This window comes from Pollicipes pollicipes, unplaced genomic scaffold (assembly GCF_011947565.3).
Source record: "Pollicipes pollicipes isolate AB1234 unplaced genomic scaffold, Ppol_2.1 Scaffold_5724;HRSCAF=6776_pilon_pilon_pilon, whole genome shotgun sequence".
In the NCBI taxonomy this organism is placed as follows: Eukaryota; Metazoa; Arthropoda; class Thecostraca; order Pollicipedomorpha; family Pollicipedidae; genus Pollicipes; species Pollicipes pollicipes.
In genome coordinates this window covers 25602804-25674892 of record NW_023596746.1, presented here as the reverse complement: position 1 = coordinate 25674892, position 72089 = coordinate 25602804, and the positions used below count along the sequence as shown (strand labels likewise).

The 72089-nt window shown below is 52.8% G+C and overlaps 1 pseudogene; it reads left to right on the top strand.

Moving 5' to 3' along the window:
• Window positions 1-33201: 33201 nt before the first annotated feature.
• On the top strand, window positions 33202-59754 carry LOC119103387 (NADP-dependent malic enzyme-like; annotated as a pseudogene).
• Window positions 59755-72089: the final 12335 nt, after the last annotated feature.

Here is a 72089-nt window from a genome sequence, read left to right as displayed (position 1 = left end):
GAGACGAGTGTTAGGAGACTGTTGGGAACTCAGGAAATTTGACGGCCGTGTTTTCCCGAACAGCGGAGTGCTGCACTAAGAGTCGACGGATACCACAAACCAATGCTGTAAATATTGGCGGATGTATTTTGCATAAATTTTGAATTGTTTTCCAATCACCTGCAGCTATAGGCAGATATGTGGTGTCGGGGGAGAGCAATAATGATTTTGAAGTTCGCACTTAATAGAGCGCAAGCAATTGCGAAGGCGTTATGATACGCGGCCTTATGATTTGGCGTTATGGCGTTATGGCGTTATGATACACGGCACTAGATTGAACAGCAGTGATCCGCAGGCGCATATATTCCTGTAGATAATAATTCACCACCCCTGACAAAAAAATGTACCGCAAAGTTACCAAACTAGAGACTTTTCTTATCGTGCTTCCAGGCATACACTGCTGTCAACACGACGTTGGCATGCATATCACAGACGTGTTAGAAACAGAATATGTTCCGGCTGTCTTGCGCATGAGCGTTATCATGTCTCTAAGATCACTCGGACGAATCAGGGTGGAGGGGTAAGACTTGAATCTGGAGCGGATAACCTTACCTCAAAATGACATTTTGAACTGGAAGATATAAAAACGCATTCTACAGGCAAAGCAGAGGGAGGAAATCAAACGCATTAGCATACAGTTCAGATAAAGAACGGGACAGAAGTCATGTTAACAGTCTCCGATCTCCATAGAAGTTCTGCAACCACTGGGTATGACATGACAGCCAGAAGACCCGAAGACCAGAAGAGATGAAGGGCGGGAGACAACTGGACTGGGCAAGACAGGTAAGCACCCAAAACAGGGTGAGGGAGGACAACGCATAGAGCAGGATAAAAAGACGATAGCACAGGGCACGAGATAAATAGTAGAACAGGGGACAAGATAAGTTAGGACAGGGCCCGAGATGACGTGACCAAACAGCACAGGAAAAAAGGCAGAAAAAATAGGATGACACAGCACAGCACAGCACAGCACAGTACATTACATTTTGGTAGGCATTGGAGACCTCCATGTTGACTTCAAGTATTACCGTGTCTAAAAATGGGTTGCGGCGAGAAGGTGGCAGGCCACACGGTCTAACCATATGTATGCAGCTGCGGACCGATGCAAAAGCTTTGGGTTGGCCTCCCCGTGTTGACAGGTCTGTTCTAGGGGCATACTCTCCTATTTAGTGGGGAATTCCGTAGCTTCGCCCCTCCCCAACTGGGGTTCCAATCCCCGCAATTTGACAAATAGTGGGCCAAAGGCATGGAGAACAACATTGCTGGTGTCAGTTGGGGGACATTTTGGTTATTTTTTACTCTTCAGCTCACTCCCCAAGAAGTTTGCTTTACTAAACCCTGGTTTGCACAGGTTTGTTCATTTCCAGGCAAGTTATTTAGCAGTCGCCACGTGCTATTTTGCCCCCACTGTTTTCATGGCTCCCCACTGTTGTTACAAAGACTTCTAGGCCTGAGAGAATGTCTCTTATATTAAACTCAAAGCATTCATGCGCGATTCATACCAATGCCCAGCATTGTTGCCCTTTTATATTCAAGCCAACTTCAAAAACTCGTACCCGTCTACGCCCCACCCTGTCGCGCGTTCACAAAGGCGTCTGTTGTTTACGTTCGGTATGTCGCGGGCCTAACAGCCCACCAAGAAAGCTTATGTCATTTAGTAGCTTTGCAACACGTTTTCTTCACGAGTGGCGAGTTTTTATCTACAGGAATATATACGCGCTCCGCCAGAATGTGAAAGAAGAGCGCCTCATCCCGGGCCATCTCCATGTCTGCCAATCCTGCTGCCATCTATCGGCGAGTTTTCATCTGAGCGCATAGACACCGTCACCAGGATGACGAGAAGTATCATCATGCATTCACGGCCAATCGTTTTATATCCATGGCTTTATGCTTTATTTGAGACAGAGCACGCACGTTACACGATCAAACGATCATGCAGCGGTGATAAAACACACCAGGAACAAAGAAAAGCGCACGGGATCAACGATATCATATTATATCAATCTCGGCATGGACACTGCACGGCTCTGGGGGACAACAACGACGGGTGGTAGGCGGTTCCAGGATGAGGCATCACGATATGGGAACACCTGCGCGGCATGGACAGTCAGAAAGAGGACAACTGCAGCGAGTTGGCCACCTTCGACCGGGCACCTCAGGCCAGCAAAAATATAATTTTTTAATCTTAACACCTCAAAGGTCACAGCTTTCTGCCCGTGCGCGAGGGTAAAGGGAGTTCCACCGTATCCTGTTCTGAGATTAGGATGTCTTAACTCAGTCAAAAAGTCCGATTCCATCTTGGTTGTCCTTATTGATATCAGATTCGTCACCATCTCACATTTACAAACTCGCCATCGGAGCCCACGCTTTCCTTATCATCTCGAATTGCCTCTCAGTCTGGGGCGCATGGCCGCTGCCCGCTATCTCAGCTGGTTGCAATAGGTGAATTTAGCGGCGTGGGTCGTCTCGTGGGCGCGGGGCCGGGATCACGTTTCATCGGTCTTGGAGTTGCTGGGCTGGCACGGCATGATTTCATAGTTCATAGTTCATGGTTCGTTAATTAAGGGGGCTTCCGCGTGGTAGCTATTCTGTATCCAGACGGTTTGATATAAGAACGCTCAATAATAAAAGCATACGAGAGGCATATTGCTAAGGCCGGTATAAACACACGCATACAGTCACACTACCCAGCCATAGGGTCAGCATCTTAAAACAGACAAGAAGGCACGCCGTGATGGAGCGTGGGCGACCGCCGGTATTTTAGTATAAACTAAACACACTGACAAGGAACAGATCGTTTTCATACAGTTCTATACGTATGCAACAGGTTAACACCGCTATCCAATTAAGAATAAATTTGTTATATAAAAAAGATCCTTTATGGACATTTTTTAACCCATGCCGTTAATTCACCCAAATTGCAAGACAAGACTAGGCCTGGCAACCAGCAATGTGCGCCGTTTGATAACGTTGGCTGCCGGCTGCAATTATTGTGCACGTCGGTACTGTGTGGAGCGAGGCGGGCCTCGAGGATAATTTCAATATAGGATAATTGATCTTGGATCATGTTAGTGTCTGTACGCCCTGTAACTTCTGTAAGTACTGCAAGCAAGCTCTGTAAGAACGGTAAGTAAGCCGGTAAGTACTGCACACCTATAAATAGGGACGCTACAAGTTTACGATAGTTTTGTTTTGTCGCGTCTGCGTCGGCGATGCCACAAAATGTTTTAATATGTTTTTTTAATCGGTGGAAAGAGATCTGGCATCATATCCGTTCATGACAGCATGATCTTGCTTATAGCCAGTTAAACACAAGTTTATCAAATTATGCGTCTATACAAACATGTTTTGAAATCTCTGCTAAACATTTCGTGCCGAAAATCGCTGCTGAACGGATTGTGGTTGGAAGCTAAACACTAAAACACTGTTTGAAAATGTTTTTAAAAAGTTTTGAACCGTAACTCTTCGTAAAAACGGCTAGTGTGAACAGCTGTTAGACCGGCGCGCAGGGCGTTCTCGCACCACACGACCTCGTCCTGGAACTGTCTGTCGCCGGCCGTTGTGGCTTCCCGAAGCCGTGACCTGTACATGTCTGGACTTTACCAACGTGATACAGACGATAGTGCCTGCTTTCATGGGCTCTAATACGCTTTTGGTGTCTTTTAGCATTGTCACATCTGTATCTTTTGTTGTACAATGTAAACGCGACTTACTCTAATCGTACATCACGCCATAGATATTTAACGATTCGTGACGAATGCATGGTAATGATCGTGATGGTGGCAGCCAAAGTCAAGAGTTCTACTGCAGAAAGCTGCGATTAAACTAAATGATCTGAAAAATATTTGACGAATGGTAGCTTAATGGGCAAAAACTCCGTGAGGAGGGTCTGCGAATAGTCGCTCGTTGTGAAAGCCGCTGTCACCTTAGAGTAATATTCAAGCTGCAGCCGGCGTTTGTTTTAGAGACCTCTAACCGACCACCTGTGATTGATATCCTCCATTCATAATCATTTTTCTGTCATTTCCGGGTCAGGATGCATTCACTCAATGAATCTGGGCCAGACGGTGGTGGCCATACGGTGTTGGTCAGGCTGTGGTCAGTGGTGGTTCTGGTCGTATCGTGTTGGTCAAAAGGCAGTTATAAGCGCTCCCAGCTATGTGACGTTGGTCGAATGGTCGTCAGATGGTGTTCCTGGCCGTGGTCCTGACCTTCTGCAAGCTTCGCATACTTGTGTGTCTGTTTCTGCAGTTTGGTTTGGTAGTAACATGCAAGAATTGGATGTCTCAAGATTGTTAACGCATGCTTTGAAATTTTTCACTCCTTTTCAAACCTAGCTATCGCTCTAGGTTTTTGTACTTTCTTCGCAAGAGTAGTGCAACCCATTTTTGTTGGTTGGGACAAAGTTGTAAAACCAACATGACACTTGAATAAAGAGAAATAGATGATAAATCATGTGTTGAATAACTGCCGTTCTCGTAAATGATCGTTTCTTTATGAGCCTTGGGCTACACCACCATGGGGCGCGGGAACCGGGGATGGTGTAAGGGGTTCCAAAACCCACAACGTTCTCAAAGTCTGACGTTGGCCCCTTAGGCGTCGACTGGAAGGAAATACCCCCCCCCCCCCCATAAAAAAATCATTCCCTCACCCTCCCAGCGTGAACCGAAGTCCGTTGCTCCACGCCTGCGCAAAATATCATCGTAGTGTCGCAGCTTCTTCTAAGCACAGCGCATAGTATCATCCAGACAAGTTGGCCGTACAATGTGTCAGTGTAAAGATGTGTGCATGCTCAGAGGCAAAAGCTTTACAGGTTGATGTGTCATGCATTTTATCCCGCAGTTCTACTATGGCTTGGACGCCCGATTTCAAAAGCATTTTGTTTGCCTGTGATGACATAATAACACAGTAAATCCGAACATTTATTATCGTGTCAATAAAGCATCCCAACGACACCCTGCTTGAGGGTTGCAGTGTTCACATTCTCCTTCCAGGTGTGCACCACCACTGTTTATGGTGTGGTTCTAAGCGCAGCAAAAGTTCCTTGACTTTATGCATTTAGACTGGCAAAAACGACTTCGGCATGCACAGGTAAAAAAGCTCGCTCGCCTACACCCCATTTGGTGTAAGACTCAGGATATCTTCAATCCTATCATCGTACTGACATTTTTGCCATAGTTCTTAGGCTGGTGGATTGCTTGAAAGAATTTGCAACAAGTGGATTGAGTTGTTGTTCCATAAGAAGCAAGCCAGATCATTTGTGGTTACATTGTGTCTTGATTCATGCAAGCAATTCATTCTTTGGTAATGTTTTTACAATATGGACACCTAGAGCATATATCATCAAAGTGATATGGGAGCATTAGGTATATGAGGCAAGAGGGACGGGCTGCAACATATGCTTTTCAGTGGCGTGAATGATAGAAAATCCTTGAAGCCATTACTGTTTTGGAATTATCATAGACTTATTGGCTGACAGAAACGAAATACAGTTTAACTTCCCCAAAAGTGCATAGCATGCCGAATGTACTTGAAGATATAATCACCAAGCTGCGCATTTTAGATATAGCTTCCTTTTCCGGTTGCAGATCACGTTGACCCCTACTCTGATATGGGAGCGGGTGATCCATCCCCCTAATGTATTTAGGGTGCTTGTCTGGCATGTTTTGCAACTGCGCCCAAATTTTCAGCAGTCTTTGATCACCCATTGCTCTTATTTTGCTATCAGAAACGTCTTCTTATCTTTTCTGGTTTCGCAGCAGCGGCGGTTTTTGAGAAACACCGCACGGCAAGCTACGGCTGTCCCGGACGGCAACCGTCAATGCCGCGGTATACCCGCGACCGGCCGACATTGTTACATTCAAGAAGTCAAATAAGATAAATATACCCCAAAATATAACATATATACCATTGTGTTCAGAATAAAACAAGGAGCACGCCTGTTTCGTGTACTCATAAGTCATGCTCTGATCGGTATGATGTCAAGTTGAAAAGTGCGATTTCTGGAAAAGTCGTCCTTTAACCTGCCACAATGGGATAATGGGGTTCTGGGTTAAACTTGGAGGTTTCTACATTATGATCTTGGGGTCAAATAAGGCCAAACACGGCCAAACTTCAGATTGGCGTCTGAAATGCTCTCAGACCTCCTCATGCGACCTCTGTGAGATCATATATATCTTCTAAGCAAGAGGCCGGTGGTGTTCAGTTGAGGTCAGTAACCTTGCTTGACCCTTGTTACGTCAAGGTGGCCGAATGCATCCGAGAACCCTCCTATTTTGTTATTCAAATCAGCACCAGGAGTTACGCTAGGTGGCGTGTTTCTAAAAACCAAACGTTGACCTGAGCCGTTCAAGGACAGTGACCTAGCCTGACCTTTCAAAAGCTTACAGTATATGTCTGTCGCGATCCCTGTGATTAATGACTTCGACCTGAACACCAGAAACTACCCTATAGATCAAGGTCTCAAGTCAAAAATAGGTTAGCTTTGGCCTCGGTCTAACCGTCACACCGGACCCTAGGTCAATGCAATTTGTTGTAATTTTACATTGGATTGGATTATTGCCTAAGACAAGATCTCAGATACGTATGGCTTCATCTGACACTTCTGTTGTTGTTGTGGATTTGAGTTTAGGGGCGCGCCGACTGCGGTTGTCATTTGGCGCCCATAACGAGTTTTGTTTCACATATCTAATAAGCCGCATAAATGGTCCCAAAGTTGCTGTGTTTGAGAAACAAAAAGATCTGTTGGGATTCCAGAACTGGTGAGTTATCTCCTAGCATATCACAGAGCAAGTCATGCTGTCCAAAGTAACGTTGGCGTTCTCTCGCGAGGCGCGGACAAGATATAAGGGTATGGCGAACGGTAAGGACAGCGCTACATCGATGACAGATGGGCTTATTGGCTCCCTCCAACATATAGCCGTGGGTTGCGTACGTGTGCCAGATACGTAGTCTGCAGAGGATCACCTCTTTTCGCCGCATTTTGCGGAAACAAGAGAACCGCTGACCCAGCTCAGGTTTTATCTCTCTAAGCCTATCACCATCCGTCCGATCGCAACAACGCTGTCACTTGTTGTGCAGGAAGGTTTTTATCGCAGTTCACAGCCAGAACGCTGCTCAGAGAGTCCGTCAAAATGAGATGTAAGGGTTTGTCACCGACTGCGATGAAACATAGCGCCTTAGTGGTTGCTATGAGCTCCGATGTGACCACCGAAGTGTTTGGGGGCAGTGAAAACGACCGGATGACGCCACCGCTCACAAACGCACAGCCTACACCATCCGAAGTTTTAGAGCCGTCCGTGTAAGTATGCGTGCAGCCTTCATATAACGCTATACGCTCAAGCGCTCTGGACCTCATTATATCTGGCAGCGCGACATGTTTTCAATGTGTCTGTGAAGGGTGAGATCAAATGTCAGGGAGGACTGCACAGATGATATGATCGCTTGACCTTTCGAATGGGAATTTGGTGTTTCCGCAGTAAGGCTTGTATCCGGGAGCCAAAGGTCACAGCATGCGCCCGAGGTGCTTGGCGAACAAAATGCACAGCAGGCCGCGGAAAAACTGCGTGATATGCGGGATGCCACGGGAACTGTCGCAGCTTAAGTGCATAACGCATGCCGAGCATTTTCCTCCTCGCTGATAACGGCGGCTCGTGCGATTCTACAAGAGGCTTCGGGTAGGAGATGTATGGAACGCCCCTGTGATGGCACGTATAGCAGTGTGATGGATGGTGTCAATGCTCCGTTTGGTGGACTCAAACACGCTGTCATAAATAAAACATGCATAGTCCAGCTTAGAGCGTATGATTGCCCGATACAGCAGCAAAAACGTGCTCCGATCTTCGCAGCAAAAGCGGCAAAAACGTGCTCCGTGCTCCGGCTTCCCTCTCACCGTTTCAGAGGCAGAACGGCTGCGACAGGTTCAGGAAAATCACCAAACGTGACAAGCTCAGGGATGGAAAATTAGAAGTAGAGTTCGCTAGTGGTCTGGAGGCAAGCGGGGCCATAGCAGCCACGGAATTTACGTATAGTGTTGGGGATGAGACTGGTAAACATGAAAAGACCGTGTCAATATCAGCAACACCACATATAACCAAAAATTCGTCCAGGGGCGCAGTCAACTGTTTTGATCTTCGTGACGTCGCCAAGGACGAGATAGTCGAATAACTCCCAGACTTTGGCGTGACGAGCGCTAACCGGGGAGGATTCTCGCCAGACGGGGAGGTGAGCTGTTGCCCACCAGCAACCTCATTCTGACGTTTAGTTACACTGATTTGCCGTTCTCGATAAGTGTGGGATACGCTGCAGTGAAGGTTCGCCCTTATGTGCCACACCTATTGGTAGCACCTCATGCGGTGCTACCAATGCCAGCGATTTGGCCACACTAAGGTCCACGGTCGTAACCGCCCAGCATGTGCGTCATCCGAGCACACGAACAAAGTTTGCGCCTCTGCTGAACCCCACTGCGTCAACTGCGGCAAGGACCACACCCTACACACGACGACGACCGTACATTCCCGGCCTATGCGAGAGAAAAGGAGATTATATCGGTCAAAGGCTCTAAAAACGTCTCTTTTCGTGAAGTTCGTGAACTTTACAGCGACAGCCACCCAAAAATATCGTATTCGTCCAAAGTGAAAACCTCGTTGCCACGAAGTGATGCCACCGAACAAATCACGGCAGTTCAGTTCGTGGGACTTCTGAGGTCGATTGGCCTGTGGGTTGTTCCCCCGGTCCGAACGCCCGACTCCCAGCCGGCACTTCGAGTTCTCTCTCAGCCGATCGAGCAGCCGGTAGACGCCGCTCTGCTGGCCTCCTCGTTGCGCGCCGGATCACCAACGGGCGACGGTTGGAAGACGGCTCGGCGTGGTCGGAGTCCGCGCGCGCCGCCGGTCGTGCCTTCGTCTGCGACTCAATCGGTCCCTTCGCCACAAACACCTCTTGCCAGTGCCTGTGAGCGTGTGGAAGAGACGCTGGAGCGCCAGGAAGCTGACAGGCGCGCCCGCGAGGCCAAGCGAGCACGCTTGGCCGAATAGGAGCGCGCTAAGGCGGCAAGCCGTCTGTTTGGGGCAGACAAAGAGCCCGTCCCCCGAAACAGCACTCCATCGCCACGGAAGCCGGTGGTCCGCCGCGGAAGCCGGTGGAAGCCCCCCACTAGCCCATCGAACCCCGGTAGAGGCCCACCGATGGGCCCTGCCCCGCCTCCACCCCGGACTGGGTACGCTGGCGTAAAGTGTGCCCCAGCCGGCCCCCCTTCTCCATCTGGCGGAGGAAGCCCAAGGATTCGTCCTAGGGTGGGGCACGGCCCCCCGGAATTAAGCCGCAGCTCTCGGTCTGAGGCGTATGGGCACACAACTGGCGCAGCCGAGTTCTTTTAAGCCGGGACTTGTTTTAGCGTTTCACATCTTACCGCCTTTTTAATGCGTCCTTTTACAGACGTTTTTACAGCGGAACTGTAGAGGAGTAAGGGCAAACGCCTTCGATCTCGAGGCTGTCGTTAGCAGGGTCTCTCCTGCAGCCGTGGCGCTGCAGGAAACCAAGCTAGCGTCTGAACATTTCGCAGAGTTTGCTTGCTCGCAATGTTTCGCAACGACGTATTAACGGAGAGCATTGCTCACAGTGGTGTCCTTGCAGTTTATCATAGCGTGCCAGCGAGGAGGTTAAGCTTGCGGTCCACACTTCAGTATGTGGCTGTGCGGCTTTATTTCAATCATCGTCACATCATTGTTTGTTCACTTTACCTTTCACCAGGCATCGTTTTTCCGTTGGTGCATCTTAGATGTTTGCTGTCTGAACTGCCTCCACCACTTTTTCTTCTAGGCGATTTTAATGCGCATCACACCGCTGGGGTGTGACGTCACCAATGCTTGTGGTGGGGGGGGGGGGGCTGTGTGAGAATTTTATCCACGGTGCTTCACTGTGTATTTTAAACACAGGAACTTGTACACATTTTACTATGTCATTCGGTGAGACGTCAGCGCCAGACTCGAGTCTCTCCAGTCCCCAGCTCGTCCAACACCTCGAGTGGAGTGCCGGAGATGACCCAATGGGAAGCGACCACTTCCCAGTGTGGGTCCGGTTTAAGAGAGGTGGAACGTTGGGTAGGCCACAACGCTGGAATTGTAAGAAAGCGGACTGGTGCAAATTTGAGACTCGGTTTGAAGAATCGTTTGTAACTGAGCGTGAGAGGACGGCACCCTCTATTGAGGATTATGCTCACAGACTTTTAGTGTGCCAACAGTTGTATCCCACACACGTCTGGCGATCCCCGGCGTACTCCTGTTTCGTGGTGGACGGAGGAGTGCTAGAGCGCCATCCGGGCGCGTAAACGTGCCTTTCGGGCTTTTGACGCCAGGAGCAGTTTAGAAAACCTGAAAGCCCTTAAGAAGGCGAGAGCTTTTGCTCGGCGCACTGTAAAGGAGGCGAAGCGTGCTTCCTGGCATGCTTACTTAAGGACGCTGAACCGGTTTACGCCAACATCGCAGGTTTAGTCTCGGATTAAGCGCATATCGGGGCAGTTCTCATCCATGGCTCTTCCGGTACTATGTGTGAACGGACAGGCCGTGACGCGCCCGTTGGATGTTGCGAACGAGATTGCCAGGGCACTGGCTCACCGCAGCGAAGGTGACAACACTTACTCACAGTTTGTGCGGCACCGAACGCAATGCGAGCAATCCGCAGTGGATTTTTCGGCGAGTGAGCTACGTTCCTTTAATGATTCATTCACCCTGGTCGAGTTGGAATGGGCGATTGCCAAGCTTCGCAACGTGTCAGAAGGTCCGCACACTGTGCACAACGACACGCTCGAGCATTCGCCGCCTTGCGTGCCTCGCGCTCTTTTAGCGGTATTTAATGCGCTTTGGGCCAGTGGTGACTTTCCAGCCTCTTGGCGAGAAGCTATTGTCGTTTCCATTTTAAAACCGGGTGAAAGTGGACTAGATCCTTTACACTAGAGACCTATTTCTCTCACTTCATCGCTCTCTAAGTTAATGGAGAAGATGGTTAATGTCCGTTTGACTTGGTTTTTAGAAAATTACGGCGTTTTTACAAGCGTCCAGTGTGGTTTTAGAAAGAATCGCAGCACAGTGGACAATCTTTTAGTTCTTGACACTGCGATTCATATGGGATTTCAAGCAAACCGACACATAGGCGCGGTGCTCTTTGACATAGAGGGCGCCTATGACATCACATGGCGTCAAGGCATTCTTCTAAAGCTATACAAGCGTGGTATACGCAATAATATGGACACCTTTCTTCAAAACTTTCTAGCTGACCGTTCTTTCCGTGTCCGTGTTGGAAACGCGCTCTCTGAGAGGCATCTTCAAGTTAACGGTGTGTCCCCAAGGCGGCGTTCTCAGCGTAGCTTTGTTCGCCGTTATGATCAACGACATCGGGATTGAGCTGCCACAGTCTGTAGGTCGTGCCCTTTTTGTTGATGATTTTACCATTTGGACTAGCGCAGCAAGAGCACCATTGATGGAACGCCAACTCTAGTTAGCTGTTGACCGTGTTGAGAAGTGTGGTACCGTGGACGGGTTCAGGTTTTCACGTAGCAAGACTGTAGCGATGCATTTTTGTCGTAGCCGGCAATTCGGTGACCTGTCTATCCGTCTGTATGGGCAATGCATTCCAACTAAGCCTGTGGCTAGATACCTGGGGTACACTTTGGCCGCCGACTTACATATTACGCACATCTTAAGACGCTACGTGAACGCTGTTTTGAATTTTTGAACGTATTAAAATGTGTTTCGAGCACATCGTATGGTGGAGGTCGGAGCACGCTTTCGCTGCTGTATCGGGCAATCATACGCTCTAAGCTGAACTATGCATGTTTTATTCATGACAGCGCGTGTGAGTCCACCAAACGGATCATTGACACTATCCATCACACTGCTATACGTGCCATCACAGGGACGTTCCGTACATCTCCTACTCGAAGCCTCGCACGAGCCGCCGTTGTCAGCGAGGAGGAAAATGCTCGGCATGCGTTATGCACTTAAGCTGCGTCCCCATAAAATGTGATATATTGTTGCCGGATATATTGATGGCTATCGATATTGATGCCTGCCTCTACCTTTATGTTTGTGTTTGAACATGACAAAGGAATGCTGGCAAACTGAGAGAAACACTAGCACTTATGTTGCAGGGGTGTACAAAGGCAAGTACTGGTACTGGTACTTCATTATGATCTTGCCAACATTGTGAACCTATTGAGGTATTACGGCACGTAATTAATCCATTGCATGTCATTACATCAGCAGGTCATTTTGGCAGTAGGAGCTGGTGTGTGCAGCTCATTTATGGACATGCTCAGTATAGGCTCACATTATATGGCTTTGCAAAATTGTCTTTCCCTAAAGAATTCCGAAAATATAGAGCTGTATTATTACTGATGCACGTTGTACTGTCTTCACAAATCTTGTATGCAGGCGAGCATTGCTCCTGAGTAATCAATGTCATAGTCACTGCAGCTTACGTGGGATGCTGGGTGCTGAGAAAGATGGAAAAGCATTGCTGTTGCTGTCTTGGACAGCACTTAATGAAATGTTTATCATGAGTCATTTGTGCACTGTCAACTTCATCGCTTCCTTGCATTTTGCCCATCCAGCCATTGCTACATGCACTTGTCATGTCTCCAGCCTTGTGCAAGGTCAGCATGTTTGCAGTGTCATTTCATCACATGTAACAATTTTCCTGTTATTTTTTAGTAAAGCAGCCTGATGGCTGCAGCATGTTGCACGACCATGGAAGTAAAAGATGTGTTTGCATCTTTCTCACCTGCTTTTTTCTGGATTCCCGAAGCAGGCTGAGCAAGCGGCGCCACGTATTGGTTGTCTGCTTTGCTGAAAGTGATTTGTATATTGTATCATGTGTTTTTGGTCAGTCATATGTCAGATGGAAAGTCAGTACAAGAGCGCATCCTTGACCGATCTTTTCATGCTGTAATTTATTATGAAAGCGGCATGGATTGCAGTCGAAAAGCCATCTTGTTGTTCATTATGTCATGCCACAGTACAGCACCGAGATAGTGCCACAATGAAGCTATTGACCAGTGCCATTACACAATGCACCACGTTGGTTGAGTACTCTATGTCAAACCTAGCAAAAAAAAAGTTATTGGTAGCCCAACCTTACCATCTTTACCATGGCAATAGCAATGCTTTGACAATCAATGCATGGCAACGTTACAAATTTGCTAATTTTTGCATGACACCACATTTCCGGTCACAAACAATAAAGACAATATTTCAACTTTATTAATTTTGGCACGACACCCCATTTCCAGTCACAAATAATGACAGTGACTACTGTATACATCACGTGATATCAATGTCAGGACTACAGCACTGCGCGCAACGATGGGTCGACAATAAAGTATTAACAAAGTCATCAACAGCAGAGCAATAACAGCAGCAGCACAGCATATCGTGCTTTGATATCAATAATCTGCCATAATAGCTGGCGATCGCTACGTTGCGCATGTCAAACAGTCCACGAAAGCTTTCCTTTCGGCCAGCACCAAGACAAAAAAAATCCACAAATAACCCACCCACTAATCCGCCCTCCGACACAGCCCCCGCGACGAGAATGGCCGGTCGGCATCACCTTTCGTGTGTTTCGAGGTATTCTTTAGGTCTGGCAGCCAGATGCTGCCAGGTTTTGCTGTCGTCACGAACCCATTTCATGACGCCATCAAACAATGACGTAATGGGCCCATTTTTATAAACCTTGAAATTTTGCTAAGTAGCGTCGTTTTTAAACCTTGAAAGCTGACTTATAGTTACAAGGAAGCATTTCTCATAATATCTGATGCCTAATTCAATGTCTTCAAATGTGAAACATTCCCTTTAAGGAGTATCACGCATAAAATTGTTATCGGCGAGTCATCTTATTTTCCTTTTCATACTTGTCATGCCTTGCCTTGCACAAGCACTGTACCATCCAAGACTTATCGAATTTCATTTTTTGAACTGTCACTTATGATTAGGCGACTAGGAGGCCCAACCCGAAACCCAGCAACAACACAACCTCACCTCAACGCCGCCTGAGCGGAAAATCAGCATGTCGCTGCATACGCAAAGAAACTGTGATAAAAACGTAACCGAAAGAAGCTGGGATGTTTTCCATGCTGGATAAGCCAGCAGTCACTAGAAGAAGGCTGGGAAAAGGTATAGCATTTGACAGTTGAATTAAGCGTTATGACCCCAACAACTTTTTTAGCATTTATACGTAACACTTGGCACATAGCATCTGACATAAACATCTGACTGAATACTATTGTTTTCCCAGCGCCAAACTATAATACTCTAAATAACCTCTGGTCCGAGTGAGGTGTAGTTCAAGCTGGTCGGCCTGAAAGCCAAACCAGCTACGCACAAGCTTGCTAGTTTGCCTCAGGGGCCAGAGCCAGGTAACGAATGCCTCCAAAGTCGTTCAGACACAAAAGCAAGTGTGTGATAGAACGAAATCGACATTTTTGCGTCACATTCGTGACCAGCGCGTATAAATCCATCGGAACAGACCTGTACGATATATAGATATAGATAGATAGATAGATGGAGATATATATATACATATATATATATATATATATATATATATATATATATATACATATATATATATATATATATATATATATATATATATATATATGTGTGTGTCTGTGTGTGTATGTGTATGTATCTAAGTATATATGCGTATATATGTTGTATGTATTTGTATACATATGTATATGTACATGAATATATATATATATATATATATATATATATATATATATATATATATATATATATATATGCCTAGCGGAAAATATCACCTTCAACGTGCTCAGTCGGAGCCAAGAGTCGCGATCACTGCCGACGACTACGTCAATCCCGCTCGAATTTCTTTCCGCATATCCCCTGGCGGAGCCATGGGAAAACCATCGAGACCATGCCTCAGGACGGCTGAACGGGAAGGCCGTTTGCCTCCTCCGGCTTCGGTTTTTCGGATTATTGGCGCAGCGCTTGAGACACGCCTCCCCCGATTCAACGCTACATCCGCCCCTGGCCCTACCAACTGTCGGAACTGTCGTCACGCTCGTGAGTCACCGCTCGTGCCACCGCGCAGGCCCATTACCTGGCCAGCCCACCGCTGGAAGCGAAAGTGGGCCCATGTGAACTGTACAGCTGAGTGCTGCTTGTAGCACCGGTGCGTGACGCGACCATCGGCGCGACCCGCGCGGCGCACCAGTGGACCAGCGTTCGGCGTGGCGTGACCTGGACACGCGGCCCGCCCCGCTCCAGTGGCATGGGAAACTCGGTGGCCGTCGGTAGCGTGTTCGCCTCCAAGAAACAGCGGTGAGTAGACCGGTGAGAGGGTGGGCAGGTAGAGTTCTTGAATGGGCTCGGTTCGGTTTTGTGGTGGTCGGCCCGTGTGATATGAGTTGTTGGCTGTTATTTGCAGGAAATGTTCCAGGTCGTGTAGTACCTGGTCTGCTAATACCGACATCGTACCGAAATATTAACCCTAAATAAACAGACACTTGTAATAAGTTTTCAGACAGGCCAGATTCATTTCGCTATTGACTCACATGTCGGGGAGCAATAACCAGAGGCGGATTGCGACAGTTGCGGCATGCTTCGCACATAGTTTGGATGTGGGCGCTTCATGTCCCTGAATATTGATTTACGTAAATGAAATAGGCTAGGGGCTTCACATTCATGCACTTCCAACAAGAAGGATTTTGTTTCACGTGTGTGCGTGAATACGCGTCGCTGGTTGGTGCCGTAACACAAGCATTCCGAGCATCGCAATTGGCATGAAAGTTCCATCAATCTAGGGAATGACGTTGGTGTTTCTGCGAATGCAAAACATTACCTAGCCCATCCCTGCCAGGTTAAAAGTCACGTGAAAAGGTTTTCAGTGTGGCAACGTTTGTGGTAAGTGTATCGGTGACCCCGCCTCACCTCGCTTGTGCATGTGACGAAAGCAGCATGTCTAAGCGGTTGTCAAAGGTGCTATCATTTGTGCATGCAAGCGCCCATGCGCTTCGGTCTCTTAATTTTTTACGTGGATCACTTCAAAATTGCTAAAGCCAGGAGAAGAACGGTAAAGGTTCAAACGCTGTGAATAAATCCGGTCTTCATCCCATCTTTCAAAGCATTTTGTGACGCCCCGCTTATTCCAGTTGCCATATGATCGTCAGCATGGATTTACAATCACGTAGCGGTTCCCATACACTAATGCTGTATCATGCATATCATGACCCGGCGGCTGTGACCCCGCCTCACCTCGCTTGTGCATGTGACGAAAGCAGCATGTCTAAGCGGCTGTCAAAGGTACTATCATTTGTGTATACAAGTGCCCATGCGCTTCGGCCTCTTAATTTTTTACTCGGATCACTTCAAAATTGCTAAAGCCACGAGAAGAACGGTAAAGGTTCAAACGCTGCAAATATATTTGGTCTTTATCCCATCTTTCGAAGTATTTCGTGACGCTCCGCTTGTTTCAGCCACCATATGGTCGTCAACATGACTTACGACCACTTAACGGTTCTCATACACCAATGTTGTATCCGGGATGTTGTCATGTCGACGACTTGACGCCTAGGCTTACTACACTGACCTTTCCTTCCGTGCAATGTCAACACCACATATTTCAAGTTGAAAAAATTTGCTATGGGATTCTAGAATCCAAGTTATCTCATGAGACTCCGTTCTGGGCAGAGGGAACAGGGAGACATGGGGCGAGGCTGTTTCACAGGGGGACCTAGCGGTGCCGAGGTGCCCAGTTTGGAAACCATCAAGATATTCATTACTTCATTTTCAACGAGTGGCAAGATATGTCTTGCACACGCCAGTCCTTGCGCTCTTGTTCAACAAAATGGACTGCTGGCGGATCAATTCGATTCATTCCGACTCAGACACACCAAACAGCACTGAGCTCGCTTCCATTGCAATCAGCATTCTGTGTCCAGGAGCCGGGAGGTGACTGGAAACAACAAGCATAGCTTATAGGGCTTTCTGAGGACAAACAGCTTGGAAAAACTGGTCCAATATTGGGCCAAAGATTCGGGTGCATAGATGCCTTTACCTTTGAATTCTATCCTGTGATATTGCACCTTATTGCGCGGCGACACACCTGTTTGATTCTACGAAGCGACGAATGACTTTCCCACGTTCGGGCAGCCGCTGCGGTCTGCCCCTGTCGTCAGCGTTGATGCCCAGGCCCCGGAAGTTCCGTCGCACCACAGGCAGCGCCATGTTCTCCGCGTTGTCTGATGCTGTACTGTTTGCGTCTGTGAGTTTGCTCACAAAAACTGTCTCTCAAGCCTGAAAGCACCGGAGCCGGGAGGTGACTGGTGATCGTGTTCGTCTCCATGCGGTTTTGCAGCATCTCAGTAATCACGGTGATTTATTCAACGTGCTGGATGTCGCGCTGGTTACCGCGATGGCTATCGTCCTCGACCGCGCCGACTTGATCGATGCGATGGTTTCCGCGCCTGGTGGCCGCTACCGACCTACACAATCCCAACTGCTGACGCTTCTTAGAGTGGCGGAGGCGGCGGCATCGTCGGCGAAGGTGGGCCATATCCGCCACGGACATCCGCCGCGTCAGCGGACGATCCTGGCGATCGTACAGCGGTCTGTGAGGCTTGCCGGGACGGTCGGCGATGACGCCCCTCCCTGACAGCTGCTGAGACGTTGGCCCCGTCTAGTTAGAGTAGCTCACACCCCTGTGACCGCGAGGCACCAACCGTCGTTGTAGGCACTCCTGAATGGTTCAGATGCACTGGCCGAGACTAGAAGGTCAAACTTTCTGGATGTTTAATGCTAAAGCAAAATGGCGACACTTAGCTCAATCGAACACACGGCCGCAATCGGTCTTGTCGCCTGTCAGCTGGTGTCTCGACAAAAGATTACCATAACTGTTGATTGTTTGGCTCCAGTGACAAGTGCTGGAGTCTTTCTACATCAGACCGTATTGCTTATTGCATGGCTTATTAATCTTGCTGCCTCCCGGCGACCAAATGCTCGGGATTGCGTGCAGGCTTGGCGAAATACTGTACGTAAAGCATGGACGGAAGAGTCACGGCATGAAGCTTCATTGATCGGGACACTCGGTCGATGGATGACGTCACATCACTTGCTTAGTTTGACCAGTGGCGTAGCCAGGACCTGGGCAGGAGCCAAATCAGGTCATTGGTAGGCCATTTAGTTCAGCTGGTCGTTTCAGTTGCTTTATTGGTCCTGTTTTGGATTCCGAAGACGTTTTTAGGATTGGTGTGCAATTTTGACGCCATGGGCTCCCAATTATTCTATTTTTAGAAGCCTTGTGAGCCTCTTAAGCTGCCAAATAAGTACTGGGGCTTTCGGCTTGAGGGAGGCTCGGCCACCTTACTAAGGGGGGGGAGGGCATGACCCCAAAAGCTTCCCCTTGGCTACGCTCCTGAGTTTGACCTGACCGTATATCTGACCCGTCCTGTGTTGGTCGTCAGCCCGATGATCCAGCTCGTCTTGTGACTAGGCGTCGGCGCTTAACTCTGCCTGATAGGGAATGATGCATGACCGCTGATGGTCCGACTGTGCTGGTGTCTCGAGCCTGCGTCCACACTCGACCGTCCGCCGGCTGTTGGCACATCTACAGAAGCGTCGATCTACCCGTTCGTTCTGGCATTTTGTCTCGGCGTGGACCAGCAGCATTCGTCCGAACTACACTGATCGATGGGTTAGCAAAATCGCGCTTTTCCGTGCCACACTAGCCGCCGCAGCCCACAATGTTTGTATGTGGTGTGACCGAGCTGCGCGCCACCGCACGGCGCTGCCAACCTTTCGTGCTGCACAGCCATTGATCACCTCAATTATTCAATCGGACCATGATGTAAGCGGGTAAATGCCGCCGAATCGTTATCGGTCGGCGGCGGTGTCCCCCGCCGGCTTCAGTGATCGGCTGGCGCGCGGCTGCGGGGGCCGGCGCGCGTGGGCTGTGTTATCTGCGGCCCCGTGGCTGGCGCGTGAAGTCGACGGGAAGCCTGGTCCTTTGTGCGGTGTCGTTAGTCTGCCGTAGACCTCATCGGTTCGCAGCACCCGGTGACCGTCGGTTTTAGTTGTCAGCGCCTGTCTGTCCCGCAGTGAGAGTGTGGAATCCACAGTGTGTGTCCTACGGCACCACAGTGGGCGCCCGAGGCCCCACAGCGATTGTCTAAGGCCCCACAGAAAGCGTGCGAGGCCCCAGAACAAGCTTACACGGTGGTTCGACAATGCGTGTCTGAAGTTGTGATGGCCCCACAGCGAGGGCCTGGCGGTTCGAAAGTGAGCGTTTGACGTGTCCACAGTGAACATTTAACAATTCTCAAGTGAGCGGCTGACGGTCTCAAAGTGAGTACGTGACAGCCCAGCAGTGCGCGCCTGACGGCCCCATAGTGAGCAAATGACGGTTCCAAAGTGAGCGTCTGATGAGTCCACAGTGAGCCTACGATAGTCCCACAGCGAGTGTCTTGAAGCTCCACAGCGAACCTCATTTAGGTCTTAGAATTCGTCAAGCGAACCCATCAGAGCAGTTACTTCAGCCCCGTCACCGGAGGTGCCGTGTAGTGTAAGCCGCAGTGTCTCCGCTCGGCGTGGTCGCGCGATCGCCCCGGAAGCCAGGTGGCGGCCAGTGCGCTCCGCGAACAGTGCAGTGTTCCGTGCCGCGGTGGTAAGCCCTCGACTCACGACTCGTGCTCGGTTCGACTCATCTCCTGGACGAGCGCCCCCGGGCAAAGGACAGGGACTGCGGCGCCCTCTGAGTGAGGGACGCAGGCAGCACCTTCCTCCGTCGGTCGGCGCAGCAGGCAGCACCGTCCTCCGTCGGTCGGCGCGGCAGGCAGCACCTTCCTCCGTCGGTCGGCGCAGCAGGCAGCACCTTCCTCCGTCGGTCGGCGCAGCAGGCAGCACCGCCCTTCGTCGGTCGCCGCGGCAGGCAGCACTGTCCTCCGTCGGTCGGCGTGGCAGGCAGCATCGTCCTCCGTCGGTCGACGCGGCAGGCAGCACCTTCCTCCGTCGGTCGGCGCAGCAGGCAGCACCGTCCTTCGTCGGTCGCCGCGGCAGGCAGCACCGTCCTTCGTCGGTCGGCACGGCAGGCAGCACCGTCCTCGGTCGGTCGGCGCGGCAGGCAGCACCTTCCTCCGTCGGTCGGCGCAGCAGGCAGCACCGTCCTCCGTCGGTCGGCACGGCAGGCAGCACTGTCCTTCGTCGGTCGGCGTGGCAGGCGGCACAGTCCTCCGTCGGTCGGCGCGGAAGATAGCACCCTCCTCTCCGTCGGTCGGCGTGGAAGGCAACACCCTCCTCTCCGTCGGTCGGCGTGGAAGGCAGCACCGTCCGCCCCGTCTGTCGGCGCAGCAGGCAGCACTGTCCTCCATCGGTCGGCGCGGCAGGCCATGTACCGGCGGTACTTATCGGAGACCGGCACACTCAGGTGGGGCTTTGTTCTCATGGACAGGGCATGATCGCCGGTATGAACGGTTATATATGCTTACGTGGAATGCATGCGACAATGTCGCTCTCACAAACGTACCCTATTAGAAGTTCGAAGTTTTTTATTCTGAGTTATCAACCTTCAGTATGCTAGGAGTTACTGCTAAACGACGTTATCGAACAAACATTGGCTTTATGGATTTACGCTGTGTAGGACTCAATTGCTGCCGTGAGAAACCATGCCATGATCCATCGGGACCTAACAAGAGCAGAATACGTGCGACGCATTACGTTCTTGTAAACCTTGCCGTTCTTACCGTTCTTGTAAACCTACGCTATGCAGGACTTGCTTTGCTTCAGTGAGGGACCAGACCTTCATCGCCCTGGCCGGGGTGGAGGTGACTGGGCACGATTCAATTTATTCGTCTATAAACACAACGGGTGGGTCCCCGACCTCTTGAACTTAGAGAGTCTCTGCATGCCGTCTCTGTGGCCAGTTTGCGCAAGGATGGGCCCCATCTGCTTAGAAGGAACATTTTGCGTTAAAAATACTGTTTTTTGTGGCTTGTTGATGCTTTACGACACACTCAGCTGCTGTGGCTTTATGGCGTCGGCTACTCCTCGCCCTCGCTGGGAGGACGTGCACCGCGGAGAGTCGAACCCCGTTCCAAACATTTCCTTCCGTGACGTTACTGATGACGTCATACAATGGACATGGGCTACTCGGCCGCCAATCAACATATTCGTGTACGTCATATTTGACGTTGATGTTATCACATACGTAAGTGTTTGCATCTTTTGCGACAGATAACAAAAACTGCATAGCGAAGCCCGGGAAGTACTTAACGATAGGTGTAGCTGCGGATCTGCGCTTGCACATATGAATGTGCATGGTGTGTAACATAATAATCATGCAATCTTCATATGCCCTAACCGTGCAATGGACCCGCATAAGTTTCTTGGTAGCATGTAAGCGTGAACACACTAAAAAGGCTAGTTGAGGATAAAAATCTCGTCCTCGCCAAACTATTCCCGTAACTTTTAATTTTCTAGTGAAGCTCGACTCAATCAATCATCACAGCCGGAATGTCCTGCCATGCCCGGGTAATAAAGAAAGCCTCTCACAAATGAACGGTTTGAGATATTGGTATTTGGTTTAAGGTCAGGATCTGACTTGTGTCGTGGGTGTTCATATTCGCACTTATATTTATTAGCGGGACACGTTGCGACGAAATTGCCGGCCATAGGTGATTTGCTGGGGCAATGCAGCTAATTTGTTTTAAAAGTACCTCACCACCAGACGTTGCACTTCAAAATAGCCAAATGCAAACGGTAACATTCTCTACAGAGCTTACACACCAGTCTAAACTTACCCCGTAATGGCATCTTGCACAAAACAGGTCATCCCGCTTTACTGACGCGTTGTTTGACCAGCCAGGGGAATCGCGCACTCCTCCGAGGTACAGCGTGACGGTCCGTCACCCGGCTCGGGACACTCCTGAGAGCGGACGGGTGGAGCCTTGAGTAACCGAAGCCTCATGCGACGCAATATGGCCATGTGCAGGCTGGCTGAGTACAGGTGTGCGTTGTGATCCTGTTGTAGCTGCCTTGTTGCGCCGATACAGTCTACGGTTGCAGAGCTTTCCTGTACGCTACGTCTTTGGTCTTGCTCTGCTTGCTCACTCGGGAACAGCCGGCGTAATGCGTACCCCGGGAGAACACTGCTCGTGTTCTCCCGGGCAGTGCTCAGTGCTAGTGCGGGGCGAGTGCCCTAGTCCTGTTGAGAGCCATCACCTTGAAAACTGACCTCGGCTCTTATTCATAGTCCCAGCGTAGCTCGGCTTCGCAGGAAACGGAATCTGTTTGAACTCGAAGTGTATGTCAGATGGGATGAGCGGGATTTTTCGGGTGAAAACATTCGCTCTCTTGACTTTGTCTGCCATAATGACCGCCATTCAGGAGCTTGGAGGATCCAGACTTCGTAGGAGAATGATGTGCGATCCTTACCTGAAAGGCAAATTGTGTGGTTGCTGTAATGATGGGTTCGGACTTATGAGAAGGTTCAAAGAGAAGTTAACAGCCTTCCCTGGGTGTGGGTCAGTGGACACTGACCTGCAAATCCTTTTTCTCCTTGTTGCGTCTCCAGAAGCTTGCAGTTCTTAGCATCATGAGCGAAATATTTGGACGCCAGAATGACTTGCTCACTGAAGCAGCCCTGGTTTCCAAATAATGTATTCCGTAATAGTTGCCAAAGAACCTCTTTATGAACCTATCACTTAATTCGTATTTGCAAAAAAATTATCAGCACGCGGCTACCAATTCCTTTTGCTGATCTGAAAGTTTCAAATGGAGGCGAGTTGAGATTCGCCAATGCTGATTCAACGGGGCAGGTCTGCTCGCACCGCACCAAGCAATACAGTCCGATCTGGACCGCACTGTTGTGCAAACTTTCCTCTTGTCACTTTGATTCAGTTAGTATAAGATTTTTTCGTCTAGGATCAACGGTTCTCGCGTTATTAGAGATCAAACGGCGAAGTTCTCCATGTAGTACACAATACTGCACTGCCTAGGTCCTCTGAATCTGCAGTGTGCAAATAATGGAAAGTCTTGGACAGTAAATTTTGAAATGTGCTTTTGCATGCACCAGGGTGGAGAGGTGCATTGCATACCTCAGTAGAAGAAGCAGCTATTGGTTTATGCGTATTAGTGAGCAAAGGAAATCAACACATTTCAGGCTATTATCACATGATTGTAATCAATACCACTTCGGAATTATCAATGTGTGATCACCCTATTTCATTGCATGGTTTGAAAACGATCTATGATTCATAAAAACACCGGCCTAGCATGCATAACCGTAGGTCTGAATCACATGTTCTTAAAGCTATGCGACGACCTCCGAAGGATCCCGGCATTCCAGGAGCTCTGCCGCTCCATTGGAGAATGCCACCCGAATCTGGTGGTGGTTTATTCGAAGCAGTCTGCCGAGCATCGGTCCGTGTCGCAATGTCCACTGATCCGTGAGCACAGGGCCCACCAGACGCTTGCTGCAGGCCTCTTCGGTGACGTCTGTATAATGTGTGACGTCAATGGCCAGCAAACTCCGTCACTCGCCGCCCTGCTATCTGGGCGCTCATTGGCGCTCGGCCACGAGCTGTGACTGTGACATTTGAGGCACTTGGGAGCGGATGCACTCGTCTGCCCCCGAGCTGTTACCGACACGCGACACACGGCCACCTACGGCGCTACAGAATTAACCGAATGATATTATGCCACATTGGAGGTTAGGTAATCCAAGCTCGAGCGAAGTCAAGGGTGCAAATAAAGCAGTTGTCAAGGAGGAATTTTGTACTTTTGTGAGCGGTTTCACGTGCCAGATGTCGACTGGAAATGTGTGTCAGTGATGCAGAAGGAAAAAAGTACTATGCATGAAAGTGAACCCCTCCCCCCCCCCCTCTCTCTCTCTTTCTCTCTCTCGTGGTTCTTATTTGCCATATCTTACCATATGTTATATACGGCAGGAGGGGTCTGTGCAAATTAGACTAGACCCGTATTGGCCTGATTTTATGTTATTAAGACACGTTTACCAATAGACTTTTATAAGTGTGTGAAGGCTTTAGTAAATAAGGATGCGGAGTCTATGCAAATCTGCGTTTACCAGGCTTTTGTCAGGCATACATCCTGCTTGTAAAGGCAAAAAGAGGGGCAAGAATGCACCAATTTGACCGTAGTGGGATTGAATTTGGACGTACATCTAAGTGTCGATCGATGAGAATGAATAAAGAACGGACAGGATATCGGCAAGTCTTTGAAGAAGCCTCAGAACCACACATTCACTTCTGAGAATTTGCTATCACCTCTGAGTGCACTACGTGCCGTGTCGTCGTCGTTTGATGTATCGCTTCCCCCAATCTCGGATGATCACTCAACTAAGTCACCACGTCTCTAAAAGACCTTAGTGTCAATTTGTTTCTGTTTGTTTGGAATCAGTTTGTGCGTTCAGCCCACCTCCTAAGCCTCAGCCGACAGCCCACGCGAAAAAAAAACACTTTTTGAGAAGGTAATGTAAAGTTTTCGCAGTTTAGGCTGAGCGTAACACTGTCTTGTTGAGTGGTTGGCGCATGTGACTGTTTTACTATTAGCGTCAACACCAGTGACACCAGTGTATCTTAGTGCAGCAAATGGCCTGGCAGCAGAGGGTGTCGAAAAGTCCTCGCAGTTGTTCCAACCACGAGATAATTCGGATTATCTTTGCATATACTGCGTCAAATCCTTCTCATTTTTTTGTAGAGCAGCTGACTTTTCGTGACACCATGTCTGCTCTGGGACTCGCCGTGATGACGAATTTTTAACGTTTTCCTGCCCGTTGTCTTCCATTTCTTCAGGATTATTTTTTAACCCGAGTGTCCGGATTGTTGGCTATGAGTTAGTCTTGGCAGCATGAATCTCAGCGCTCTCGGGTGAACTGCTGGTTTCCGGTGCGTGTGAGCCTCTATGACTTCTGACTTACGACTTCCGACTCTTTCAAGGTTTAGAGAGGAGATCTCGACGACTGAAAAGTTGCTCTGCTTGTCTGGCCGGCTCATTATTCCGTAGTCCTCTGAGTACAGTGTCGTGTATATTCCTACAGTTGGAGACCATATTTGCTTACAGGAAGGGCATACTCGTTGGCACTGATGCTTCTAACCCCGTTTGTTTTGTCTCAGAATTTCAATCGGGCTCCAGAAATGATATTTCGTCTCTTGTGACGCGTGTTTCTCAAAACCAAATTCATCCCACATTAGCGATGTTGGCCAGGAGGCCCAAATAATAGCAAAGCCGTGGACGGTTGCAACACTGGTACTTCGAAAAACTCTCTCTAGATGGCGGGAGTTCCGGCACTTCACGCGGCCTGTGCAGTGTCGTGTGCAGGGGGTGGGTTCGATCTCGACCGCGTGGTTTTGCCAGTCATGTAATGGACGTTCGTGTCCACGTGCTTTCATCAAATAAACAGGCATGGCCCTGTCGGGCCTGGAGGGCTTTCTGTCGGGACTGGCCCTCGGGTTGGCGATCGCCCTGTTCTGTGCGCTGCACTCCGGCCCAACCGGCGGCCCACCGGCCGGGGGGTGAGTACAACGCCACGCTCAAGGTCAGAGACTACGGGTTTAGTGCGGTCGAATCGCGTGAGTTAATACTGATTGAACCTTTTTCTCAGTAACATGAGAGGTTTGGAAGTTGTTGCTTAACGCAAGAAATCTAAACCAATACTTTTTGCCGGTCGGTGGGATGTATCAGAATAAACAAAACATCGATATAAAAAAGTGTGCGACGGGCGCTGAAACGACCTATATAAGTATCTATGATAATTTCACTTCCATGGTACACCTCAATATGATCCACACACCTTACACATGCATCAGTCGTACCCTGTGATACCGATTACGGCATGTACTTCAATTCCAGTTTCCGTACCCCAGAGTTCTTTGTACTATCGATAACAATTATACATCGATTTGCATAAAACCGTCTCAACGGCCGACGTAATATATCGGCTGCACGTGAGAGCACCGAGGGTTGATGTTCGGGTATCGATGGATGGGTCACTTCCCCCTCCCTTCACATTGTCCAATTCCCGCCCCCCCCCCCCCCCCCACAACGGTGAGTTGCCCCAACTTCATGGAACTCACGGACAAGCGGGACATTCAAAATGGATGCTAATATCATTAAATGTAAAGGTTTTTATTATTGTTTGCAGGTAAAATGAACAAATTATATGAAAACCGCGATGTCATGTTCGGTTAAGTGGAGATTACCGGGGAAGTCACACTGAAAAAGCTTTGCGTTCGTACCGTGCCTACTGGAGTATTTTCTGTTTTTCCTGCATGCTGCTGGTTTTTATTATACGATATATATGTGTTTTAACTTCAGTCTAGCTTGATGCTGTTGTATGAGTGTTTTGGCATTGTCAGCGATGTTTCAAGTTCTACAGACTGCAGCAAGCTGGATTATTTTGCCGCGGTGTCTTATAGGAATATGAAAACAAACCGGCGATTATTAGCACCGAAAAACGGGACCAAATTGTCAACCCTGTACGCTCAGAAGAACCCTTGAAGTGTACCGACCTTCCCTTCGACGTAAATAGTCGATGTAACAGTCGCGAAAATCCGACGATCGACACCACGTAACAAACCGATAGCGGTAATCGTCCGACAATAACTACCAAAACAACACTACCCGTGTCGAGCATGCTTTACGCGTGTGCTGCGTTGAAGGCCACATCCCACCTTGCGGCTATCGGCTTGAAAAGTATACACTGAACTGTTGCACAATTTATAGTGCCGGCGGTTTATTCTGTGCAGTTATACGATGTCCGGTTCTTTCAGCATGCTTGACTTCAAAATCCAAACAGGACTGTATCTTTCAGGTGCCTGTTGGCTTGTTCTAGTTAACAGACGCTCGATTGGTTGAGCCATTTTGACTCCCTCCTGACGATTTTTAGAAAGTAATTTGGGAACGTCGCGGCGTAGCCGCGCCAAACTTGGCATAGCCATAGACATCTGAAAAGTGGATCTTTTTGTACAAAAACAGGTCTATCATATCACTTCGACGACCTATGGCAGATCAAAGTCAAGCCGTGGCTGTCAGCGAAGGCGGTTTGAAGGAAATGTTTCAGTCTGGTGTGACAGCGGAGTGTTAGAGGAAGCCGTACATATCTGAACTATGCTCTGTTTATCGTAAGAAAGAACGGAATTAATGTACTGCCAACGACTTTGCACGTTTTTTTTTGCGTGTGGGTCATTATTCGAGTGTGCTGTAGCCCAAAAATTACCGGTATCATGACCGGCATCGCTTTGGTGTCACGGTAATATTTTACGCAGTGAAAAGTTGTTATATTGTTTTACTTGTATATTTCATTGTCTTTTTATATCTTTTGTATGTTTTAGTACCTACTTACCAATGAGTGAAAAATCTAATCTAGCGTCTGGAAGGATTCTTGAGGCACAAAGTAGGGAAATTGTTTATAATGTGTATCAACGTTTTGCCGAAGACCGGGACATGAAGTTGAAGGCGGGAGACAACGACGCCGTTCGGGAGAGTCCATTATTAAGAACAGCAGCTGTAACGGGCGTTGGGAAGACTACAGTCTACCGCATAGAACGTGAAGCCCAGAATGGTGCCAGACTGAATTCGCCAAGCCGATCCCGACCAGCTGCAGTAAGACCAAGGGTGGATCTAGATTCGTTCGATGTTTGCGCGATGAGGAGAATGGTACACCAAATGTATATCGACGGAAAACATGTTACTCTGGACACCACCACGGATGCCCTTCACGAACAGCTCGGCGTCACCATGTCTATATCCACCGCAAGAAAACACCTACTCGCGAACTGATTTAAGCACTGAAGGATCGACAAGCGCAAAATCCTGATCGAGAAACCTCATATTGCAGCAACGAGATGCCATTTCTTGCGGGAGATGAGGAGGCTGCGTAGAGACGTTCCCGATAGCAAAATCATTTATACCGACGAGACATGGTATAATCAGTACGATATGGAGGACTTGGCGTGGCTGGACGGTAGTCAAATCAGCGGACGGAAGAACGCCATTGGAAAAGGAAAACGTTTTATCATAGTCCATGCCGGCTCTTCAGAAGGATTCATACCGGGCGCACTTCTCCACCTCAGGACCGATGGCAAAAACGCCGACTACCATACGTCGATGAACGCCGACTGCTACGAGAAGTGGTTCACCGAGTGCCTGCTTCCGAACGTGCCAGAGCACTCCGTGATCATCATAGATAATACCTCATATCATTCCCGTTTGTGCCAAAAAGTGCCAACTTCTAGCTGGCGTAAAGCGGAAATCCAGGAGTGGTTGCAGCAGGCAGGTGTGACCATCGACGAAGACATGGGGAAGATGGAGTTGCTGGAGCTAGTCAAGTCCCAGAACCGGAAGAAGGAATATTTTCTGGATAACCTTACTAGAGGTCGTGGTCATCGGATCGTTCGCCTGCCGCCGAATCGCTGTGGCTTGAACCCGATAGAGTTAGTGTGGGCACAGATGAAGCGCGTAATAAGACGGGGGAACTTGACGGGGCAGATGGAGGAGGTGGAGCGGCTGGTGGAGGCAGTTGTCGCAGCTGTCTCTCCAGAGGACTGGAGTAAGTGCTGTGAGCACGTCAAAAAGCTGGAGCAGCAGTACTGGACGAATGACGGGCTGCTAGAGGATCTCCCACCAGTTGCCGTAACAACCGATGATAGCAGCGACTCCGGCACCGACTCCGGCAGCGACAACGATGAATGGGAACAGTATGACACATCGATCATGAGAAGTGTTTCCGTTTCGTTCTTTTCAACTGACTTTGTAGCGTTTACGTGGATGTGTCATGTATTTACGTGTGGGGTGTTTGAGCTGGATGTATTGTACATATATCTACAGCTGAATGTTCAGCGTTTTGTCGAATACCTTTAATAAAACTGAGCGAATTAATTTTCTGTGTTTGGGATTTTCCCATGTTATTCATGAAACAGCACCGATTTGGAGAAATGACCGACTGAAAGTATAGCATAACTTGCTTTAAAGGTAGGCAATGAATTTAGAACGAATAAATAGTTGCCAACGAAAATAACCCCAGTGCCAAATATATATATAGATATAGATATATATATATATATATATATATATATATATATATTTCGACCAACCATATGAACATGAAGTTGCTGCAAGCAATGCAAACATCCATAACTGCTATTGCTTCGAGAGATCCGCAGTGCTGTCCTGCAGGCCTCCCGACCAATTTTGTTGAGTTTGGAAGAATTTCAGCGTGATGTTCGTGACGAATTTAATGACCAGCTTTAATTCCGTTCTTTTTTACGATAAACAGAGCACAGTTTCTTAGGCAATAAAACATTCTATGTTAGGATTACAGCAACTTGCATTGACCTAGTGTCAGGCCAGACCAAGGTCAAAACGATCGGGCTTTTTTACTGGAAAGCTTGCTTTATGGGGTATTTCAAAGCTCATTTTTAATTCCGTGATAACAAAGACCGCAACAGACATCTTCCATGGACTTCTCAAAGTTTGGAGTGTGTCACTGACCTAAAATGACCCATATCAATTCATTGTCATAAACGCACCGCATATCGTAATATGGGAGCGTACCGCGCGTTGGTGCGTATTGGAATTCCAAAATAAAAAGAATGTCGTAGCTTTTCGGTCACCATGACGTTCCAAAGGTCAAACAAGGTCATTGATCCCAATTCAATATCAGTGACCATTTGCTTGGAACAAGAATGAAGGTTCAAGGCGGTTGCATGAGGAGGTATGGTGGCACTTTGGATTGGAGTTTGATCTTTCTCAATTTGATCCTTCAAACTCCGACCTGGAGTTTGACCTTTGACCTTACCTGACTCGAAGGTCAAGGCCCATGGACCTCAAATGATGAGATAAGTGAGTTCACATACAGACCAACCCACTCTGTGAATTTTTGTAGGCCCCTCATAGGCTTCGACAGGTCTAATGATCGACGTAACTTCATAATGATCATGAGGACGCATCAATTATCAAGGATTTGGTGTGGTCAGGAATGGTCGTGCCGCAGTTATCATGAATTATCTCCTGTCATTAATGAGAGGAAGCTTCACGTATGTAAGACTGCTTTGTGGTTAAGCCAGAATACGGCAAGACGACCATTTCATGTTTGAGGGGAGGCCCCGTCCCAGTGCATTAGACGGCCCGGTCACAGATTATTTGGATAGTTTCGATGGTTTTGCATGACAGGAGACATGTTTCGACGAATAGGAGATTCCATTGACTTACAAAAAGGTCTTGTGATGAATGAGAGGAAGTCCCAAGCAATCAGACAACCATACGGTACGAGGCCCTGCCATAACCGCGAGAGAAGCCCCACACAGACCAAGATGTCTTGGAAATGGCGTTTGTGATACGTCAGTCGGCCCCCGCCGTGCCGGACATGGTCATAACGCGGGAAGGCTAAGAGGACTAACAGGAGGACCCATCAGCCCTTCCCAAGACTAGGATCAGTTCCTGCCGTGAGTGGAAGCCAGTCTCGTTCCGGTCAAGAGGAGGCGCCAGTGATGTGGTATAGGCATGTAGCCATGTATTTGGGTGATTTTTGAGCCTGTCGCTAGTTAAACTAGGATTGCTGATGTCAGCAAGCTCGGTATGCACACTCGAACAAGCAAACACACGCACGCATTCATGTGAGCGTCGTTATCATGCCGTTGTGTGGTCCTGGTGTGAAGCCTCGTTCAATCAGTAACCAAAAGCAAGCCAAGCTTCTGAAGCAGATCGGAGGCATGATCACACTTTTAGTGGCCGAAATGATAACTGGGGCAAAGTGGAGTACTTTTTGAGCCGTGGAAAAAATACTCCGTGAGCCTTTCCTATCGGCTGAGAACCAGTAACGCACGTGTGGCCTAATCAAGGTATGAACCTGAGAACGGGCGCTGCTTTAGATGTGGTAGACCTACCAATGTACAAAAAATAGCTTTTACTGGCAGGGGTCTCATATGGATTCCAGCAGGAGGGTTGAATCAGAGATAAGCTGGATATTTGCATGTTCTAAACAGGGGTAAGATGGTTCTCTTGTGATTCGACGATGAAATGGGGAGGAGAGGGGGGTGCACGAACATTTTGGCGACGTCCGAGAAGCATCAGCTGTGTTTGTTCCGCGTTCACTTTTAAACCATTGGCACCGAACCAAAGGCTAAACGAAGCCAGGCCATGTTGCATACGAGCGACGAGGCTTGTCTGTGATTGGAGGCTGGGGGCCAAAAGTTGCATGTGGACGACCCCTGCGTGTCACACTGACCCGGCCCGAGTGAACGCTGCCGTGCGGCCGTACCCCCGGCCGACCGGCCGGTTAGCGCGCAGCAGCGGGTAGCCGGGCGGCACTGGGAGGCGCGGCGTGTTAGCCAGCTTCGGCCGTATCTCGGCGAGTGAGAAGAGTTCGTACTCGAACTAGCTGAGCCGATGGGAGAGCTCGAGTACCTCGAAGTTGAAGCTTTGGATGTTGATTTGGCCTATGAGAAGGCCCAGCCCGGTCCTGCCTGCTTATGTTTCGTCCAGCGCTGCCTTCGGCTCCTCGGCGTCGTTCTTCGAGACAGTGATGCAGACTTGCTTCATGAAACTCGCACATAATTGTTCGTGGTACAATGACATCGTTTATCTATGTTGGTGGTACACTGACATCGTTGATATGACACAGGCTTGTCTAGTTTTCTCGGACTCTGTATGACAAAGGCTGGCTTGCCGTTCTGTACACAAATAACAGATTATATGCGATCTTTTAATTGTATTATGATTATGCCGAGTTTTAAGGGTGCGTCTACTGCAAATGTTCATGTAGTGTCCAGGTAGATTATAGGTATCCGCGAACTTACGAAGTCCAGCCTTCGTGGGAATCAGTGTATCTGGCTCGCCTTGTCGTTTGTATTGGTATGTCATTAGTTCTCTGGATGGCCTGCAGGACCATTTGTCCCATGCACCGCCCATTTCTGCCGTATGCCTTGCGCCAGCCCATGTGTGCCGCTTCTTCGACGGCTTTCGCCTTGGCCGTGCTCAGGCCCTAGCATTAGCAACGCAAATGCATTTCCTTTGCCAAGGGAGGCCTATTATACCAGTGGGGCCAGTTTCTGCAGACCACAAAGACCCACTTGTCAGGAGGTCGCACAGTCGCGCGGCGAGTGCTGACGCCTGCCATTGGCCACGTGCGGGGAGCGATGAGAAGTCTCAGTGTAGCGCAAGCGCGGCAACGACCATCATTCAGATGTTGAGTGGTTGATGTTGGGTTGACTTCAATGAAAGCTTGAGTGACCGCTGCCGCACCTGGCACACCGTATTACACCCGCGCCAGTGTCTCTGGCCAGTAAACGCTTCTGGCGTTCGGGTGATGCAGAAGCCTGGTGCCTGTCTCCATAGTCCGACCGCTGGCTCGCGGCCAACGATAGGGCTTTGCATTTAATAGCAGTGAAAGGCATCACCTCGGGAGATGCCTCACGGGTCATTAAACGGAAATCGTTTGGAGGCATCAGCATGTATTGTTTGGTTGGTACATATGAATTAGTTTCGGCCTACGTGTCATGCTCACCAACATGTCGTTTCCACGGCACATTCACAGGCACGTTAAAATCGGTAAGTTTGCAGTCGGGACTTCTTGGTTTTGTTTGCGCATCAAATTCAGGCTGCAGCCATTTGACTAACTACATAATGGTTCGAACAGCCGAGGGACACCGCCACCGGTAGTGACGAGAAGGCGCGTGCCACAGACCAAATCATCTTGAAATTTAACGTCACGCATATGGCACGGCATAGTAAGAATAGCCAAGAAATGTTATCTGCACCGTTCAACCCTCTGCCTTCCCGCAGAAATCAGCCAATGGTGTTGCCCCTGCAAACAGCGGTAACCATTACATGAATATCCCAACATCGTTTGCTAATGGCGCAAAGCGCCTTACTCAAATGCACCACTCTTTTGCTCGTTTGCTCAGGCGGATTATCAGTGACCTCTGAGTTGCGGGTTCGAAACGGTCGCATTACGCTCTCGCATAGCGCAGGTACCCTATGATATTGGCGGTATTTCACCACACGTAGCATTTAACATTCACGTAACATTGCGTGAATCTAATGCTGTATGGCTTTCCGCGCTGACAGAGGTACTTGCCTTGAAAACAGTGCTGCCGTTTTGTTTAATTATCCTTTCCGAAATTAAAAATATCCAGCTCTGTCGGACGCGTGTTCTTCGGCTCTGTGTGTAGTCGTAAATTGTCGAACGTAGATGTACCTCCCTCTGTTTATAAATTGCCCGCAGTGAGTCTAAAATTTGTCATATGTCTTGACATCAAACCATCTTCTGACGGCTTGCGAATCGCTGGAGGTCGCTCTTGCGTGAAGCCTCCTAGCCTCTGCCTTTGGTCTCCGCCATGCGCCTTGCGTCCTTCGGCCTACCGCGGATTATGGTGCGGCACGGCTCCATGGGGTGAGCAACGCTTGCCCGTCACCTGGGGGGCCTCCCCGCGAGCAGCACCCATGCCGGAGCGGCCCATGGGCGTCAAGGCCTCGTCGACAATGTGTGGCGCGGCTGGCGGCTCCGTTCATGCGTAAGTTCGCCCAGAGGCAGCCAGGGCCTCGCGGGTGACCTACGCATGCTAGCATGCATAGGTTCTCCGCGACCTTACATGACCTAGGTCGATTAGACGCGCGTGACTGCTGCTTCACAGCAGACTCGATTTTGATCGTTAGCAACTGCATAATATGATAGTGGAGCCCACGTATGCATGATGTACAGCCCAGGGACGTAAAGGGCAGGGACTGATCGAGTGGCCAAGGCTGCTGACGATCCCTTGCTACGAGACTGTGGCACCGATCCCCACGAAATCCCCACTATTTGTTTTGCTGATTTCTTTAACGCGTGCTTCCCAGTACATGGTGATGGTAAGTTGGGTAAAGGACCGCCAAAAGCAGCCGCATTCCAAAAGCATACGTAACGGTCGAAATCGGCTGCTGCCCATCCTACGCTTCGGTACTATAGAACAAATCGACACTAAACGTGTACAATGTGATGCACCATGGACGGTAATATCATTTTCAGGTTATGGTGACCTGAGGTCAGGCCAGCGGTTATCATAACGCCCGAAGGCGCCGAAATCCTAGAAATTGCGCAAAACACCATGACTGCATCGAAAGGTGCAACAATCGGCACAATAGGGATCGTCTGCAGGTGATTTTGATGTTTTAAAGGGGATGTTACACATTTGGAGGCATTAAAGCAATGATCAGATGTGGTGATATAGCCCCAATTTTAACTATCGGTATACTTTGAAGTGGAAAAGACTGCACCAGATAACGTAGTTTCTCCATGTTGTAGATATGCCCTCCAATTCGTTATTGTTTGATTGGGCATCGCACCCTGCACAACATTTATTGGGAGCCAATTGACACGTTTTATCTGGAAATCGTCCTTACAAACACCAGATAGGAACGACCCGACAATTACATATTTCTTGGGCTTGATTACCGCATGACCAATGGACTGGCAGAATGTGAATGACGTTATGATAGCACCATGGACGCTTTGTGATATTGAAATAGTTTGCACGAAATAGTCCACCTTTTCGCGGGCATTTAGCTCAGAAACTGGGAGGAGTTTAGGCGTTCATGAGTTTAAATTTCTGTTGAGCTGTTTTAAATTTATGTTTTGAATTTGTTGAAAAGTTCATGAACTGCACCGATTGATCTTCAGTATGGCTATTTCAGACTAACGCCCATACAAAGGTGAAACACTTCTCTAAAGATGATTTTCCGGGACGTTTGACACGATGTAAGGATCACCATGTGGTGAAAATGATGTATTACCGACCACGACGCATCGAGTGGTGGAGGTTTATGGCGGTGGCTCAAATAGGTCCGGAAGCGTCGGATTTGTAGCAAGTTTAGTCGTGTAACTGTATGCGTTTTTGGCGCATCCAATGGCAAACATTTTGTTTTGACCAGCCAGTTGGGCTCGGAGATAGGGATGTTGGTTAGCCGATAACGCTGGTTTAGGGTGCCGTTTTTGTGATCTTTGGCCTGATCCAAGGGCACAATGCTCTGAAAAAGTGGCTATCGACCATGACGTATCGAATGGGGAAGAGTTGGTGGTTCAGCCCCACAGGTTCGAGTTTGGTCGATGATTCGTCCCTGCCTGTGAGAGTCATGGAGGGGGGGGGGGGGTCCAAGCACGATCGTCGAGTCTGTTCTTCCCATGCAGCACCGTATGGTTGATGTTGAGATGCTGAATTTGGAGGGAAATCGGGTACGTGCTCCATGAATGGAACGTGTGTTCCACTCGATTCGGGCTCAGAGTCGGATTCAGCAGTCGTCCAAAATTTGGGTAAATCATGCTTGTCTGTCCAACTTTGTTGAGCCGACGGTTTATTTAAAATCACGTTTTGAAAAGTTATTTTAATTCAAATGATGATTCGGCTCTCAGCCATCTAAGCCGGATTCTGTTTGATTCACATGGTTTTGGAGCAGCCACAACTTGCCCCATCCCCCTATCTATGTTACAGCACAAAACAACATGCCTTTATCTACGGAGCAGCGTTTTTCCTACCCTTTCTGTGCGCCTTCCCTTCGCACTCTTTTTTCTTCAATCGCTACTGATTCGCATGTTCCCTTGGCTGAATCTCTTACGAAAAACTGCGCCATGATCCCAATCTCTCACCATTCTCATAAAAAACATGTGTCGCCTCTCAGCCATCGCACTCCAACTAAAGATGAGAATTCGGATTCACAGGTTTTCGAATGATGCGAGTCCTGGAACTCAAACAACGCTTATTCCAACCCTGAAAATCAGGATGTTGACACTAAAGACCATGCTGAATCCTGTAAGTCATCAGAAGAATATGCAACTTAAGGTACCCAATAGTATTTGCGTTAGGTGTTTGTATTTACTTCAGATAGGATCAATTCGACAGCCAAAGATCGGTCCTACCGCAGGGCTGAGTCGCTAACCGTCCTTTTTTACATGGTATTAGGTCGAGATTATGATGCAAATACTCGAATCTATCTGAGCACTTTTGAATCTCAAACCAAACTATAAATCTGAATCTGAATCTGAACCTGGATCCCAAGCCACCTACCCTAGGAAGGATGTCATCTCTAACCCGAGCCCAGCGCCGGCTGTGCCGTCGCATTGTGTGGCACCGTTCACCTCGATCTGGCGCGAGCGCTATATTTACTGCGGGTGGGCGCGTGCGCCGTGGCCGACGGGTCGATGGAGTGGTCGGCGGCCGCCCGAGCGTCGGTTGCGGTCGCCTTGCATCCCTCCGTCGAGATGTTGGGATCGCCTGCCCGCTTCGCCGCCCTGTGAGTAGCTCCAGGCGCCGCCAGCCCCTCGCGCGTGTCCCGTGCCGCCCGGCCGGCCTGCCAGCCAGCCAGCCCGGCCAGGTCAGCCACAGGTGTCCGCTGCCGGTCGGCCCGTCAGCTGTCCGATCAGCTGCTCCTGATGGCTCGGTAATAGTGAGCGAGGTCAGGGATGGCCAGACTGCAGCCAGCCCGGCGCCGCGCTGCAGGCCTGCCGTGCACCGACTCCTGCAGTTTATTGTTCATGCATCTGTGTCGCTCACAGCCCTTCCGTTTGAATTCTTTGTTCTCACTTTTTTGTCTCACGTATCTCTCCTTGGCTTTCTTCTCTCTTTTTCGCTTTCCTCTCCTCGTTCTCTCTGCCTTCTATCGGCTTTCCTTTGCCTTCGTTATCGGTGTTCTGACAATTTCGCTTTCTTTGCTACTTACGTTGATAATGATGCCCTTTCCGATGTCTCAAGATTTTAGTTTTGCAGCGTGTATCAGTGCATTGATCTAAGGAATTGAATTCTTACCGAATAGTCGAGAAGCGCCTGATCTCTTTCTGAGCTCCGGTCTTCTCTGTTCCCCTTCATTTGATCTCTGTCTCCATCCTGCCCCTCCCCTCCCCCCTTTCCCCCGGCGGGTGGCTGACAGAGCAAATACCGACAGCTGTGTCCCGGCCAGCCTTATAACGCCGACGCGGCCCCGCTGCAGCCGTTTGGCGAGGTCTGAATACCAGACTGTGATGGGTCCGCGGCACCAGAAGCGGTCTCCGTAGCTCAATGGAGCCGTCGATGCTGTGGTTTTGATCCCAAACAGTACTGCTGACCGGTCGCGCACTTACCCACGATGCATGGGGAGAACGCAAAGTGTTTTGTTGAACCGCTTTGTTGTGTTTAGTTCTATTCATCCATCCCGAAAGGAGATGGATGCCTCGTTAGCCAGGCAGGAGTCCAAGTGATGCACGTTTTCACCGTAGCAAGTGCCTGTTCATGTCCGTGAGCTTTTGTCCCTGCTTTCCAACGTTTCAAACGAACTTTTTGATAGACCAAGAGGAAAACTATCGCAGGGAAAGGGAAACGATTGCCAGAACCCCTCGATAAATTTGTTGAATTGCATTGCTAGCAATATTCGGGTGGGATTGATAATTCCGGTATACTGTCATGTCGACCACCGCAACGCTTATGGCCAACTTTTCACATACAAATATACAGCTGATGCTGGCCAATCTGGGAAAAGCGGCTTACCTTCAGAATCGCGCAAAACGGCTTTTGTTTGTTCGAAGCGACCATCGGGCGGCATTTTGGTCGTGTGAGATGCATTAATTTGTGTGTCTGTGCGTGCTTTGTGCTTAAGCACGCTGTTTGAGCTGCAGCTCATATGGATGGGAGGCTTTGCTAATGCGTGCCACATATCAGCAAATTGGGCACCAGTCAAAATCCCTTCAATACTGGTGAATACGTTTACCGCAAAGACAAGCTCGCACTAGGTAGCACGGAGGACTGTTCGCGAGGATGGAATGCGAATGTTATTGCGCGAAATGGCCTTGAAAGCGCCAAGCCCCCGGAAAACAGGATATTGCTGAAGTCTGATAGCGAGCAGCTTATAGATAAGCAGTCGGTCTAGAACCCTCTTCTATTCTCTCTGTGATTTGAAGGCTTTACAGGCACCTCCCGACTTCCCAGCATCACTCGACAATGACTGTTACAGCTCGGTTTGTGCTGTGCTGTAACGCGAGCCATGGGAACGCCGACAGTCGGCCTGAGATGGTAGTGTTAGGTGCGTTTGGTGTAAGGCGGTAGCGGAGCTTAGAAATGCAGTGTTGCACAATCGATGATGTTGTACTCGGGCTCGCTCCACGCAAACCGGGCTCGGTTGTCGCGGCACAGAAACTCGGCTGAGGCAATGCTGGGGTTTGGTTGATGCAGTTCAGCGAGGCTCTGCATATCTCGGTTATGGAGTACTTGATTTGAGCACTGACCCAGCACTGTGCCGTCGTGCTGAGGTCTCGTCAGTCGAGTGTCCGGGATTGGTTGACGCTACATTGCAGCTCGGTGATGCGGCACTCAGCCTCATTTTATGCGGGCGGGGGGCCAGGCGATGCAGTACTGGGGCTCGGTCATGCAGAATGTGGGCGCGGCTTATACAGTGGCGGGGCTCAATGATGTAGTACTGGTACTGGGAAAATGCAGCACTGGAGCTTGGTGGTGCAGAATGTGGGCGCGGCTAATACAGTGGCGGGGCTCAATGATGTGATGAGGATAGATACATGCAGTACTAGGTCTCGATGATGCAGCACTGCAGCTTGGCAATGCAGGACTAGGGCTCCGTTATACGGACAGGGGTCTTGGTAATGGGCTACTGAGGTCCACTGATGCAATGCTGGGGATCGAAGATGCAGCACTGCAGCTTGGCAACGCAGGACTAGGGTTCGGTTATGCTGACTGGCGTCTTGGTAATGGGCTGCTGAGGTCCTCTGATGCAGTGCTGGGGATCGATGATGCAGCACTGCAGCTTGACAACGCAGGACTAGGGCTCCGTTATGCGGACTGGGGTCTTGGTAATGGGCTACTGAGGTCCACTGATGCAATGCTGGGGATCGATGATGCAGCACTGCAGCTTGACAACGCAGGACTAGGGCTCCGTTATGCGGACTGGGGTCTTGGTAATGGGCTACTGAGGTCCAGTGATGCAGTGCTAGCGATCGGTAACGCAGTGCTGACACTCGGTAGGTACGCTGCGTGCACTCCGTAATAGAGCACTCTGGTTCCGCTGATGCAGTCATGGGGTTCGGTGATTCAGCACTAGGGCTCGGTAATGCAGCCTCGGGATCTCGTTTATACAGTGTTCGAGCTCGGTGATACAGTACGGGAGCTGTAAGTGGTGTTTGGCTAGGTAGAGGTAAAAAATGATTAAGTGTTCCACCAACTGACCCTTGTGTGGTGTCGCTTTTCCTTCAGACAATGATCTTTGTGGAAACTAATGAAAGCGTTACATCTGAGTTTATATTATCTGTCTTTAAGGCGCTGAAGGAAACACAATTTGTTATTCATCTTTCTCTAAGTGATCAGAAAAAGTGCAATCCAGAATGAGTGATCAATTTTTAATTATTTCCTGACCCGTGATGTCTTCAGTAACCCCAGCGTCAAAAAAGTTTATGTTGGTAAAATCATCGGGCCATCACTTGCCCTTGAAGCTAGTACGATCGGTTCACAGGTTCTGGGCGTACGACGACGTCGCAGGTACTAGTTAGCGCGGCTTGAGTCGAGGCTGAAAACGTCCCATGGCTGCCGAGTTAAGAGATTATCCCACAAAACAGCGTAGCTTTAGATATGACGCCAGCACATAACGGGCATTAGATATTAAATATATATACATATTTATATACATACAGAGAGAGATATATATACATATATATATATATATATACATATACATACATAAATATATATATATATATATATATATATATATATTATCAGACGGCACGTGGCATCTTTTTTGCACGCGCAAAAACCTTTTCCGTTACTTGATCGAAGTCAGGCAGATGGCGTAACGGGTTCATTTATCAGCAGGTCAGTTCCCACAGTCGATGGCGGATGAAGAAAAGCTGTGTCATACGTTGCAAACAGCATGATTTGCAGTTTCCGTCACCAGGCACACGCGTAGTACGTGCGGGCAAACATGTTATGCGCTATCATCGTCACGAACATTGCCAAAATGTTAACGGAAAGCGCGTCGTGCTACGAACAGGTCCAGCAAAGTTTTACGAGACGCCACGCATAAAGTGATATTCTTGGTGTGCAGCGAGCACACCCTTTGCCTCTTGAAGGGGACCGCGTTCGCTTTATAATCAAATGGTGCCGTGGCGGTTATGTGTTTCTTCCGGGGGCCACATTGTCTCAGCTGGGACTACAGACGCTCTTTATCTTAACGGAGGCCGCGCTGACTCTGTGTCTTGGCAGAGGCTTCAACACCCCTGTGTCTCATGAGTTCTCGGACATTATGTGTCTTGGAGTGAGCTTTGATGCCCCTGGACTAGGACAGCGGCCACGCCCACCCGGCGTCTGGACAGGGACCACGTTGTCTGCACGTCTCAGCAGAGACCACGCTTGCTCTGTGGCTCAACAGCTACGGCGGGACGGTTTGTCTCGGCAGAGAGTTGACAGCGCCTTGTCTCAGCTCATGCGGTTCGGGCAGGGCAGAGCTCTGTCGAACTGGGTCAGGCTCGGTGGCGCCATGGGGGCGTTCTGCCCGCTGGTCGCCGGGACGCTGTCCTCGGTCAGAGTCCGAGGTCGCGCGCCTGCCGGCAGCGTGACGCGGAGGCTACATGCCCGACGTCAAGGTTACACGCACCTGGGAGTGCGCGTCGCGACCTTCACTGGCTTCGAGTCTTCGACACGCACGGACGTATTGCTGTTCGCACTGCAGGTCATCCGGGTCCATCGCAGGCGGCCAGGGGCTCCCCTGCCCTGCTCACTTCCAACGGTGCTTCGTTGTGCATACAGCGTCTTCAAAAGGCTCACGTAACTTACGATGGCTGCATGGTTTCAACTGGACTAGTCTCACAGGGCCCGCCGCTGCCCGTGCCGCATCCCTGCGGACACGCACCTGGCCACGCCTCGACCAGGTCCGAGCGGCCGCCTCGGCCTGTTGCGCGTCTCGTGCTGCCTGTGCCGACCGCCTCTCGCTCGCGGCCGATCCCAGGGCGCCCCGCTCCCCCGGAGACACGCCGTGTCACGCTCGGCGCTTGTTGTGCAACTGTGCGTGCTGTGTAAACAGGCGTGGATAAGCTGAGGCGGTGAAGGTTCAGAAGCTTTTGATGAAGCACTCCGGCCATGCTTCATTGCCAGAATGTCGAAGCGGTCCCGATTTCAGTGAGAGCCGCAGCGGCGGATTTCTCACTTGTCAGTTGCCATACTATATTCCCCGCCGATGCAGGGTATACAGTTACAGTTATTCATGCAGGGTATACAGTTACGGTTATCCATGCAGGGTATACAGCTATCATGATGCTGAAACTGGTGGACTGGCGGAAAGCTGATCAGTAGATGGATAGCTTTCATCGGTCGGTGGAAGATAGTGTGCACAAACTAAAGACACGGGGAGATAGAACAAATGTGAATCGACAACGAGTTAGAGCACTGCAGTTTTGTAGTCATTGGACGTTAACCAGAGACGTTCGAACCTGCCAAAGAAGGCAGGCTAAACCTACTTTTAAATTCAATTTTCCCACGTATTAGATTGCCATAGGGGGTCAACGTCAAACTCCATGAAAAGTTCACGGATTTGATAAATGCGCAGATTTGGGATTAATCCAGGGACGGACCTTCGCCTAAGAAAAGTTGTCAACAATATGGCTAGGGTCGATCCTGGTTAAACATCTTGTCAAAAAGCCTCCAGTATGGCACTACCTTGACAAAACACATTGTGGTGGGCAATGCTTTCACAAACACGCTCCAGTGTGATCCTGCTTAGACCAGCACCCTCCAGTGCGACACTGCCTGAACAAAAACAGTCTGGTGCAACACTACCTGAAGAGAATTCAATTATCAAAATTAGTTTAGTGTTTGAACGGCATAAAAGGACACTTGAGATATAAGAATACGTAGTGGAGTAGCCAAGATGAATCGTGTGGGGCTCCTGACCCCTGGAGGGGGGGGGGGGCTCACTCTGGACCCGGTGGCTAATTCAGCACGCTCGTAGAGCTTTTTTTAGCATAAGACGGACGTCTGATGCTTTAAAATAGGACTCTGAACCTCAAAAACGGACCAAATAATAGAGAAAACCACTAAAGCTGTGAAGATACCGCTAGAAGGGGACCAAAATTGGCCACAGGGGCCCCTTTCAGTCCAGGGGCCCTTCCCTGTCGCTACCGAACCCTGTGCGTTACTCGGAGGATCACTGCAGGTTCGGGCACCTTTCTGGATAGCTTTGTGGTCCGTTCTGGGCGTTTTGGAAGCCTCACGGACGTCTGAAACTCCCAAACAGCACTAGGGTCATATGGCCTAGGCCCCTCCCTCACCGCGCCGGAGCGGAGTATGGTCCCAAACTTGAGAACGTCGGTGTGCTTTTGTTATTGGTTCTGTTATGACAAGGTGTGAAATAAATGCCCATAGAAAATTTAAAATACCAAAAGCACTGACGGACTACATTCAGGCAACATTTACCATTGCACTCGTTTCTCAACAAGCGCCCTTTATGTTACATGCATGCCATGGTGCGTGCCTTCCAATCGACCTTGCCTTATGCATTGCACTTAGAAGCCATGAAATGAGAATGCATTAACAAAATCGTCCACAATTTTAAATGAGCAGTGTTGATTCAGCTGACAGCGGGCGAATCACCTGGAGGACAAAAGGAATTTCGCCAGTATTATTCATGCAACTTCTCTCTCATCTTCATAACTCCCCGTATGTAAAAATACACGCGGAGCGCCATCAACGCTTCTTTAACTGCATATTTTGTAAGTTTGTCCGAGACTAGGTCATTGCTGACGTTATTGGTGCCAATCGTGGAGCATTTGTATGCATGATTTTGTTTTACAAAAATGACATGGAATGTGCTTGCGGATGGCTTAAACGTTGAAGACTGGATTTCGAAAGACGATCCGCGTAGACCTCTAGTGCGGCGGTCATGACATCCTTGGCCTTTTCTCTCTATGCCTTTTAATGTTGCAGTCTTAGCAATGTTTCATCAGATCAGGATGATTTTTAAGTGGCATCACTATGAAGCACTCGTGCAACCCGCACGACGGTGCCAGGGTGGCCACCTAGAACTCAGTGTGAGGCGACGGCGATGGTCGACAGCCAGCTTTTTAGCGTCCCCCTTCCTACGGCACACTCAAACAACTGGACACTTGGGCTCTTTTTGGTGACGGCCAGCTTTGGGTTTGCTCATAGCGGTGGCAAGTTGTGAGCCTCACAGTGCTGACTAGGCGCTTCGATTTTCGCGCTGTTAGCGACGTCGGCTGACTCTGGGGGGAGGGGGGGGTCTCATGACGACGCAGTTTGCTGGAGTGGCGTGTGGCCCGCCCTGCCCGGTGGGCCCACAGTCGGCCCACACCCCAGCCCGTGACGTCATGTGTCGGGTGGGATGACGTCACGAGCGTCGGGCCCGACGCGGGCCGACAGAGCAGTCTGCCGTCGACGCCGACGGCGTGAGGCTGTGCGGCGCAGACTCGTGGTCACCGCCATTGCTGGGGCTCCGGTGTTTGGAATCCGCTGGGGAGAGTAAAAGGTGCGGACGGTAATGTGTTAGAGTGGGCTTTAATGTTATTCGCAGGGCATCGTCACTTGTGAGTAAGTCGTGCTATTGGCAAAGAGTCGGTAATTGTAAACCTCGAGTTGGCTTCAGTTCGACAGAACTGGACCATGACGCGTGCACTGCTGCGGCTGGAACGGCCACTCGTTCAGACGGTCGAACGGTGCAGAGCTGTCACGTCGGCTGTCAGAAGGATTGTGACGTCTGTGATGACGTCGATGGGTGACTAACGGGGGCTGGGAATGCCTGACTTCACCAGTACAATCGGCCTGTTGTAATTTCCGTTTCCGTTGGGCTTCGGGTACATGTATTACAATGCACGGGAATAAACGCCGGAACCTCAACTTTAATTTATACCCGTAATAATAAGTGAATTTGAATCACGCGATGTTTTGATATGCCGAGGCAGAAATTTTGCGGGCACCCAGGTATATGTTTTGCGATACAGAATTTTGTGTTTTGCCCCTCACCCATTGCGAAGTCATGCGCACACCACTAGGTGCTACGTTTCTTTGCTTGTGTTCTTCGGCAGCAGCGGGAGCATTATGACATTCGACGTGTTATGACGGCCACGCGTTGGTCGCAGTGTGACATTGTAGTCGGCTTTTTGTTTCAAAGCTGCATTTTCCGATTGCATGATGCGACGCTTTGTTCCCACGCCGTACCTTCGGATTGAACGATGTCAAGCTACCTAAATATCCGGCTGCTTCGCCCCGTGCAGCAGCCACCAACATAGCGCTCTCCGTGAACAGAGTTAGCCGCTGCCTGCTCTGCTCGACTCGCGGACTTGATACGGCTGCGGTCCGTTTGATATGTAGTTTCTTTTGGCTTCACTGATATGTTGACAGCTAGGTAATTAACAAGAAAGATGAGAAGTGAGATCACGCTCGAACCACCGCGTCGCACCAGCGGAGGGACCTCCACCGTATAACGGGCGGAGGAAACGGAAGGCCGCTTAAAATCCCGGCTCTGACAGACCGCTGCCAAAATACCGGACACCCCTGGTCATGCGTGGCAGGGTGGGTAGCCAGCACGCTGTATGGGTTGACCTGCATGTGTCGGCTCAGCTGCCGTCGCCGGGGACTGCTGAATCGCTCGCATGGGGTAAACGGGGGACATATGTGACTCGCGTCGACCTTGACTGCCTGGCGGCCGACTGTTCGTGCAGCACAGCGCCGGCGGCTGGTGGCCGGGGGCGGCGGGGTCAGGCCTCAGAGTGTCGGGGTCACGCCGGGTGACACGCCCGTTCTCTCACGCCACAGGGGTCGTCCGACCGCACGGTGCAGAGCCGTGCTCGGGACGGCCCCGGTCGGCGGCGTGACGTCACCCGGCCCGGCCCGCTGGGTGCGGGAGGGCCTTGAGCGGTGGTGGCGTGCCCAGATTGCCGGGGCAGCTGGGGCGAGCGCTCATTCGGCGCGCGTCTCGCTGAAGGTGGGCACGGTGGCAGCCGTGTCGGTCCCCTCCGCCGGTGACGGCGCCTGTGGTGCCTGCCCGGCCGCTGGGACGGTGTGCTGAACCCTCTCCCGTCGCTGCCGCGTGTGCACGTCACCTCTCAATACGACGCTGGCTCCGTGCCTTTCGTCCCTCGTTGCTCTACCGTGACGCGTGTGGCAGGGGACGCGGGCGTTGTGACTGACCTTCCAGCGCCGAGTGGCGCAGCTACTTCATCCGTCCGCCGCCGCCGTCGCTATTTTTGCGCGGCGCCAGGTGGGCCTGGAGGACGTGTCGGTAACAATCGTGCCCGCCCGCGCAGGTCGGGAGCTGTCGGAAGCGGCCGAGTGCTGGGTAGCCTGCCACAGAGGACCATGGACTTCAGCCGCGACAGACTGGGCCAGCGGCCCTTCCATGAGGCCACCGGCGACAACATCTGCCCCAACATGGTGCGCGGCATCGACAACATGCGCGACCCCCGACTTAACAAGGTGAGCGAAATCGCGTGGGTGTGATTCAGTAGCGCGCGGGCTGTTTGTGAAAATGCCGCATTGCTTGCAATCACTCGCTGGATCTTCACGAAACGCTGAAAAATTGCCGCCGCTCAATAAGTTCCATGTCAGCCACGTTGTGACCATCCTGTCATCGTGCGAGATTTGCCGTCGATATTGTCGGCAAAAGCGACGGTAGCGCCTCAGGCGGAGAGTAAACCGGACCAGACCGGCCCGGACAGTGTATTTGTACAACGCCAGCAATTGTCGAACGCGTAATGGCGCAGGACTCAGACCGGGCATTGATAAACGGCCCGGGGTGAAAGATCGGATTGTACGCGTCCGGCTGCCATGGAAACAGCCGTCAGGGGGGCGGAGACGGCGTGGTCAGACGCACCCAGGGGTGTCCTCGAGCAGCGTTTGACGGGCACGTCCGGTGGCCGCCGGTACCGCCTGCTGAACGGCTCGGCCGGACCCGGTCAGGCTGCCTGCGCCAAGGTCACACCTGAGCACGAGAGCGGAGCTAAGCTGCGCTGCCTTTCGCTAATGCCGCGCGTTTTTGGAATGCGTGCTTGGAGGATCGATGTCCATCATAAGCCCCCCCCCCCGCCCCCCCCCCCCTGTGTAAGCCGCTAGCTGTTGGCGTCCAGGTCCCTCCTGTCCCTCTGTCTGTCTGTGTCCGGCCGGGGCCCCTTGCGCCCCTTTGTCTTTTTTGTCCGGACCCGGCCGCACCCTGTCCATCTGTCTGTGTCCGGCCGGGACCCTGTCCGCCCCTCTGTCTTTTGTGTCCGGACGGGAGCCCCGCCCGTCCCTCTGTCTGTGTCCGGCCGGGGCCCCGCCCGTCGCCCGTCTGCCTGTGTCCTGCAGAGGCCACTGCCCGCCCCTCTGTCTGCGTCCGGCGGGGACCCGCCCGTCGCTCCTGTCTGCCTGTGTCCTGCAGGGGCCACTGCCCGCCCCTCTGTCTGTGTCCGGCCGGCGCCGCCTCACCGTTATCGGAACTTCCGACCGTCACGCCGCCAGCTCTGAGAGCCCCTCCCCCCCCCTCCCCCTCCCGGAAGTGGTCACCGATCGCGGCCACTTGCACGCGGCTTCGGGCCGGCGCCGATAGCTGCGCCGCCCACACTGGCAGCCTGCACGCCCACCGACATCACGCCATTCTGATTCTGTCTCGGTGTCTGTCTCTTTACGCATCCCTGTTTTCGTCGCTGTCTCTGGCACTGTCCAGCTGCCACTGTCTCTGTCACTCTCTCTCTGTCCCTGTTTCTGTCCCTACATCTGCTCCTGTCTCTTTCCTTGTATCTGTCTCTTTATCTGTCTCTAGCCTAGTGCATTCTGTTCACTTGACCGTGACCCTGGACCTTGTTCGTGTCTTCAACTAGTCTCGCATAAGTCATGCTCAGGTGCAACATCGGCTCTGGGTCACATCATGTCCGGATCGTCCGGGCGCCGTCCGCCGGGCGCGGACTCGGCTGGCTCCGACCGAACGCGCCACCTCTGGCCGTGCCCGTAAACGCGCCCCGCAGACGGCCTGCGAACCCCGGCTCTGTGCCAAGGCCCGCCCCTGAACCTCTGCCAAGCTGGGGCCGGGCCACCGACGTGCGTGACACTGGGAAGGCCGACGCGCTGGGGGCGCCGCCGTGCGCGCCTGTCGCGGGGCGCCTCATGCTGACGGGGCGTCTCCCGCCGCGTCTGTCGTCATCCTGCGGTCCCGGCTCACGTCTGGGTTTGTTTGACGGCTGGCGGACTTCGTTCTCTTGTTAACTGCTGCTTCTTTGCTTTGGTTGTTAGTCACCTGTTACGGATTTGTCCTGCGCAAATTGCAATGCGGAACTTAAAAGAACCCAAACAAGCAAAGAATAATGTCACGCTTTTAACGTGAGATGGTCCTCACAATCACCGCGATTAGGACTTAGAACGACGGACAAATTTACGTTAAAAAAACTTTCGTTCACCAGAACGTTGCTCATGAACACGTGCAATGACCAAGTTACCTTGGTATTTGCCCTGCTGACATTGCACCGGGTAAACATGGCCAATCGGTACAGTCTGTTTGACTGGTGATTGCGCGGTCTAAAGCAATCCAACGAGGTGCATGTACTGGTAAATGGACTGAGTATCGAAATTTAACAGTGTGGCAAGGGGTTATCAGCGCAGCCATTAGCTGGTCGTTACGGCTCGGGTCTTGTGTGTCGAGCCATGACACTCTGCCGTAGTCTGCTGCCGTCAGCTCGTAACATTGCCTCTGAACTTTCCCGAGTGCGGTTGTGGGCTGTTCAAACACAAAACTTAGCCTGCATCAGCAGTTCTTTGTGTGGCATGCAAGTGTGTTTGGCCACGGAGCAGCGACCAAGCATTTAGCCACAGCTGGACAGCGTCGAAATAGCCACTGAGTGCTAACCTGTCGCTGCAAGCCTGTCGGTAAATACGGCTCGCGGATACCACCATCGGGTGCCATTTGCTCCGGCTCTGCGTCAGTTGTGAGCGTCTAACCGTTGCGCGAATCACATTAGTGACGTGCTTACCACGTTCGCGGACCATTTTGTGCTAATGTCATTAATGATTTGTAAAAAAGTTTGTTTAAAACATGACAGCGGCGTTTTCCTGAGACAGCAGCAGCAGCAGTGGCACTAGTAACAGCCCCTGGCTACGGCCACAAGCTGGCCTGCGTTTTTCTAATGCTGAACACTGCACGGAGAAAACTATGGCTAATGCAGGAGATCTTTAAGGGAAACGGTGGTTAAGGTCACGTTTTTTGAGTGAAGCTGAGGGAAGCCCATCTCAATTCAACGCCATGCAATTTTGCGAGAGCTGCAACGGCGTAGGACCAAGCCCGACAGCAGTATCAGCAGCATTATCAGCCCCGCGGTTCGTCGAACGGCTCCTGGTCTGACCCACAGCCAGGACTGTACGGCACGACATTCGCCAGCTGTGCGCGCACGCGCCGTGACCGTGACGTCACGATCCACGTCGTTCGTGACTGAGCGTGAAGCCGCGTGCACGGCTGAAGTGGCACGCGTCACGTGACGCTGTCGTCCGGTGACCCTTGACCCGGTGACCCCCGACCGTCGATGAGCTGAGTGCGAGGTTCATTTCGTGGGCAACTCAATAACGAGCGTTGGCAAGAGGTTTCCGCTATTAAGGCGTCAGCTTTGGAGTTTTGCAGAAGTATATTCCACCGTCGGAGGATCGGATCCGGCCGCACGAAGCAAGAGCATGGTTCCTGTTTGTCACGATTATTTATCACATTCCCTTCTCCGCCCAATGCAAGAAAGTTCTCCTCATATGTCGTCACTGCATGTGTGTGTGATGTCAGTGACTGGGCTAGGTTAGAAGGATAGGACACGATCATTTTTAAAAACCAAGAGTCGGATATATATTTCCCGTCATTTTTTTGGGTGGCCGGCCATTGGGTAAATGTTAAACTCCCAGGTAGATTGAAGGCCAGTTGCCACCTCACCGCACTCCTCCCTCGTCTGGCAGGGGTTGGGAACCTTGCAGGTACTTTGCAAGGTCAAGCAGATCCGAAAACCAGAGCCCTGCCACCTACACTGCAATTCCCATTAACCAATGAATTACCGAGATTATATTTTGAGTACATCTCAAGTGTCGGTCAAGCATCGCCGGCAAAAATCTTGAAACTAAGAAAAACAGTGTTTTCAAAGGGTGCCAACCTGAGTGTAACCAACAAGAGAGAGAGCGGAACAGGCACGGCTTGGCTTGTAAGCGGGCACGAAGTTCCGGTTATCCGCGCGTGATGATCGCTGTTCGGCTGACGCTGATGCCTCATGGACGGTGTCGCGTCAGGAAGAAAACCTGTGACGTCACTGTGATCGGCCGGCGAGCGCGTGCTGCGCGAGCAGTGTGATGCGCCGGCGCTGAATCACCACCCGTCGCGAGCACCTGTGACGCCTGGTTTGCTGACACTCTGCCGGCGCGCGGCTCGCCGCGGCCCTCCGTGCACGGACGGGCGGCTGGCCCGCCCCCTGCCCGCCCAGCCGCCCTCCCGCGCGGCTGCCGCCACACCGCCCCGCTGCTCAGCCGCCGTGGCTGCGACGGCCGTCTGATGGTCGGCCCCGACTGACTACGCTGTGTCGGCCGGCAGGGTATGGCCTTTACGCTGGAGGAGCGGCAGCGGCTGGGAATCCACGGCCTGCTGCCGCCAAGCTTCAAGACCCAGGAGCAGCAGGTGCAGCTCTGTATGACGAACCTGGCGCGCTACCAGGAGAACCTCAACAAGTACATCTATCTGATGGGCCTGCAGGTGAGTGGAGCGGTGGAGGACGAGGTTGGGGGTGGGGTATTGATAGCTTTGGATCTGAGACGGTGATCGAACGGCGGCGAGGGCTATGTGTTTTGTGCCTCAGGCAATGTTTTTACGGCCCCCGGCTATTTATTCTCTGACTCACCCACAAAAGAGGAAATACGAGCCCACCTCCAAACAGCCTTGATCTGAAACTTTCATTGTGTAAATTGTGCGTTCGTAAACCACTGCACCCTGGTGAATGATCACATGCCAGCCATGTGCTGTGATTCGTGATGGCTGGGGGGGGGGGGGGTGCTAATTATTGCTTCGTCATGCTGGGCCAGATGGCCTGAAGCATTACACACGTGTAAGAACTAATTACAGGTCCTATGGCCACGACACTGATGCCACCAAGGAGTGTTCAACAATCAATGCGTTTGAAGTTGTTGGAACCACTAGGACTCAGAGTTTCTATCTGCCGATCCTAAACAGCGCCCATCGAGTGAAATAAGAGCCACTGATTGGTCAAGTCGTGCTCCTTACAACACAGTGCAAGTTCTTTGGGCAAACGAAAAAAGGTAAACTTCAACCCCCCACAGGACTTCGATTTAAGGGCAACAATATAACATGCAGAGCTGTGTCATCAAAATGATACATGCACATGACTGTGCAAGGCTGCCATACTGCAGAGAAGGCTTCGCCCTTGACGTGGAGTCTCCTCAACCAGAGCGTGGATCAAACTGGACCGACTTTCGTTGTCCAAAGGAGAGGTGTTACGGACAAAAGACACAGTTGTCTGTGGACTAGGAAATAAGACCGCTGCTCCGAATGTAGACGCATATAACCAGCTGTTCATTCAGGAGATTACCGAACCTCACAAAAGCTGCGCGGTCTTGCAGAAAGACGCTCGTGATCACAGAACCATTTGGACCACTGAGCCACATTTACTCTTCTCACCTACCAAAACCCCTTTAAGTATCTGGTTTGTTGCACGACACGTGCAAGGTAACTGCTGCTACTGTTGGCATTACAATTCCTCATACCGATTGTTACAAAGGAACGTTGAAACACTGCTGGTTGCAAGTCTTCAACCGACAACTCTGCTGGATTACAAGCCATGACCATGGCTTCAAGGCATGCTTGATGTGGGCGAGATACAGCGGCCTCTGAACCCTCAGGTCGATTCCTCCACTTGGCTTGATTGCCACTTGCCACTGATTCCCAGACGGGCCCTGGAGTTGCATTTTTCTGAGAGCAGTTTTATCGGAGCTCGAGCTCACCGGTCTCGAGTGCCGTGGTCGGCTCACACGCCAGCGCACTGGTCTGGAGTCCCGTGGTCGGCTCACACGTCCAGCGCACTGGTCTGAAGTCGCGTGGTCGGCTCACACGACCAGCGCACTGGTCTGGAGTCCCGTGGTGAGCTCACAGGTCAGTGCACTGGTCTGAAGTCGCGTGGTCGGCTCACACGTCAGCGCACTGGTCTGAAGTCCCGTGGTCGGCTCACACGTCAGCGCACTGGTCTGAAGTCCCGTGGTCGGCTCACACGCCAGCGCACTGTTTCTGGAGTCCCGTGGTCGGCTCACACGCAGCGCACTGGTCTGGAGTCCCGTGGTCGGCTCACAGGCCAGCGCACTGGTCTGGAGTCCCGTACCCGGCTCACGTTGCCGTCCCTCTGCTCCTTAGGACCGGAACGAGCGCCTTCTATCTTACCGCCTGCTGTCTGAGAACGTCGAGGCCATGATGCCGCTGGTGTACACGCCGACTGTGGGCCTGGCGTGCCAAAAGTTCGGCCTGATATTCCGCCGTGCCAGGGGCCTCTTCATCAGCATCCACGACAAGGGACACATCTACGATGTCCTCAAGAACTGGTGGGTGCCATAGGGCGGTTGCACGGTCGTGTCTGCGGACCTTTAGATCGTGTCAGGAGCTACATCGGGATAATGGGGAGGAAGGGGACTGTGATGTCTTGACTCATATATCGCCCTATTGGTCCAGAGGGCGTGCCTTCCTCCCCCCCCCCCCCCCCCACACACACACCAGGATGGCACTCAGAGGTCATTACATGGCGGGTAGGACCAGGTCTGATAGACGTGACATTGCGAATACCGTGTTGTTTATCATATAAGTACGACGGCTAACTCACGTTTTAGTGCTCTTCGGGCTGGCGTTGGGTGCAGCGTTCAACGGAGCCAGCTGAATAAATTGCAAACTGAAGTAGACAAATGGTGAAGCCTTTTAGCTTTGCATCCTGTGCATGCAGTGTCCGACGATGCAGCATTTGCTCACGGACTTAGGTGACAGGCAGTGCCGGCGATGAGTGTGCTGACACCGTTATCTGCCGTAGCGATCCTTTCACCCGCTCCTGTGGACTGCATTGGTGAAGCTGCTGCCTATCCTTGTGACCTGGCCTCGTGATGTGGCCTGCCCCTGTGACGCACGCTGATGACCTCGTGGCCCTTGCCTGTGACCTGACCCGACGGCCTTGGGACCTGCCCGTGTGACCTGACATGTAGCTTACGTGACCTGAGCCGGTGACGTTCGATAGGCCGGAGCACGACGTGCGCGCGGTGGTGGTGACGGACGGCGAACGGAATCCTGGGCCTGGGCGACCTCGGCGCCCAGGGCATGGGCATCCCGGTGGGCAAGCTGTCGCTCTACACAGCCCTGGCCGGCATCAAGCCGCACCAGTGTCTGCCCGTGGTGCTGGACGTGGGCACCAACACGCAGGTCAGTCGGCACCCACTCTGCGCGCCGCTGCACCAGCGCCGTGTCGTGGCGGCGCCGTGTCCTTTCGAGAGCACTTAGATACGCGTGCACCGTGTACTGAAGGCCATTGATACCGTTATCATACGTTCGTGGAACTGCACGCAATTTGCTGTCAGGTGAGTAAATGGAAGCATACAATTGCCTGAAATGGATGCTATTGACTGGTTCGATTGACTATATTCGCTGTGTAGTTGAGCAGCCCGCCAATGATCGACATTTTGATGGCTCGTCACTGGTCACTTCAGGACCTGCTTGACGACGAGTTCTACATCGGGCTCCGACACAAGCGGGTGACTGGCTCCGAGTACGACGAGTTCATCGATGAGTTCATGCAGGCGGTGGTGAAGCGGTACGGACAGAACACGTTGATCCAGGCGAGTCATTTGATACTGCGGAACGCAGGATGGCGGCCACCGGACGGAAGGCCCTGGACGTGACGATGCAGCTCACTGTTCCGTTCGGCCAGTGGAAGCTCCTGTTGGTGGGCGTTGCCTTTGATGGCTTGATTGCAAATGGGATCATGTGCAGCAGGGCGAGCGTGCTCTGGGGTTGTTCGTGTTATACTGGCGCAATTGCTTAATTCCGTCTCGAGCAAAGGCCGTATTATGCCAGCCAGCGGTGCCGGGCACACCGTCATGTGCCAAAATATATGATTCGCAACTCTGCTGACTTCCAGTTCGAGGACTTCGGGAACCACAACGCATTCCGGTTTCTGGAAAAGTACAGGAACAAGTACTGCACGTTTAACGACGACATCCAGGGCACGGCGTCGGTGGCGGTGGCCGGCCTGCTGGCCGCCATGAGGAAGCTGAACTCGCGGCTCTCCGACCACACATTCCTCTTCCTTGGGGCCGGAGAGGTCAGTGGCGAGCACCGGATCAGGACTTTGGGCGCGCTGCTAGATGGCGCTGGTTGACTGTCTCAGTGGGATCCGTCTGCCGTGCCTCAGGCCAGAGGCCGTACTTCATTGGTCAAAGGAAAAAAATAAGTTTTCGTCCGAATCTGCACCGTTTTTTTTTTTGTTGTTGTCAGTATGGTTGCATATTTGTGCTTTCTATTTTTTTTATTCTAGGTGTATGTTATTTATTAGGTGTTGTAACATATTATTCCAGCTGTGTGTTCCGACAGCCAGGTCATTATTGTTGCGTTTTTGTGTTTCTATGATAGGTGTGTGTACCGACAGCCAGGCCATTATTGTTGCGTTTTTGTGTTTCTATGATCTGTGTGTGTTCCGACAGCCAGGTCAGTATTGTTGCTTTTTTGTGTTTCTATGGTAGGTGTGTGTTCCAACAGTCAGGCCAGTATTGTTGCGCCTTTGTGTTTCTTTGATAGGTGTGTGTTCCGACAGCCAGGTCAGTGTTGTTGCGTCTTTGTGTTTCTATGTTAGGTGTGTGCTCCGACCGCCAGGCTTCTCTGGGTATCGCCAACCTGTGCGTGATGGCGATGGAACAAGAGGGTCTTTCTTCGGATGAAGCCCACGGCAAGATCTTCCTCATCGACTCCAAGGGCCTGATTGTCAAGAACCGGCCGGAGGGCGGCGTCACGGGCCACAAGGTCGATTACGCCAAAGACATGCCTCCAATGAAGGCGCTGGCTGATGTCGTGAAGAAGCTGAAACCGACGGCGCTGATTGGTGAGGAGGATGCTGTGTTGGTGTTCGGGAGGACTGCATTGGCGATCATCGGCGTGGTGCAGCAGGTTCAATAAGTCATTGGCGTGCGTTTGAGATTTGATCTGAATCGGCTTTCAGTCCTGTGGACCATGACCGCCGTGGTGGTTCGTCATGTTGCATCGAGTGCATGTTCGAGTCGGCCAACGGGGCGAGACGTGTCCTTCGCAGCAGCACCCTGATGTTCTTGTTCGCCCGATGTCTAAGGCTTTGCCCGGTGTCTGCTTGTTACAGGGGCTGCCGCTCAGTCCCAGGCGTTCACCGCCGATATTCTGAAGGACATGGGCGAGTTCAACAAAGAGCCCATCATCTTCGCCCTGAGCAACCCCACCAGCAAGGCGGAGTGCACCGCCCAGCAGGCCTACGAGGCCACGCAGGTCAGGCACCGGGCGGCGCTGCATGCTGACGCCGAGTCGCTGGCCAGACCTTGAGCATCCCTGCGGCCCGCAGGGCAATGACCGAACGCGGGTCAGACACAAGACAACTCCTATGGGCTGGTGAGGAGACACGAGTCAAGTAGCGTGGGACCCCCTGCGCGCGCGGAGGTAATGCGGGCCAGCCTGCTGACAAAGCGTGCGGGGTGGCCAGAGGACACCGGCCAGACTATGAGAGGGACCCCTGCAGGATGTGTTTGACCCGGTTGCGATCGGTGGCAAGACGCTGTAGCCGGGCCAGGGCACAGCTCAGACACTTGTTAACCATCGCAGGACTGACGAGGCACACAGTGTGTTCCCCCACTCTGCAGTGTGCGTGTGAGGCTGAGACCACTCATGCCAACCAGCACCACAAGCGTCTGGAAAGTGCCGTGGACCTCCCCGGCAACCGCTGGGAGACATATATCGGCAGCTTTGTCCACGCCACATGCGGCAGTCCCGACATACCGCCGGTCACCTGTCGGAGTCGTGATTCCGGAGCCCCCGGGTCGCTGTGTTCACCTGGCCACGGCCAAGCCACGCGCCTGCAGTAGGTGACTCTGGTCGGCAGGGCCGGGCTATCTTCGCCTCGGGCTCTCCTTTTGACCCGGTCACGATCGGCGGCAAGACGCTGTATCCGGGCCAGGGCAACAACGCGTACATCTTCCGGGAGTGTCGCTGGGCGTCATCTGCACCGGCATGCACCACATCGGCGAGGAGGTGTTCCTGCGCGCCGCCGAGGTGAGACACGCCACGACTCCCGCGCGCCGCCGAGGTGAGAAACGTCACGGCTCCCGCGCGCCGCCGAGGTGAGAGACGTCACGGCTCCCACGCGCCGCCGAGGTGAGAGACGTCACGGTCCCGCGCGCCGCCGAGGTGAGAGACGTCACGGCTCCCGCGCGCCGCCGAGGTGAGAACGTCACGGCTCCAACGCGCCCGCCGAAGGTGATGAGACATCACGGCTCCCACGCGCCGCCGGGAGAGGACGTCCGGCTACGCGCGCCGCCGAGGTGAGGGAGAAGTCACGGCTTCCCGCGCGACGCCGAGGTGAGGAACGGTACGGCTCCCGCGCGCTGCGGGGTGAGAAGCGTCACGGCTCCCGTGTTCCGCCGGAGGTAAGATGCAAGCAAAAATATGAGTCTGTCCGGACTTAGATTTGGACTCATGACCTATCTGGACTTGGGCAAAAGTGAATCGATTCACTTTGCAGACGATTTGAACTCAGAAGCGGACGCATAAATTTGATAAACTGTGGACTCTGACACGTTCTTGAAGTAGAGCGTGCAATTGGAATGCTGGGTAATCTCAGGCTTTCGCTCGATGCTCAACATGGTTGAGGATCATACAATATCAAAACAAACATCTCGTCCACGAACATGGGTGTGGAAGGGATAGCCACATGTTGGGTGTCTGGTAAGGTATCCATATGCCATTTAATTGTCCGAGCCGGGGTGTCCTACGTTCCCTTCGTGTACGTCCGGTTGGTTCGATTGTGCTGGGCTTCGGTTACTTTGACAAGATTCAGGGGAACGTTGTCAAAACTTTGGAGCGCATATTATCACACTTTTGCAAAGCGACAACTATTGTAGGGCTGACTTTTAAAGAACTCAAGTAAGGCTGCAGTGTGGTTATGGTTAGGTCAGACTGGGTTAGGCGTGACACCACACGGATCTGTTGCAGTTCAATCCAAACGAAACGTTACGGTTAAAAGAAGATGAGTTAGAGATATAGTGCATTAGAAATAACGTCTAAGAACAAAATCTATGGGACCAATTTTGGTCTCAAGCGAAAAGTAGGACTGGAGATCCAGTGAATCGGGACCCTGGCTTGGACTTAAGTTCCTGGACTCGGACCCATACTTGGTGAAAGGTCACGGCGCTTGTGTTGGTGATGCTCTTTGACATATAGTGCCTTGCGATGAGTATGCTCCCTTGCGATACGCATGTTTGTATGTTCGTTTGGTAGTTTCACGAATGCTTTTGTATCTTCCAGGGCTGTACAAACTTGCTCATTCGTGAATTGTTGAATCTGTACTCCGCACATAGCAGTACAAAGCGCCGCGTTCTTTTGTAAAATTGTCGGTACTCATCTGGCAGCAACGTTATTGGGGGAGCGAGGTGCCGTAAAACGCCGCTCATGTTACGCTCATGCGTCACTTCGAAACAAAAATATTGCTTGTCAGTTAAGCGTTGTCGGTTTGTGTGACATGGCTGGCTTCTGGCCTCACAGCAGTTGATGAGAAGTGGCCCATACTATGTAAGACAGCGGTTTAAAAACGGCAGCCAGCCTGCAACGTGGTGTGACGCGGCCGTTCGGCAGGCGCTGTCTCTGATGGTGTCGACGGAGGACCTGGCCCAGGGCCGGCTCTACCCTCCGCTGAGCGCGATCCGTGACGTCTCACTCAAGATCGCCGTCCAGCTGGCTGAGCACGCCTACAAGACAGGTGAGCACCCTCGGGGTGGTGAGCGCCCGTGACCCGAGACCAGTCTCTGTCAGCAGGTCAGGTGTGCAGGACAGGTGGGTGTCGGTGATCTGTGGGCACAGGTAACTGCCAGTGTAGGGCGGCTCGCTGGACAGGTGGTCGTCCGTGACGTCAGAGAATGGACTTCGACGGGAGCTGATGGCTGGCATGCATGATTGGGAAACGCTTTGACTTTCAATGAAGATCCGTGGGCAATTCGATCTTTGGTAAGCAGCGCTGTGCGTCGCTGCGTTGTCTTTGACGGAATCTTAGTGCGCTTGGACCCGTCCGGTGCCGACGCTTTTCGGCGTCTGCCAGTGAACACTTGTTGGAGCTTTCTGCACTGGCAGAAGTGTTGCCTGCGTCTGGCTTTGCCTGGCCGCCTGGTGCGCGCTGCCGTGTGCTGAACTCGGGAGCTCTTCAGTACATGCGGCGGGATCTGATGATCAAGGCTGCTGTGCGGCGGTGACGCCTCAAGTGAACGGCGCGCCTTTCAGGGACAGCCTCCACCTACCCCCAGCCGGATGACCTAGAGGTCTTTATCAGGGCTCAGTTGTACGACTTCCACTACGGAAGCTCCATCCCAGAGGCGTACCCCTGGCCCTCTAGTCTATAAGGTTGGTTGTGTGCACCCCACCCCGCCTGCCGCCACCGCTGCCTCCGTCGTCACCCTGTCTGCGAGCCCGCCGCCAGAGCCTAAGCTTAGCTTGAGACCCCCCTCTCTGTAGACCCACGTAGTCAACTGGAGGCTGTGCATGAGCACCGGTGGCTGTGTTTGTGGACTGCCGCTTCTGCAGCACAATTATCGGGTGTATGCGGTTACTCGCGCCTGGTTTTGTCCTGCTCGAATGTCGTGAGTGTTCCACCCGCACCTGCGATCTGTTGCGAGTGGCTGCGCCAACAATCTGGATGCAACCGGTTTGACGGAGACTAAAGAAGGCGCCTAGGGGATCCCTTTGCATGTGGTGCGCATGCGCAGACAGCCGTGCTCGGCACACTGACGTCAGACATCAGTTGTCCGCATTATAAAGGCAGTTGTGCCGGCAGTCTAGGGATAACCGGGGAAAAGTGGTCTGTACCGCGTTGCACTCTGGCTCAAGTCAGGTATATGTAGGTGTGCCAGATATGTTGGGATTGACAGCTCTTAGCTTAGGAAACCAGCAAGCGTATTTACTAAATTCATTATTTCATGGGCATTCAATAGATGTATTTTGCGGTTCAAGGCACGTTCACACCTTGCAGACGGACTTCATAATCCTGTGTAGGAACTGTAGTGAGTTCCCTGTTGTGGTCTCGAGGTCACATTTAACGTCGCAAACTGCAAAGCGCGGGTAAAAGAGATACAAAGTGGCATCCCTCTAGTCCACAACAGCCGAGATGGGCAGAATCCGCAGCGTATTCTGTAGTTGTCAGCTGTTACGGACTAGAAGGATACCACTTAAGAGCTTTTTATCCGTACTTTCGAGCCCGCGGGCCAAAATGCGACACCTATAGTCGTCAACAGCTGCTTGGAGCTTTTTTACCCATACTTTCGAGCTTGCGGGCCTAAATGTGACACGTTTAGTCCTCAACAGCCGCCTGACTACCGAATCCAGCCAGCCAGTTTGCAAGGTGTGAAGAGACCTGTAGAAATGCTGGCTGATGACGTGGTGCCCCTAAATTATGCGTCGTTTTTATGCTCTGGGGCAGAATGGGAGGTGGGGCTCAAATACAATACGTACCCACTGGTCTCTTCCATTTTGGGGTTGCCCGGCCCCTACCAAAGACACACCAGTCCCACGCCACTGCACCTGCTATTTAGCTAATGGCTGATCACGAGTGTTGTGCCGAGGCATCCCTCGCAATCGCTGGGTTTTGCACAGCGTGGTCCTTTTGCTATTTTCCCAGTCGTCCACCACCAGTTCTTGCGTGTGTGTCTCAGCTAAAATGTTCTCCGCGTGATGTAATGCTACGCACCTTGCCCAGATGCCTTATCTAGGACGCCGAATCTTCACGGTCATGTTCATCAGTCAAGTCTTCCCGTCCCCTTTCTGTGGGGGAGATGCAGATAGTGTTCCGCGGCCCAGACCTGCTGCGCGCTGTTCTGCTGTGTGCTGTGTAACAGCCTGACACACGCTGGTGTGATAGGCACTGCGTCGCTGTATCCGGAGCCGAAGGACAAGGAGGCGTTCATCCGAGCTCAGCAGTACGACTTCGAGTACTGTAGCCCCCTGCCCGCCACGTGGAGCTGGGAAGGCGTGTCGAATGGCCAGTGAGCCCCAGCCCGACCCCGGCGACGCTGGCGCCGCCTCCCGGCCGACCACGGCCGCCATCTGACGCGAGACCGACCCTGGGCCGACCGCACCGATTGGCGGGCTGCTTTGTGTCAGGAAGGGAAGCATTGTAGAACGAGTGAAATGCAACAGGGTCAGATTATGCGTAAAAATGCTGTAGCATGTCTGACATGAAGCAATAGACTTGTGCGTTCTTCCGCCCGCGCTGCCCCCCCCCCCCCTCCCGCCGCTCTTGAGCGGCCTCGTTGGTAGAAGATACGTCTATCAAACACGACCAACCTGTCCAAAATTATTTGCTGGTTTGCCAGCTACTAAATCAGTGAAGCGGTAGAACTCGTTTACGCATGCGTTGTTGATGTCCTAATATATCAAGTGTAGTGAATGGTGCCGGACTGAACGGGAACAAGTATAAATACACATCGTACCGTTAGTGTTCCGCCTTCTTGTGCTGCAGACGTCTCGTGACCCGCTGTCTCGCGCACGGGTCCCAGCTAACCATTGTTCCAACTAACCATAACTTTGTTGTTCGGCGCCATTTCTGTTTGGGAGAGGAAAATGGCACATCTTTCTACGTGCGCAATTGAAACGTAATTCGTCACTGCATCCAAACTCTTTCAGCTGTTGAATTCACACTATGTTGTAGCTGCCGTTCTTTCCGACCTTCGAAAATGCCCGCTTATTTCTCGACCGGATGCGCTCCTAATCCTCGATTAAACGAACGATGAGTGTAAATGACACCGCAGGTACTGAGTTTGTGTGCAAAACGGCGTGTTCGCGCTCTGCACCACAATTTTTCACACTCGTTATTGCTTGCATTCAAGTATATACGTTGATGTGACCGAACCACATCTGGCATTAGGCATGACAGGGGCAGAGCCACCACCTGATGACTGGGGATAGAATGAGACCGGGGGCGGAGCCGGGTGATCGATGACATAGTTTGGAGAACATCTGCACCCAGTCCCGTATTTAACCAATCTTAACTAATCGGTATAAAATCAGGTTCAAGCTGAATCAGCCTGGCGTCGCGCGCACGCGTGCCTACGACTTCTAACTGCAAAACAGGCTACCCCGACTGAGCACAAATACAAATTTGATGTTGGCGGAACCGCATCACAGAGTTCACAACTCGGACGGGCCGCCAAATGGCGATGAACTTGCCGCCCCGACCACGCTCACCGCTGCGCTTGGGCGCAAGTGCAGCGAGGTGGCAGAACCAATGGTAAACCGCAGCGTAAGGTTTGGACTTCCAAGCCTGCGCTATCTCCACATTGTGTCCGCACTATCGCCCCAGAACCCAGCTTACGCTATGCAGTTTTCAAATAAACAGACGACCAGAATTTGTGATCGTACTGGGTGTGCCTACCACTGGCTCTGTTTCCCGTTAAACTGTTGAACGCAGCATTGCGTTCTTTCAGCCTATGCTCCTATAGGGAGCCAACAAACATAACATATTCCTCGTAGCGTAATTACTCAGAAAAAATATGGCAAGAAGTCCAGTTTATTCGTAGCATTCGTCTCCACATAATTGAGCCAGGAGCTCTCTGCATATGGCATACCTGTAGCGGAAGTGATCACCAAGACGTAAAGCTCTATACTATCGTGCTGCTCGGGCCTGCTTGTCCATTGCCATTATGGACGTCACCAGACGCTGCCAGATACACATCAACAACGCAGCACACATCGCAAGAGCAAGGAGATGACAGGCACGTAGAAGAATAGCAAACTCCGGACCAAGTACGGGTCGCACGGCCCAATCGAGAGTCGCTGAGGCCAGCCACACGGCCCAATCGAGAGTCACCGAGCGCAGCCATACGGCCCAATCGAGAATCGCCGAGGGCAGCCACACGGCCCAACCGAGAGTTGCCGAGCGCGCCACACGACCCAATCGAGAGTCGCCGAGGGCAGCCACACGGCCCAACCGAGAGTGGCCGAGCGCGCCACGCGGCCCAATCGAGAGTCGCCGAGGGCGGCCACGCGGCCCAATCGAGAGTCGCCAAGGGCGGCCACGCGGCCCGACCGAAGGCCGCCGAGAGCAACCGCGCGGCTCAGTCGAGGGCCATTGCGCGCAGCTGAGGGCCGCCGAGTGCCACCGAGGACAGCAGCACGGCCCAGTAGGGGACCGCCGAGGGCAGCACCACAGCCCAGTCGAGGGTCACGGAGAGCAGCCGCACGGCCCAGCCGAGGGCCGCCGAGGGCAGCAGCACGGCCCAGTACGGGACCGCTGAGGGCAGCCGCACGGCCCAGTACGGGACCGCTGAGGGCAGCCGCACGGCCCAGTACGGGACCGCTGAGGGCAGCCGCACGGCCCAGTCAAGGGCCCAGGTCACACGGTCCAGTGGAGACCAGCACTCGCGCTGCTGGCCGGGCCGGCTCACGGCTCAGCCAGCGGGTCTTGGGGCGGGTAGAGCCGGCCGCCGGCCAGCGTCACCTGGATCAGCTCGCGCTGCGCCTCGGCCGGCAGGTGCCGCCGCACCAGCTGGCGCACCTGCTCCGGCGAGTCCGCCAGGTGCGCGCGGCGCAGCAGCTCCAGCACGTCCTCGGTGGAGACGCGGCGCCGGCCGTCCAGCACCTCGGTCAGCTGGCCCAACACCAGCTCCTCGTACTGCTCGATGGCGCGCACAAACTGGCGACGAGCACGGTCAGCCGGCGTCAGAGCGAGCGCGGCACGCGTGCATGGCGTGCGTTCTGGCCGTGGGCGGAATGATCGACAGGGCACTCAGCTGCCCCATGTACCATACAATGTCAGCCGATACCAGCAATCACTAATTTCAGATTAATTTCACCACATGCAATGTCCCCGCAGCGCCATCTGTAAATGAATGGAACTCCCAGGAATCAGATGGCGGGTCCTGGAATGATGAGATCGTATCCTGTATAACTTGGATCCTACATAGAACTTTTGCAATAATTTGTGATACACACCTAGTGAGCTAGTGATGCCACAGAGCGCCTGGTTAACACGCAACTGAATCATGTTGGTGCGCCTTGACATGTTACATAAAGCAACAGATGCCATATCTAAGGCCCATCACTCAGGTTAGGGGGATTATACGGTAAGTCGCGGGGCAGCAACAGTTTTTAAGTGCTGTTCTGCTATAGTGCAACGCAAAGTTACCACGACAAATGTTTCCACCCCGTACTTAAGCCCGCATCATTGGCCCGGCCGGGCTTCGTCGTCATTTTGGGCGGGTGACTCACCTCACACTGCGCCTCGCTGGTGACCTTCAGGCCCATCGCGCTCGCCTTAAACCAGCGCTTGTTGGCCGCGTCCGTCTCCTTAAACAGCCGCACGCGCGCCCCGAACACATGGCCCGCCCGAGGCGGGCGGGCGCAGGGCGGCCTGCGGGCGGCGCTGGCGGCGTTGCTGGCAGTGGCGGCGGCGGCGGTGGTGGCGGTCACGGTGTTGGGGAAGAGCGCGGCATACCGCTCCTGGCGGGTGGGTCGCCGGCCTCCGGCCGTCCCTCGCCGTGCCGGGTATTCCTCGGGCAGTGTGTCGTCCACGTCGCTGAGCTCGGAGTCGTCTAGCTCGCCCGAGAACTCGTCGAAGAGTGCGGAGGCGGCCAGCGGGTCACCGCCGGCCAGACTGAGCCGGTACGGGTCGCCGGCCGCGGTGGCCTCGGCACCATCATCGGGCTCGCATGACTCGCTGTCCTCGAGGAACACTGTGTCGCCGGCCGGCGTCTTGCTGAAGAGACCCTGGTCACCCACCAGGGTCGTGTCAGGGTCACTGGATTCACCACCCGAAGCCCGGCCAGAGCGGCTCAGGTCACCACCTGAGGCCCGGACAGAACGGGCCCAGATCGCCTACTGAAGCCCGGCCAGAGCGGTTCAGATAACCACCTGAGGCCCGGCCAGAGCGGTTCAGATCACCACCTGAGGCCCGGCCAGAGCGGCTCAGATCACCACCTGAGGCCCGGCCAGAGCGGCTCAGGTCACCACCTGAAGCCCGGCCAGAGCGGCTCAGATCACCACCTGAGGCCCGGCCAGAGCGGCTCAGGTCACCACCTGAGGCCCGGCCAGAGCGGCTCAGATCACCACCTGAGGCCCGGCCAGAGCGGCTCAGGTCACCACCTGAGGCCCGGCCAGAGCGGCTCAGGTCACCACCTGAAGCCCGGCCAGAGCGGCTCAGGTCACCACCTGAGGCCCGGCCAGAGCGGCTCAGGTCACCACCTGAGGCCCGGCCACGGTGCCGCCGGCGGGCGGACGCTCTCGGCTGGCGCCGGCCGCTGGACAGACTGGTGGTCGGCGTCCACCCGCCGCCGCTGTCCCCGCTCTGGTCCAGGACCAGGGCGCCGCTAGACAGCGCCGCTCTCGCCTGCGGGGCGCTCGCCAACCGATCGCCGGCCTCAGAGACTGCAGCGTCGGACTCGGCGGACTCCACTCGACCGGACCCGCGCCTCTGCACGGGCTGGGACGGCGGGCCTCCCGCAGCCGGCGCCGCCATGCCGTCCGTGCAGAAAGGAGCGCTGCCAGAACGGCCGAACGAAGAGGACATGCTGCTGCCACCAACCCCGGCTGCCTGCTGTAGCGCACCTCCGAACGAGGACGACATGCTCCGAACGTGGGCAGGCGCGTCCCGCACGCCGTACGCGCCGGCCTCCTCCAGCGTCGCGTCAGAGAACAAGGTCACGGACCCGGCAGGCGAGCAGCGGCCCACCTTGCTCGGTCCAGAGTCCGAACCGCTCCCCGCGGGCCTGCGGCTGCCGGCGGCGCGGCCGCCGCCGCCGCGCGGGACGCACGGCACGGCCGCCGCATTACTGCGCTCCAGTGCGGAGCCGGTCAAGCACCGGTCGGCCGAGTCGGCCGAGCACCGGGCCGAGCCGGTTTCGTCGAGCGCGAGTCTCCGGGAGAAGGTCAGTGAGTCGGCGTCGACACCGCGCTGGCAGGGGCGCACCTCCTCGCCCGGCGTGTGATTCAGACACGCCGCGCCGGCGTCGACCAGTATCGCCTCCTCGGAGGGCTCTGCCGACACGCCTGCCTCGGTGTCCTCGCCAGTGACGCGACCGACGTCGTTGAGGCCGCCTCCGCTGCCCGCCTCTCCCACGCTGTGTAGCTCGTCGCACCCCTCCTCCGGCAGCGTATCACTAACAGCCGACGACACCAGACGGGAGCGGCCGACGTGCGACGACCGGCGCGGCGCATCGGCGCACACCGCCAGCGAGAGCTCAGCCAGTGTCGACGGGCCAGCGTCGTGTCGCGGTCCGGTCGGCGCGCCGACAGCGCCGAGACGCCGGCCAGCGAACTGACGTCGGACGGCGGCGAGCGCAGCCGCGGCGCCTGGAACGAGCTGGTCCCAGTGGCAGTCCCCGGTAGCGACGGCTGGCAGCCCGTGAGAGCGCGAGGCCCGGCGCCAGCGACGAATCGACCCCGCTGGAGCCGGCAGACGGCGGCGTGCCGGCTGAACCGGGCGAGGACGCGAGAGGCGCGCTCGTGAGGGTCGGAGCGCGTCAGATCCATGTGCTCGTGGCCGGAACGCGGCGCCCGCGACAAGGGGTCCACCGGGACGTCCATGCGTCTGCCGGCCTCCGCACGTGCCGTACCGCCCTCGGGCAATGCGGACGACTGCTCGAGCCGCAGCGAGATCTGGGAGGAGCCGGCCCGGCCGGAACGGCGTGGCGTGCTCTGCAGCAGCGGCACGGCCGATGACAGCCGCAGCGAGTGGCGCGGCGAGCCCAGCCGGCCGCCGGCCGCCTGCTCCAGACTGCCGGCCACGATACTGCGGCTGTGGTCCGGCCACACGCCCACTGGCTCCGACCCCGGCGACGCCGTCGCGCTGGTCGTGTCGGACGACACGCTCAGCCGGCTGCTGTCCCCCGCCGGCTCTTGACTCGGTCCATCACCGCCTTCTGCATCTGGGGTTAGTGTTGACTCCGCCTGTACCACGGTGTCGTCGACCGACGGCTCGTCGTCGCTGTCGGAAAGCGAGCCACGGAACGACTCGAGCTGCTCGTCCACCATCAGCAGCAGGGCACGCACGCCGTCTTCGCCCAGCCGCTGCAGCCGGCCGTCGGCGGCCGCCGGCAGGAGCCGGCGCGTGCTGTGGCGCGTGCGGCGGACAGCCGGCGAACGCAACTCCTGCAGCAGCAGGCTGGCGTCCAGTAGCGACAGGCCGCCGCAGCTGCTCTCCAGGAAGGCGCGCGCCCGCTCCTCGGCGCCGGCCTCAGAGCACAGGCTCGGCTCGCTCGAGGCCGTGCTGTCCAGCGCCGAGCGGCTGGCGGCGGTGGTGTCGGCGCACGCCTTCTGCAGCAGCGCCGCCGTCAACTCGGCCGTGCGGCGCCGGCTCTTGGCCGAGCTGTCGGCATTAAGCTCACTCCGCCGGCCGGACCGGTCAGCGCGCCGATTACCGTCCCTACCTTGCCCCGCCGCCCGCTGCCGGCGCGGGACGGCCGCGGACTCGCTGACCGGCGGACTGACTGAGGGCGCCGAGCTCTCCAGCCGCGGTCCGTCCGTTGCCGCCAGCGACATGTCTTGCAGCCTGCGGCGGACGGCGTCATGTGGGCTCGGGGCGGCGGCGGCGGCGACGGTCGCCGCGCCGGACAGTCTCGTGCCTGGCGTCCACGTGGTGTCAGCGGACGGGAAGCGCTGCTCGCCGGCTGTCTCCTCGCCTCTAGGAAGCTCGCTGTCAGCTGAAGCGTCCATAACCTCTGCTAAGTCTTCCAGGAGGCGTGGTACCATCGGTCGGTTTTCACTGCGCGAGTAACGAGGCAGTCTGCCCACGCTCGTCCCTGAAGGGTCTTCCGCTGCCAAATTGCACGGTTCGGCACCGCCTGCGGCGCCCAGATCAGCTTCGGATGTGGTGCAGGGATCGGCCCCCGTTGCGGACGACTGCTCGAGCCGCAGCGAGATCTGGGAGGAGCCGACCCGGCCGGAACGGCGTGGCGTGCTCTGAAGCAGCGGCACGGCCGATGACAGCCGCAGCGAGTGGCGCGAGCCCAGCCGGCCGCCGGCCGCCTGCTCCAGACTGCCGGCCACGATACTGCGGCTGTGGTCCGGCCACATGCCGACTGGCTCCGACCCCGGCGACGCCGTCACGCCGGTCGTGTCGGACGGCGAGCTCCGCCGGCCGCCGGCCGCCTGCTCCAGACTGCCGGCCACGATACTGCGGCTGTGGTCCGGCCATACGCCCACTGGCTCTGATCCCGACGGGGACGACACGCTGGTCGTGTCGGACGGCGAGCTCCGCCGGCTGCTGTCCCCCGCTGGCTCCTGACTCGGTCCATCGCCGCCTTCTGCATCTGGGGTTAGTGTTGATTCCGCCTCTACCACGGTGTCGTCGACCGACGGTTCGTCGTCGCTGTCGGAAAGCGAGCCACGGAACGACTCGAGCTGCTCGTCCACCATCAGCAGCAGGGCACGCACGCCGTCCTCGCCCAGCCGCTGCAGTCGGCCGTCGGCGGCCGCTGGCAGGAGCCGGCGCGTGCTGTGGCGCGTGCGGCGGACAGCCGGCGAGCGCAGCTCCTGCAGCAGCAGGCTGGCGTCCAGCAGTGAGAGGCCGCCGCAGCTGCTCTCCAGGAAGGCGCGCGCCCGCTCCTCGGCGCTGGCCTCAGAGCACAGGCTCGGCTCGCTCGAGGCCGTGCTGTCCAGCGCCGAGCGGCTGGCGGCGGTGGTGTCGGCGCGCGCCTTCTGCAGCAGCGCCGCCGTCAGCTCGGCTGTGCGGCGCCGGCGCCGGCGGTTTTCCAGCACGCTGGTCGTTTCCTCTGTGTCCAGGCTGGAGCTGGCCACGCGTCGGGCCCGCCCAGCAGCCGCTGACAACAGCTGACCCAGATCCACCTCAGCTGTCACGCTCAGCTCCATCTGCTGGCACACAGGAGGAATAACACACAAATACATTAGAGGTGTTTACTAAGGAAACAGAGGCAGGCATCTGAGGGATACTCAAGCTCAAACTTCATTTTTAAAATTGCACCACGCTTTCTTGGTAACAAAAATAACAAACACCCACATTGCAAACCAAAGATGACATAAGCAGACAGGCAAGCATATATTTAAGGCAATTATCATAAACAATGTGCAAGATCATCTGGGAAAACAGATTAGGACAATCATTGGTATCATCTTGCAGCTTTTGGGGGCATCACTGTTTTGCTTGCCTTACTTCTGGACCATTGTTAAGAAAGCAAATGTAATATCTGTAAGAAACCAAGCCTGGCATACCAAGGATGTCCTCAAAGCCAGGGTTAACACCAGATGGCAGACAGAATGGGAGGCCACCATCTGTCATCGAACAAAGCAAGCAAGTATACATTAATGAGCTTTATTTCATCCCAGTGCCTTCATTTTCCAGAGAGCATGTCTGCATTCAAAATGACACCCTATGGCAGGTTGGGTCCCAGACACTTTAGGCACCTGTTATTTGGCTGACTGGGACAACCTGTGAATGGCAGCAGCTAACCCAGGAGATCCCAGAAGGGAAGACTGACCACGCTGAGGATTGTGGCCTGCCCATCCAGCTTTTCACACAAAAGTCTGGCCGTTGCACAGAAATTCCCAATTTTGCAGTGAGGCCAAGGGTCATATAAACATCAAAATGTGGATACTGATCACATCTACCCAATCTATTCAATCTGAAGGCCCAACCTAAATAAAGAAACTAATTCAAACCTCAGCTGCAGAATATCATCTCTACTTCTTTAGAGGCATATCATCCAGCTAATGAGCCATGCACTCCTGTTGAAGGGAGTGTTCCCCAGATTCTATGTGGGTTTAACTGAAAAAGCCATTTCAAAGATGATTTGGTGCAGTTCCAGTCCTGCCCTTCTTATGACCAATGCCCCTCTCATTCCTGAGTTGCATGACCCTAACCAAAGATGTGCAGAGCAACTATTGTGCATGCCATTTCAAGGTCACCCCAGCATTCATCATTCATATCTGACATCAATCAGCATGGTTTCAATTTTTGGATTCAACTACCATCAATTGGCTTTCAAGTAATGGTGTGCAGGGTAGGCTGACAATCAATGACATACTCAGCAGCATATTTACTCAAAAGAAATTGTGCTGCCAGAACAGTCTTTTTCACCTGAAAGTATACTTAGTTACAAGTGAGACTATGCCATCAAATGTGATGGCTGATATAATATCTTCAAACATATAACATTCACTTGAGGGATAATGTTCAGGAAAATCATATTCTAATTAAACACCAGAATGTGTGTGCAGATTCAAGTGCAAATACATAAATAAACCTTCATCATCGGCATGTAATGCCATTGGAAATGTCGTCTGTTACGAGGGTGTTCCCATACTACAATCAGTTGAAGCTTGCAATCATTGCGAATCCGTAACCTTGCCCGGGCATAACATTGCAATGCATAAAATGTTAATTCCGGATTTCTTAATTCGACGCATCGGATGGCAACGCGACCTTGATTGCACTGATCGCTCGTTAAAGATCCGAGAATTCCCAGAGTATTTCTCGAGGCAAGGCAGCATCCATACCCTTTAATCGCGTTCTACAACAGGCTCCGACACGCTCACGGTCCCAGGGATCGCGCTCAGTATTTTGAAACCGGAGGGAAGGCATTAGTGGTTGCTGTGGCTGCCAAATGTATAGAACCTCTTCTAAGGATATGTCAGTGCGGGATCTCAAGATAAACCTGGGAGTTCTAGATGACTGGGATTCCATATTGCCAGATCACTGCCAATTCGGATGGTGATGAATGCTACTAAATGCGGAGGCGCGCTACATGTATAAAGGGTGCATCATCGCTAAACGGCTTTTCACCTCTGAGGAAGCAAAATGCCACGTATGGAGCATTTTTGGAGACAAAAACAAGTGGTGCAGCGGCGTAATATAAACCGAAACAATGCTGAACATGGATGTATTTCCCATTTCGGCGGGAAAGAGGGGGAGGGAAGAAGGCGAGGGAGGTCTATGATTTCCTTACAGCCAACCTCCCTATTGAAAATATAAAGATTTTAAAAAATTGAGAGGCTTAGCCTCAGCCCCCACCACCACCCACAATGGTTTCCGCTAGATACTCTTCCATTTCCCCGCAGGATTCGCATTCCGTAACCATCTCTCGACTAGCTCCACGGCAGCACAAGGTAGTCACCTGCTTCGTGGCAATTATCAATATCGTATTCAACGCGCTGGGAGACACCGGCATCTCACACTGGAACAGGGCGGAAGGAGCAGAGTGACATAATCCTCGTCAATTTGAAACTCGAGCATTACGCTTTGGTACCGCGGAGGCGTTGCGAGCCGATGAACGACTCAAGTCTTGCTCGTGTGCGCGCATGCTCGCAGTCATCCAATATTTAGCCTTGTGCACGGCAAAAAAAGTCGACATTATCACATATCACATTCTGTTAACTTCCCGTCTCCTAGACCCATCTTCTACTTCCCGCATTTTACGTTCTGCATCTCTTACATATATTTTGTTCAATGAAGCCGGGAAACAATCACGCGGACACACACATGCAGAACAGGAGACACACACATGAACACAAATAGGGAAAGCAACATCACATTAGGCATCGGACGCTGTCAAATTAGCTCCTGAATGAGCCCAGTTATAACAAAAGCTGCCCAGCTGTACTATCGTCTCTCCATATAGGCCAACGTATCTCCCAACGCCTGGTATGCCACGCTTTATGTTTCATTCGAAAAAAGTCTAGTCTCCCCACACTCCGCAACGACCATGACAGCAGTGCATCAGTAAAAAAAAAACGCAGAAGGCCTTCACCACTGAGGGAGAGGCCACTGTGTGTCTGTGTCGCTGCATATCGTCCTATCATCCAAGGGCACGATTTGCAGCGCCGCAGTCTCAGCAATGTTGTAGGGTGCAGCCGCTCGTTGGCCATCTGCTGCTCCGTAGTTCTGGCCATTTTGGCCGGTCGCCCAGCGGATAGAAGAGGCCGGCCACGAAGGTTGGCACAGCGCAAGCGCAACACTACCGTGGATGAAGGCCGATGCGCGTGGTGTTTCTCCCCCGGGCTTGCAGATAGCCACGTGGCATAGCATGCAGACCGGTACTGGTGCCATTGTGCCCGCGTAACATGAAGGCGCCTCTAGCCCTCCCTCAGTCCGGATCAGCCATTTCGTGAACGCGCTGAGCACGGCAAATGCACGCTGCACCCTGGAGCTTACACCCATCCGCTCCCTGGAGACTGTTGCCGACGATGCCGGCGCCGCGGGGTCAGCTGCCCCCTGCCGGTCCTCCTGAGCGGAGCCGGACGCTCTCGACACGATAGGAGGCGCAAACTGCCACGTGTGGCCAGCGTTGGACACCCGCACGGACACCTCTAACCAGCTGCAATAAGCTAGAATGGTGTTTGAGGAGCATTATTGTCACCCTCCTCTCTCATTGGGCTCTCCCGGTCTTGCCGTGGGAGTGGCAAGAACGGGAGCGGTAGGACAAGCGCGAGGAGCAAGCACCAGGCGCGAAGGAGCAGTGCGAAAGTTCTGCATTCCTAGGATTGTTCGGTGCCGATGCTAGACCACTAGGTATAAGTGACGCCAGCTCTTCGCACGTCTGAAGTCCAAGCTCGAGCACACCAATATGGCAGGGTTCGGTCCTTCTCTGTGATGGTCCCCTTTCTGGCATAACTCGGTTGGAATTCGTGGTGGCGCCAAGTGCCGCACACAACCAGACCGAAAGTCACCATTGCCCCACGTTCTCTATGTGTGCTCAGTGATGCCATCACTGAAAACGTGTTAAGGAAAACATCACTGAAAACATAAGATGTCATCGCCAAAGTGTCATGGTATTGCGCGGATGCATAAACATCGTTCAGCCGTATATGCCCGCATACGGACGATAACATTCAAAATTTCTGCCGACCAGGCAACTGGATCCGGTTTAATCCAATGCAACCATTCACCATATCCGCACATCTCTGCGACATCGCCGCACATGCACATGGTTTGATACAAGATAATGTTATATGGGGATCACACACTTGTTAGAGTGGCGACAACATCATCCAGTTTCATAACGCAATACGTCGCTTAGACTGGGTCGTGTGGCAACATTTGACCAGTTGACCAGCGCCCAGACCAGCAGTCAGGGTGCGATGCCGGCATTTTTAAGGTGTCGATATGCCGCCATTTTGCACGCTTTCACACCCGGATCGGACATCACTGCCTGTTGCTCCCCTTTTTCGCGAGATTGGCTAATGAGTGTTAAGCCGGCCGGCGGTAAACCAAGCATGTAGACACCTCGGGGCCGGCACATCGGCGGGTGATGTCGAATGTCAGGGTTTGGGGTCATTGGACAACATGTATACAAGATCATGAAAGGTAGATCTGCATGGAGCACGGGGAATTAGGCTGAGGCATGGAGGAAACCAGCTTCATTTAGCAAATGATAGGAGTAGAGCTATGATGAGGTAGATGCCATTTAGTCTAAGAGTAGTGAACCATTGGAATGGGTCGACAAAGTTGTAGTGAGTACTTTCCTAGCAACATTCAAAAACCGTCTGGACAAGTCCTATCAGTCTGGAGATCTCATTTATAGCTAAATTCAAGCAAATAACATTATTTTCGAGGGCGCGTTCGGAACATGAGGTAGATCAAGGCTGGGCCAGCCTTGATGGGTCCTCGCGGCTTTTTGTCGGACAGATGTCTTCATGTCTTTATATAAGCTGCCAACGAAATGTGCGTGTGGAGGCTTCCGGGGAGCGAAAAAAACTTCATATCTACATCCTGCGCATCGAACTGGACTCACTTTGGAACGCTTATACTGGGTATCATGCGAGTAAGAGGTTACAACGCTAGACGATATAGTCACCATTGACACGTTATTTATCTACACTCAGCGT